General features: G+C 40.3%; 5 protein-coding genes and 1 long non-coding RNA gene across 10 annotated transcripts in view; 3 read left to right on the top strand and 3 right to left on the bottom strand.

Moving 5' to 3' along the window:
- The window catches only part of LOC121689493 (astrocytic phosphoprotein PEA-15), a 46,166-nt gene extending 40,308 nt beyond the window's left edge, over positions 1–5,858 (top strand). Inside the window, exon 4 of the mRNA XM_042069363.1 lies at positions 1–5,858. This exon is cut by the window's left edge and continues 1,974 nt beyond it. The gene's annotated coding sequence lies outside the window, so the exon portion shown is untranslated.
- Positions 5,859–8,447: 2,589 nt separating this feature from the next.
- On the bottom strand, positions 8,448–12,736 carry LOC121690237. The gene is made up of 7 exons (XM_042070669.1): positions 12,727–12,736; positions 12,497–12,613; positions 10,095–10,422; positions 9,932–9,947; positions 8,834–9,116; positions 8,662–8,753; positions 8,448–8,555 (listed from the first exon to the last, which is right to left on the bottom strand). The coding sequence occupies exons 1-7, from the start codon at positions 12,734–12,736 to the stop codon at positions 8,448–8,450; spliced, it is 954 nt and encodes a 317-aa protein (XP_041926603.1).
- Positions 12,737–13,306: 570 nt separating this feature from the next.
- LOC121690235 (reelin domain-containing protein 1-like) lies at positions 13,307–16,239 on the top strand (the record flags this gene model as incomplete). The annotated part of the gene is given in 6 exon segments (XM_042070668.1): positions 13,307–13,371; positions 13,710–13,950; positions 14,254–14,476; positions 14,804–14,967; positions 15,242–16,057; positions 16,118–16,239. Coding segments are annotated over 5 exon segments (1,566 nt in total), but the record flags the coding sequence as incomplete, so codon positions are not given.
- An 18,235-nt stretch (positions 16,240–34,474) lies between these two features.
- LOC121689535 lies at positions 34,475–36,431 on the bottom strand. Its single transcript, XR_006024814.1, has 3 exons — positions 36,349–36,431; positions 34,770–34,777; positions 34,475–34,484 (listed from the first exon to the last, which is right to left on the bottom strand). It is a non-coding gene; the product is annotated as an uncharacterized LOC121689535 (long non-coding RNA).
- An 8,559-nt stretch (positions 36,432–44,990) lies between these two features.
- On the bottom strand, positions 44,991–55,283 carry zgc:92594 (uncharacterized protein LOC436996 homolog). 4 transcript variants are annotated; one of them, XM_042069244.1, is made up of 9 exons: positions 55,127–55,280; positions 53,411–53,830; positions 52,985–53,084; positions 51,914–52,789; positions 51,106–51,201; positions 48,644–48,895; positions 47,445–47,467; positions 46,700–46,845; positions 44,991–45,758 (listed from the first exon to the last, which is right to left on the bottom strand). In XM_042069244.1, the coding sequence occupies exons 4-9, from the start codon at positions 52,787–52,789 to the stop codon at positions 45,490–45,492; spliced, it is 1,662 nt and encodes a 553-aa protein (XP_041925178.1). In that variant the 5' UTR covers positions 52,985–53,084; positions 53,411–53,830; positions 55,127–55,280; the 3' UTR covers positions 44,991–45,489. The 4 variants fall into 4 exon arrangements, with proteins under 4 accessions (XP_041925178.1, XP_041925174.1, XP_041925177.1 ...); XM_042069240.1 differs by lacking the exon at positions 52,985–53,084 and having other exon boundaries at positions 55,127–55,281; XM_042069243.1 differs by lacking the exons at positions 52,985–53,084; positions 53,411–53,830 and having other exon boundaries at positions 51,914–52,839; positions 55,127–55,283.
- A 67-nt stretch (positions 55,284–55,350) lies between these two features.
- Positions 55,351–60,901, top strand: LOC121689436 (zinc finger protein 397-like). Of its 2 annotated transcripts, none has more exons than XM_042069266.1 (2): positions 55,351–55,620; positions 58,701–60,901. In XM_042069266.1, the coding sequence occupies exons 1-2, from the start codon at positions 55,383–55,385 to the stop codon at positions 59,900–59,902; spliced, it is 1,440 nt and encodes a 479-aa protein (XP_041925200.1). In that variant the 5' UTR covers positions 55,351–55,382; the 3' UTR covers positions 59,903–60,901. The 2 variants fall into 2 exon arrangements, with proteins under 2 accessions (XP_041925200.1, XP_041925201.1); XM_042069267.1 differs by lacking the exon at positions 55,351–55,620 and adding an exon at positions 55,628–55,921.
- The last annotated feature ends 11,188 nt before the right edge of the window (positions 60,902–72,089 follow it).

The raw sequence follows: 72,089 nt of genomic DNA, 5'->3' as shown, positions 1-72,089 counted from the left end.
GAGAGAGCCTTGGAGTGTGTAAAGAGGAAACATTTTCTTGCCCTCCTCTGCGATAGTGCCATACTGATGAGAGCAGACTGTTAGGAAAAAACCACTAGAAGACACAATTAAATTCCTTACTCTTGGCACCTTAGTAGAAAAAACTAAACAATCTCACTCTTTAACAGTCAAAATAATATTTTGAGGCCCTCCAATATCTCCCCATCTATGGTGTAACTTTCTCTTTCTCTCTCTCGTCCTTTCTTCTTTTTTCCCTCTGTTGTACCTTGACCCTAACTCATGGTCCAGTGCCAATGACCAAGACGCTCTTTAGGTCAGACGTCCTGTGATTTGTTTGTTAGTTTAGCGCTTGCTGTGTTAGCATCACGTGGGCCTGCATCCTATGCATTTTGGTTGGTTAGCCTTAGTCATGCTTTCATAGATTCAGATTGAGTACTCTTTTATAATCATCAGTTAGAATATGTTAAGTGACAATTTTAAAAAGAAAAAAAATCAGTGCTCTTAAAAAAAAAAAAAAGAAAAAAAGAAAAAACCTTAAAAGAGCAGAGGGGAAATTGGACTTGATTTGGCCCTGTTTAAGTGAAGCAGTTCCCACAGTAACCTTTTCCTCAACACTTGGGTAAGGGCCAAAGCTGCCAAGTGAGCTGAAGACAGAAACACAAAGAACTGCTCATAACAAAAAAAGCTGCCTCTGGTTTTTAACAGCTCTCAGGTTTTTTTTGACAGATGGCAGTGTTGAAGCTAGTGTTGATGTGTGCTTAGTGAAGAGGAGAATAAGGGGATCTTTGGGTTCAACTGCTATGACCTATGGGGTCAGTACCAGTGGTTTCAATTGTATGAGGCTTTTTTATGTCAGGCAACATATGTGTTGTGTATTACAAGGTTCATGGTGTTTTTAGCGTTTTATTCCTCAGGGGATTGGCCCTAAAGTGGAAAGTTAGCTTACCATTTAAAGTTTTATGTGGTGAATCCTTTTCTGGATGTTCAGAGGGTTTTAGTCAGTTGGTTACTCCATTCGTCCCCCAAGTGTATTCAAATATTGCCTGTGAAGTAAATTTGAGACTAAGTGTCTGCTATATGCCAGTCTGTTAATACTCTGTTTGGAGGTGACTGTCATTTTCGTCATAAGTGATCATTAAAAGAGATACAGTAAGACAAACCTTAGTCACAAACTCAATATATTTATACACATTATTATAGATCACAAGCAAGAACAGCAATTGTATTCAAAGATAATTAATTTTATTTATTTATTGGAAAAAATACCATTAAGGTGAAGATTGTTTTGTGTTTCTGCAATGCTCCTATGGCTGTCGTTACCTGCATAGCATATATGCTGCCTGCTTTGTCAAGAATAACAGACCTTTACAAAATGTGTAGTCTACTATGCTATTCTCAAATCCAGTCAATTTCGTTCCTGGGTTGGACCTAGCTATCTGCAGCGAGGCTCGACTAGCATGTTTCTCTGTTGTTCACACTGCCCCCTGCTGGTGAATTGTCTTGCTGCAGTATTTGTGTATTGTGTGTAACTTTTTGGATAGGTGCCCAGAAGTCTCCAAACTAACAGGTTTCTTTCTGATAGGGCTGTCAGCAAGTTAGCACTGTGCTTTTTGTGATTTTTTATGAAGTTGCTTACAAAAGCCAGACTCAAAAAGGGCTCAGTCCACGTCAAGCTTTTGATCTTAAACAGTCGGGGACAGTGGTGTTAGATCCATGCCATCAGTCAGTTCTCACTTTATTCGTTGAGTGGAAACCTTTTAACAGGTGATTTAGACCTTTTGGCCATGTTAAAGGAGAATTCCAGTGTGGTCATGAACAGGTATGATAAGGGATCAGATTCCAAAAATAATTCAGTGGAAATGCATGGATTCCAGTTTCTTCCAGTAGCAGCAACTGGAATCCATGCATTTCCATGGAATTATTTTTGGACCTAAATGACTTTAGGTCAATATCACACCGGAATTCTCCTTTAAGTGAGAATATCACTGCGATGGTGGATTTCATCAAGAGCCCAAATTACAACTCACCTTGGTACAGTCCAGATTAAATTTGGCATGGAAAATCCTGACCAGTGTCATACCTATGTCAGATTTGGGTCTCTTGCTTCCCTGGCTGAAGTACAATTTACCATTGGGTCTTCATGGAAGGGTTTTTTGTTGATGTGGCCCCCAATCTGTTCCAGCTAGTCCTTCCACCATCTCACGTGATTTTGCATCGGCATCTCTAACTCACACCAGGGCTCACCATTTATGGTTGCCTGGTTGCCCTTGGCTACCAAATTGTTACAAGTGGCAACCAGATTTGGTTAGCTTTGGCAACCAAAACCTCATGCCTGGTTGCCAAGCTGGTAACCACTTTTAACCACTTTTTAAAGTTAACGTTGAGCCCTGACTCACACATGTCCCACCCAGAGTCTATGCAGTGAGGAGACAGGGAATCTACACTGTGTACAAAGGCCTGTAGAACAATCCATCAGGCAACATGCAAAAGTCAAAACAAAATGCCACAAAATGTTGAATTGTACATCTGGCAAATAAAATAAAAATACATTATAAAAATATACAAAAATAAACAATTTTGTGAAACGTCTAGTACACATTAACATGCGTCATCACAAATGATAAAATCTGGATGTCAGTGTATCAAGTACATATCGACATAGATAATGCTGCAAAAAATCATACAAACAACTTTAGATATCTCTTCTTTAGGTGAGACTAAAGAGGCTTAACTTGAAACATTTTTTCCATTAAACACTGAACCAAAACTCATACTATACAATAGTCATATGAAGACATTACCAGATAATTCATCCATACACAGAAGATAAAATACCCAAATAGCAGCTAGACTCTGGAATCTGGCGCTTTCGAGCCACTTCCAGGCCAGATCCGGGGCAGATTCATAAAACTTCTGACCTAGATCTATTCACAGATCAGCTTGTTATTTTTGGGGGGGTTTTAACTTATGTGTCTCCTTCAAATTGAGTTGTAAATATATATTGTGAATTTATATCAATGTGTTTTATTATTATTGATTAATTTATTTAATGCACATGTATTTTCATTGTTTTTATTCTATGTATTCAAATGTGTCTACTAACTGGATACAACTAGTGGGACAAAAATGTTTATTTACTAATGTGAAAAAAAAAGTTATTATTGCTATTATTTCAACAGATATGTTTTTGTTCTGTCAGTGGAGGTTCTTGTTTTGGGGTACCAGTTTCATTGATGACTTGGGGGGAAATGTATATGTCTTTATGAGTTAAGATCCATTATTATCGTATTTCTCTTTTTTCGTTCAGACCTAGTTTCATTTGAAGTAATTCGTAGTATACAGTAACCCTTGTGTTGCTTGAGAAATCCTCTCTCCCGGCTTGCTGGTTTTGTGTTATGTTCTTTGCATATGATTCTAGTGACTGTTTTTTTGATAGAATGCTTTTGTTAAGTCGTGACAATGTGATCTTATGAAGCCACTTGGTATAAAAGCAAGAAACCTTTAAAAAAAACGTACTTACTCTGCCATTTTACACCAGCTGTCATTTTATGTTTTACCATTTATCTGTGTTTTATTCAGCTCATTTACAAATAGCTAGTGACTGACCTTTTACAGTAGATACCAGGGGTACATACTAGCAGACTCATGCTCAATGTTATAAATGCCTGCATCTGACTTGACACATATTGCAGGAATAGAGGTCTGCTGCAGCTTGGCTTGAATGAGCTTCTGAGATCATGGTAGTTACAGTAGGTGCATGTGGCTTGCTGCTGCCTTGTCCATGGACTTTAGAGTGTGGTGAAAATTGGGCTTCGGGGGGTCAACATGTGACCTTTTCACCTTTGACCCTAGGGTGATTGTGAGGATAATAGTGGGAGAACATGGAAACACTCAGTTTAAAGTGTTGACCTTAGACAAAATATAATCAAAAATATAAAATGAGAGAATGAGGTCATCAGTATAAGGTAAACATAATACAAACTGGTTCAAAAATTGAATCAGACAGACCAATTATTACCACTTTACTGTATTTTGCCCCACTTCCGAATGCATACCAAAACTAGCAGATGCTGCAGGTTTGGATGAGGTATACCCTTTGTGTGTGTGTGTGTGTGTGTGTGTCTGTGTCTGTGTGTGTGTGGAGTGTTGCCGTGACAGCACAGAGGGAAATACCAGGTGGGTCTTGAATGTGTCCAGACAGGTCTCTGAGAAGCTGTGAATTTGGGTGACCGATTGACATTTTAACACGTGTGAGTCGATTTGTGGGTGTTGTGGGTATGTAAGAATGACATGGCTGGGTGAATAAAGAGAAAGAAAGATGGAGAGAGAGAGCAAAAGAGAGAGAGAAAGAGAGAGAGTTTTACAACCATTGTGCACAAGCTTTGATCTTAGTGGTATAAATACATGGACTAGACAAGTGACAGCGCATTACATTTTAATGGCGACTTATAGATAGAAAACTAAATGAAAAAAGAGTATTTATTCCGTAAGAAGTTTAATGTTTACATTATGCACTAAAAGGAAGCTGTCATTTCAAAGTGCCAACCCTATTTCTTTTTCGCCAATTTGCTGAGGAAGACAAGACTTGAAATCTAAATCGCCTAGATGCGCTATAGACTGACAAAAAGTGTGCATGCCATTACAGACTATGATGAACAATCAGTTTTTCCTTGAGCAAGGTAGGACAAGGGCCGAGACAGCTGTAGCGTTCTATTGGTGTGTAGTTCATTTGCGGTAGGCCCCATGGTGGCATAGTGATTGTGCTATATCTTTTTCTGAGGTGCTGGGTGTTGTAGTTTTTCTTTTCTTTTCCTTTTTCCTTGGGATGCTGTGGTTTGTTTACCGTGAAGTGGAGTTGAATGTGCAGTACAGTGAGGAAATCCCTGTTTGTTTTTTTGTTGTTTTTTTTTGCCACCGCAATTCTGAAAAGGAATGCACTTGATGTGCGTACAGGGTGGCAAAGGTGTCTGCGTGAATTCCAAATGTTAGAGTAGGCTATAGTAGGATTTGCTATCTAGCAGTTTTGAGCAGTTCTAACACAAAACCACAACTAGGGGCTATAGTGGGAGCAGATGCCTTTTCTATTCTTTCCCTGTTCATTCATGTTCGCTTCTTTTAATGATCCTTTGTGCTCTGTTTCGCTCGCCCGTGGAATCATTTCAGACTAGCATCATGCCTCAAAAGTGAACTCAGCAAACCTGACAGGACTATGCTGTTGTTGATTTTTTTTGTTTGATGTTTTAATCCATTTTTATTTTACTTCTATGTTTACTGCTATGATTGAAGTGGATTATCATTATTGTTACTTTGTTCAAATGGAAGAAGGAGGTAGTTTTGCTTGGTGTGTGCAGTCAGTAGGTGTTCTGGACTGAACCTCAATGAAGTTGCCATCTTGGCCATATTGTCTTTCCTTTTGTTCTAAATCTTTACATCCCACTTCTCACTGGTCAACGTCTTTTTCATTCAACTGCTTGTTGTTCTCTGTTAGCCAATCAAAAAGCCTCCTCCCTCCCACTTCAGGAGACTGCATGGAAGCATAGAAAACACTGTTTCAATGTCTGTGATCTTCCTGATCATACCGTACACTATTAACACTACCCAAAATGACATCCCGCTATGGGCTAAAGGCTGTTAGATTTTATTAGGCTTTTTTTCAATACAGAAGAAAATTTAAAGAATTTATTTTACAATGACAGCAACAGAAGAGAATCACGGTATTAAATATCTGTATATTAAATATACCTACAGATGTGGCTTATATCATGAATAAAAAAAGAGACTAAAATGAAATGATGCCATTTGTCATTGTGCTAAAATGAATATAAATATTATATATTAAAATATATTTGCTAACCTAATGAACTGAGTCATGTCTTCCTGTTTCTGTTATGTGTGTGTGTGTTTATGCATTCAAAACTTTGCATATTGTATTTTTTAAGATTAAAATTTCAGACCAAATGAATATGCGACGACACGTTAAGACTACTATGGACTGTGGCATTTTGGGAAATGCAATGTGTGTTGTTTGTAGCTCTGAACTGAGTAAAAAGTACAAGAGTCAACTTTTTAATGGACCACTCCATTTTCCTAATCACAGTGAGTGCAGCCTATGTTAGTGCCCTCTACAGTTTATAAATGGTCAGTAGTGGGAGAAGGAAAGGACCATAATCTCCTATAGTCTTTGCCTTCATGTCTTCCTCGCATTTCCTCGCGTTTCTCGCATTAAATAGGAGATAACAATGATCAACAATGATAAACCAGCTGGAACACTACTGCCCTCCAGTGACCATATGTAGTAAATACACATGTTAGATCTATATACAACCACTGACAAAGGTATTGGTACCCCTTTAGAAATGTTGTTTTTTAAGTCAAATACACAAATACATTTTTTTTTTCAAGAAAACAAACCAGGACCATTTCAGTAGCTCAACACAACTGAAACAACAATTGGTTTCCCCAAATTCAACACAAAATATCACCAAAATGCTGTGGGAAATGAATACTGTCAAACTGACATGGTCAAAAGTCTTGGTAACCTTCACAAAAAGTGTATTTTGCACTGATAAAAGCACACTTTTCATTGTTAAAATCCAGTGTTAAGGTTATGGGTAGTCAGACGTCAGCTGTGCTAGCATTCCTGAGAAATATCAGTCCATTTCTAATGGACAATAGACTCAAGTTTACTCACTTTACATTTGTATTGGTTTCTATGGGCAATATTATGTTTTCTCCAAGGATTTCCAAATATTTGATTGACACTACTTACCAGAATACTGAACCAAAACCATAGAATTAACTGCCAAACCTAGTGTCACTCATTTATACGGTTTTGGTTCAGTATTCTGGTATTCTGTTTTGTTCTTGCTTATAGAACAGCATGTTTGGATGAGGAAGAATGAAGCACACGAAAGTGCACCCTGTCTAAACGGATGCATGGCAATAACTAGGTGATACTCTAGGCCTATTCTGCTTCCTCTAGCACTGATAATCAGCTGAATATAAAGGGGTAGGTAGCATCATTTATTCAGTTTGACAGTATTCACTACCCACAGCATTTTGGTGATATTTTGTGTTGAAGTGTTTAAACTAATTGTTGTTTCAGTTGTGTTGTGCTATTGAAATGGTCCTGGTTTGTTTGTTTTCTCAAAATAAACTCCAAAAGTATATATATATATTAGTTCATTAGTTTATTAGGTATTGAGTGACCCTGCATTGCTTCCCAAAGGTCTGAATGGAAATGTCCAGTTACAGTTTTTTCTTCTTCAACTGCTTACACGCCAAATTGTAGATTTGTCACACAATTTTTTAAACCTGTCACTCAAACACAGGGGTGGCTGGAAAATTCAGCATATTTTTTAATTAAGACATACTCACTTACTAGCTATCTGACTCACTGGTGATCAGAGGGGGCCATGGAGCACATCATTTCATTTGACACAGCTTTGCTGTCTGGGTTAGAAAATCATTCATTTAGCAAACTTATGTTGCATTATTTGTTATAGTGATCACAGCAGTAGGTGTTGGTTCTAGCAAATTACATTAAGGTTGGCTGGTAGAAATATTGGGTGGGCAACATAGCAAACATAAAACTGTGGTCAAATTGGATCGAAATAGACATGAACAGATTGAGACGGGGATTCAGGCATAGTTCCGTTCCATCTTCTCATCAACAATAAAAAGACTCGCTAACTTGATGCAAGGGAGAGGCGAGGAGCCTTGATTCATTTGCGGGTCCACATGTAACATGGGTAGTGCGTGTCTAGGAGGAAGATCCTACATGTCAGGTCATCATGTCATTTCCAGGGCCGTGTCGAGTGAAAGTGAAGGGCTTCCATTGCACAGTGCAAGCTATCGGAGGGCACAGCGAATAAAATATTCAAACAGCAATATCATGTGCTTTTTTATGCTCACAATAATCAGCCAGGCCCCAAAAGTAACCAGCACACTGCGGGAATTCTCTCGACTCTTCCGATTATCACTCCGCCATTGCACACATATTCAAGCACGTTTACATATCAACATATCAAGTAATTTCAGACCTTCACTGTAAGCATTGAAAATTGTTGGCAGCTCTCAACTCTTTGTCTACACAATGAAACATGGTTGATTTTGACATGCTATGGAGAGACTTTAGTCCATCAACAAGTCCTTAATATAATAGTGAAATCCTGTTATGCAGATCGATAGATATGGGCGGCTTTGCCCTCTACAGGTAGAACCATGCAATATGTTCAGTCTCTGAGAAGGTATGTTAGGTATGCTCAAGGTCTTGAAATATGACTGTATGATTTGCTACACTGAAGCATTGGCATTTGGCCCTGAATTTTTTTTTTTTTTAAAGTATATTCAGTTGTGGTAGCAGTGCCCTCATTAAGCACTTAAATAGCATGACCATCAGCGCTGCAGAGTTTAATAATTCATCTCTATCACTCTCACCTTCCTCCTCATCTGTCTGCATTTTGTCCAACTCTGTGGAACATCTGTCCATCAGGTTGGGGCCTCCAGGACAGTTTGAAATCTGTTATGCCCTTTTCAGCCAAAGCAGCATGGAGCTGAAATGAAACATATGAGTATGTATTTTTATTATTATTATTATTATTATTATTATTATTATCATCATCAATTAGGTCATTATCAGAGTGGCATTTTTTTACTCACCTGTTGGAGAAGATGGGCTTTGGAAATGGTATCAATGTTTCCAGAAACTGAGTGGATTTTTATTTTCACCACTAGTCTTGTTAATTTAGGTGCTGAAATGTAAAAATACACAAACACACATAAACACAGATTTTTTTTTATATATATAATAAAGCATCTGTAAACATCTTACCCCCCATGCAAAAGAACGGCATCCTTTCCTCACAGTTCCTGTCCTGCCACTTCCTTTCTCCCACAAGCGGACTGGCCACACAGCTCTCACTCCCGCCCACATAATCGGGCACGCCGGTCACCCATTGCCTAAACGAGCTGCCACTCAGGTCAGACCACACCCAGGTGTCTCGAAACATTCCGGTCCAGGGTTCTGTTCCACCCGCGACCCGTTCTGCCACTCTTCTGTTCTCCTCTGGGTTCCGCGCACTGGCCAGGTCTGTGAAGTGGTCCCTGCAGTGCTTCTAAACGCCGCTCCAGACTTTAGCTTCAGTGACTAGGACATACTGGTCACAGAACCTGCCAGTAATAACGTTGGAGGGTCTGGAAGTTTTAAACATCTCATACATACGCAACTTACACAGTAACAAAGCCCTTAACTGAGTTAACTGAGTTGGTCACTTAAAGCAGACATAGAATGGAAAACTGTTTTTACCTTGGCTGTATTGAACAAGGTGCAAGGTGCATGGCCACAAAGCTGTGAACCAGACTCTTTCTAATGCCTTCAAAGTCTTGGACTTTATTAATTAAATAAAATTACCACTAAAAAATGTGCCAATTGGAACAAAAATAGAGGGTGACATAGAAGTGTCGCAAACCATCCTGTGATGCAAACCATCCTTGCAAGACAGCCAATTAGCGTACAGCGGACTTAATTATTCCTGTAGGTGCCAGATAAGCATGAAGGGCGCTAGATTTCTCCTTTCTCACTATTTTATTCCTCAGCCAAATTATTGGCTTGTAAATGGGGTTATGAGATAGCATCTTGGCATACTTTTTTTGACAGACCAAAGTTCCATACCTTCTATGTTAACATCAGAGAACAAGGCAAAGTACTTATTTTATTTATTCTATGTCATATTTAAAATATTGATAGTGAACTTCAAATCTTGATTTAAGTAAATTACTGTGTTAAGTAGTATACCATGAATTTCTGATTGCGAACCCATGTTGTGCCAAAGACATATCAGGGTATTAGTTTCAGTTACCTAAACCAATTATTCCTCACAACGCTAATGACATAAGTTACATGTTTAGCTAACTCTGTAGACCACCATACCCACCGACTCCACAGTCTACATCCACACACACACAGACAGACACATACAAACACACTTCACATTGCTTACCACTGTAGCAGATGAAAGGCTGCTGAAAGCCACATGGCGCGTCATTCCACTTCTCCCCGGTCGCATCAGCAGGTGCGTCGCATCACCACGCACCTCTCATTGGCGGACATGGCCCCTGGCTCGTAACTGTCCCAGTTGGTGTAGCTAGTCTCCGGCTCCACTGCTGTGTGTGCTCCGGTGCTGCCCAGAAAGGACCAGTGCCACTTAAAAGCGCTGACCCTTCGGAGCCCGATCCAGGCATTTTCATAGTCCCCAGCACCACCATCACCAGCACTGAGGCTATTCAGAGCGGCGGCGTCCTCTGTGTCAGTGATGGTGGCCAGGTCCGTGTACTTTTCTCTGCAGTGGCGCTGGGCCTCAGTCCAGGTTTTGGGCTCAAGCACGAGGTGGTATATGTGCAAGGAACTGACGGATTGGGGAGCTGAAACATAAAGAAAATACTTTTAATTATTGTTGGGTTCGTCATGTTCCTCTGTGTTGTGGTATACAATAATATACCCTTTCATAATATAAAATGCGGCGTTGAGCATGTTAGTCCTGTTATTTAGAGAAACAGACATCCCGGCATCAGATAACTATGGAGCCTCCTAATGATTTTTAATAGGTACTTTTGTATTCCCATTGCATTTGTTCTCATCGACAAAACATTCAAACATTTTTGTGAAAATGAGTCAACACCTGCTTCTGCAGTATTTAGCAGCAGCAAGGAAAGCAACCCTATGGGGGGGGGGGGGGTAATTCTAAACATTAAAATATATAAGACTTTGAAAAAAAAAAACTAAAACCATAAATATATATTGTATCAGTTACAGAAAGTTAATTTTATCAGCTACAGAAAGTAACAAAGAACAGCTGAGTTAAGACACCCCTGGAGCCTCAGCCCTTCTCCAGGGACGGACTGGGACTAAAAAAAAGGCCCTGGACTTCCAAATAGGCCCACTACCATACACAGTACACACACACACACACACACTCTTGTCCCTTGCTGTCTCACATACTTTGCCATTCAAAAATAAAATAGGTGGTCACAATTTACAAAAATGCAAATAATTTGCTGCTGTAGAATTTGGGCCCCAAAACATAAAATACTTTTGGGCATCCCAAATGCTAGGGGGGTTCAGGGCATGCTCCCCCATGATGAACATTTTGAAAAATAATCCCTTAAATGATGATTTCTGGTGAGTTTTGTGGAAACTAATGGCTAAATTGACTTAGAATATATTACATGGATTGAAAGCATAATAAAGTCTATACAAACCTACACAGGTTGTTACAGGCTATTCAACTCATTTTAAGTCTGGAGTTTGATCTCATCACATAGGCTACTACATCAAGGTAAACCTGTTAAATTCACTTTAACATGACATTTACTGAGAGTAGGCTAGGGAAATATCTTATAGCCTAAACAAAGCAACACTGTCAGGCTTATGTTTTACCTCTAGTCTGTAGGAAAGGCAGGGGTAGCTCACTGCAATAAAACATGTACATTATCTGGTTACGTGTTGGGCTATATTCTTTATGGGGACTTTTAATTTGAAAGGGGGCTATTGTGAGACATGTAAACCTAGTAGTGTAGCCTATGCTTGATAGCAGAATCCAGAAAGGCTACAGCTCTCCTAAAGCCCTACTTGGCTGATGAGGCAGTCGACCACTGATCTATAAAGAAGAAGTTCTTTATAGATCAGTGCAGTCGACGGCCATTGGATGGACGGCCGTTCTGGACTTTTCCAGAACACACAGATTGTCAGTCGGCCCCTGCCCTTCTCGCTGTATATTTTTGATAGTTATTATTACACGGCTCTTAGAATGCTCCATTCACTTGATGAGCCTTCACAACGTTTGGATGTCTGATAATTCTGTATAACCAGCCGCTGTCAAGGAAAATGGCCCACTGAGGTTGTGTGGGCATGTGGACACCCACACTAAAGCAATCGCCTCAAAGTCTTTAGCCATGACACATATGATAATTGTGTTATTTTTTCTTTTTTGCTTTGGTATCACCTTCCATTCTAATTTAGCCCTCCCGAAATTGTATCTTGCATAACACCCCTGCACTTGACAATACACACATACTTAATTATGAAATGAATCAAGATAATGTGAGTAGGCTATCATCATCCAACGTAACAGAGAAGGCCTGCACACTTGCTCTCCGTTTTTTAATTTTATTTGACTTCAATCCCCAACACATATGACGTTTCGAGCCCTTCGGCTCTTCATCAGACTTGTACAGACAAAAGACCATCACCATTTTAAATAGGTCATAGGTCACCTGACACGCATGTACCGGGGTTCACGATACATTGATACATACATCGTCCACCATCCCAATAGTGAATAAATATTTACAAATATACATTGTATATCAGCAAAATATAAAACATCCTGTATATCAATACTCTGTAGAAAAATATATCTGATCTGTAGATCTGTAGGCTATCATCATTGCATTAATAATGCTATCACTGGATTGGACATCGTAAAGACGGCCTTACCTGCAGTGGCACGTCTTCTCTGCTTTCTAAGACGCTCGACCCGGCATTTGTGATGAACAACATCACAAGACTTCAGAAGACTGAAAAGGTTATTTGGGTACCAATGGTCCGGTAAGCCTGTGGGAGTAGCAGGTGTGTGCGTGTGTGTGTGCGTGTGTGTGTGTGTGTGTGTGTGTCTTGTTCAGTAATGGCCCAAAAGGATTGACATAGACCAAAACACACACAGGCACCTGGGCACATACATATGTGTGCAACACAGAAGGCAATGAAAATACTTTACAGACAAATACACATGATATGTAAATACAAATGACACATTAGAAAGACAGAGGAGCAGACATTGTGTATAAAGCCCAAGAACTGCACTAAAATCAACAAATCTTCAAAAAAAGTCTAAAAAAGGTCTGTGAATGAAATAAAAAATATGGGTAACATGTGTGAATGTATGCATGTGTATGTGTGTGTGTATGTGCTTGTCTGTCTGTGTGTACTTGTGTTTGTGTGTGTGTGTGTGTGTGTGTGTGTGTGTGTGTGTGTGTGTGTGTGTGTGTGTGTGTGTGTGCGTAAAGGATTAGCTGAAGAGGATGTAACTTCCTTGTAGTTCCTGGAGCTGCAGCTGTTACACTTCAAAAGACAGACAAGAGGACAAAAAACATAGTGGAAAAAAGAGAAACAGAGGATGGCAGAGGACAAATACTGAGACAAGGAGGGGTACACTCGTTTGGTAATGGTGTGTGACAGAGAGAGAGAGAATCTGAGGGGTGGGGTGATGTGAAAAGAGGAGGGAGAAAAAGGGAGATAAGAGGAAAAGACAGGCATTAGCAAAAAGGACGTTGAGGAAAGAGAGCAGTTTAGTGTCCTCTAACATCGGACAGGTAAGATTTACAAATCAAAACATAACCTCTTGTCTTTCAAGATAATGTTTATTTTTCTGTAAGTCTTCTCAATGAAGTTATATAATTCTTTTAATATTTGGTAGTATTGGTATGTATGTGTGTTTGTGTGTGTGTTTGTAATGTGTTTAGAGACGCATATTTTGTAATCCCTGAATGAGTCAGAATGTGTGTACTTTTTGACAGAATCTATCTCTCTATCTCTCTATCTGTGTGTGTGTGTGTGTGTGTGTGAGTGTGCATATGTTTGTAGCATATATGTCACAGATGAATTGGTGTGTACATATCACATCATCAGTACATCTGTGTTTGTGTTGCAGATGATGACCCTGCGACCCCTTAGGAGGACATGGTGTGAGTGTGTGTTGTGGAGTGTGTGTCTGTGTGTGTGTGTGCTCTCTGGTGGTGCCGCAGGCTTCTCTCACGGAGCCACGTCTTCGTCCTGTCGGGATCTGAAGCCGGGGCACGTCGGCGCTCAGCACACACACCACACTCACACACACCCGGCCTTCACCCTGCAGCCCAGCCGGACAGAATATTTACCACAACAGACCCTCACAGGTAGCCATATGACACCAGGCTTCCCTGGCTGCTGACTACATGCAAATACTCCAACTCCAGTATACACAATTAGATACACACTCACAGTATATTTAGCACTGTACATACTGTAAGGCACATGCATACATACTGTACACACACACACACACACACAAATGCATGCATCTCTCTCTCATTCTCACATAAAAAAACACGTGCAAATATACTCATACAAACAAATCTACACAACACATATCCCCCATTTACACACACACACACACTAACGTCCCTTGTCCCTGTTGTCTCCATCCTTCGCGTCATCAGTGTCTCTGCGCAGCGCACGACCCTTCATGGGCTTCATGCTGCAGGCTCGGGCCCTGCGGGACGACACCGTCGTGGGCGAGTTTCTGCGGCCGCCGCCGGGCACCCAGCGCATGCGCTGCCTCCGGGAGGGGGACACGCTCACTCACGCCGACAAGCAGCTCAAGAGGAACATGTCCTTCACCTGGAGAGCCCCGGACCAGCCCTGCGGAGACGTGCGCTTCTAGTGAGTGTGTGGAGCCAGCGTTGAGTTTACAGTATGATGCTCTGTGTGTGTGAGTGTGCCAGCGTTGAGTGTACAGTATGATACTCTGTGTGTGTGTGAGTGTGACAGCGTTCAATGTATGATACATCACACATACTTTGTGTGTGTGAGTGTGTGTCTTTTTGTGCTATCAGCAATTATGTAAAATGTACGTGTGAAATCTTTGCATGTACGTGTGTGTATGTAGATTATAATATTGTATGCAAAACATGCGGAAAAAAAACAAACTATGTGACTCTATATGGTATAAACAAATGTCCTTTCTGCTCTTGTCTGCTTGCTTTACAGCATAACAGTGGTTCAGTCCTACTTTGTGTATTGGTCACAAATCCAGTCAGCTGTGGTGCAAGATGGGACTCGTAGCTTACTGAGGATGATGAATAGCACACCAGGCGTGAGCAGAAATAGCCAGAACAAACTCCGGACTACCAGCCTAAGCACATTTAGCTTAAGTAAGTCTGAACTGGTATGAGAGTGTGAGAGTGTGTGTGTGTGTGTGTGTGTGTGTGTGTGAGTGTGTATGTGTGTGAGATAGAGACAGAAAAAGGGAGAGTGAAAGAGAAGAGGGTGTGTGTGTGTGTTTGTGTTTGTACAGTATGAGAGAAAGTGAGAGATAAGAGAGTTTGTGAGTGAGGGGAGACCGTGTGAGAGACTTGTTTTTGTCATGCGTGTAACAGATGTTTTATAATAGTTCCACAGTATAATCTGTTATAATCTGTTCCACAGTGACGGACCTGCCAGCAACTGAGGCACACACCACACCAACTACACTGACCACATATAGCGCACTGGACGACACATATACAGACCTCTTCACACACACCATGTCCCAAGAGCTCAACACCACACACAATAAATCACTTCACGTATCAACCTCAAGCACACATCAGCTGATTGAAACACACAGCTTGCCAGCAAGCAGCAGCAACATGCGATCAACAGCAAATGTTAATTTACATGCAATCCAGCTTTTTAGTAAAGTGTACAAAACACTTACTCAAACTGAACCAACACCTATGCACAGAACACATGACTACTCTTCCTTTATAACAACACAAGATGTCCTTTCAGTGTCTCACACAAGCTCGCAAACCACTGAATACACTCTAACGGAGCGCACACACACCAAGCATCCTTACACCCCGCCGCCATTCCTTCAAAACACACATCGCAACGTCAGATATCCCACCGCTGCTAACACCCAGCCTCACGCCCCTCTCCTTCCATCTATCTCCCTCCTCATGGACCCCTCCCCTGCCCCTCGGGTCTCCTTCCCTGACCCCTTGACCCCTCCCCAACCCACACCTCTGCCCCCCTACCGTCACCCCAACCACTCCGCTCCGCCGCCCCCTCCCGCGATCTCCAGACCTCCGGCCGCGGAAGGGGGGCGTCCGCGCGACGCCACGCCCAGGCACAGGGCCCCGGAGCTGGGCATGCTGCTGGGCTGCTCGGCCGGCCTGGGCGTGGTGCTGACGCTGGGGCTGCGGTGCCTGCACAGGCGGTGCTGCCGCAAGCACAGCGAGCTGCGTCTGAGCGAGCGCAGCCGGCAGTGGGAGGGCGACCACAACGTCATCCACGTACAGGAGTACGACGGTGGCAGAGGAGGAGGGGGAGGAGGAGGAGGGGGAGGGGGGGAGCTAGTGCAGGTGCGCAGGATCCGTCAGAACAGCCTGCTACTGCTGCAGACCGAGTACAACCTCATAACACCACCAGGGAACTGAGAAACTCTATACATACACATACACACACAAACACGCACGCACACACACTCACACACAGACACACACATACATACACACACACACATACACAGACGCACACACACACACACAGACGCACACACACATACAGACGCACACACACACACACACACAAACACACACACACACAAACACACACACACACACAAACAATCTCTCACCTTAATTGGCCTCTTTCTCTCTGTCATCACTTCCTCCCATTTTTCTGTCTTCCTGTCTGCATCCTCTTTTTTCTCGCTGTCTCAATCACTTTTTCAGTATCTCTTACAGTAGCTGACTCCCTACCTCTCTTTCTCTCTCACAGTCACTCACTGCCTTTCTTTATCTCTCTGCATCTTTGTCTGTCCTTTAGCTATCTTACACCTTTGTCATTTTCAAACCGTCACAGAGACTAACATTATATTTCATAGACACAAACATTGAACATTATTGCATTTTCACTGTCGATTTTGAGGTTTAGCCATTAGGTTTTATTAAGAAGTTTAATATGAATTCTGTAATCGAACTACTGTATATGAATTACTGTGTATGGTATATTTATCATAGATTACAGTTGAGACCGTTGTTTTAGGGTCCACTATGCTGTCAAACTAATAAAATTGCAGCAAATACATAGTCTATGCCTTGATTTGTATGTATATTTACATTTTATTTATTTTTGTATAACCAAGATAGAAATAAGCACATACATTTGGGCAAGACCACATTTCCAAGAGGCAACAAAGATTGCACTAAACTTCTTCATTGAACTCCATTTACAGTGTGACTTTCACTTGCTGAGGATTCAAGACAAGAGACCATAATCTCCATGTGACAATAATACATAACCCAACATTGACCCAACTCCCACCAAATGGTCCTCATGTAGCAATATTATAAATGGGTTATTATAAGTGGTTGCTATGGGGGTTGTTAGGGTTATCATGTTGGTTGCTATGATGGTTGCTAGGTAGACATTATTGTGATGGTTGTTAAGTTGTTGCTAGGGTAATCTAGATGCCTGGTAGGTTGTTTCTAGAGTAGATATGTTGGTTGCTATGCTAAATAAAGCGGTTGCTATGGTGGTTGCCAGAGAGATCATGTTTGTTGCTAAGTTGACATTACGGTGGTGGTTGCTAAGTTGTAGCTAGGGTAATTGAGATGGTTGCTAAGGTGTTGCTATAGTAGATATGACGGTTGCATTGCTAAATAAAGTGGTTGGAAGGTGACATTGTGGTAGTGGTTGCTAAGTTGTTGCCAGGTTTATTTTGGTTGCTAGGGTAATCATAGTGGTTAATATGCTATATAAAGTGGTTGCTTTAAACTCTCGCATCTCATCGGTTATTGGTTGAAACACATTATTTTGCCAACCCTTGATGGCAGCAATTTTTTTTGTGTACAGATCTCGGAGCCTAGGCTGCCTACAGAGACACGTTTTTTTGACGGCTAGCTTATGGGGCAGACAGCTAGCGGATCGTTAGGAAAGATTAGATGAATGTGATCATTTATGTTTGGGCCTTTTTTGGGCCTGAAATCGCTGATACAACCTTTAATAGGTAGATAGTTTAATGGATGTTGATATGCCGATCATTTAATGGATGATGATATACAGATAGTTTTATGGATGTGTGTATAGGTAGATATTTTAATGGAAGTTGATAGACAGATAGTTTAATAGTTGAATGAATAGTTTGAAGTGGGTGGATGGGAGAAAGTGTGATGGAAGGTGCCTTGTAGTCTTCTTGAATGGAGAGAGACATAAAGAGAAAGGGGGTCTAGTTGAGCAGATGGCAGATGGAACAGGTGCAACTTAGTTTTCTTTATGAGCCAATTAAAGCCCAATACAAAAAGCCCAATACAAAGTCTCTGAGGGGGGAAAAGCTTGTTTTTTGTTAATATCTCAAAAAGGATAAAGTATAAAATGAAAAATACATAGCAGCCTTGTCCTTAAGAACAGTATTTTCAACCTTTTCTGTGCCATGGCTCATTTTTGACACTGAAGAAATCCCATGGCAAACCCAAATGTTGCAAAAATAAAATGTACCATAAACGTTATTATAATAATAATCAAAACTCCGACACATGCAAGACCCTTTCAGTAAAATAAACTCATGAAAAATTATGTCAGGAAATGTTTTGAATATAATACAAAATGACAATGGGTTAAGTTGCTTATAGTTGTCCTATTTAATGTTCATGACATAAATTAAAAGGTGGCCCTGTAGTTGTGTGTTGTCTTGTGTTTGAGCTATTTTGTCTCTGTAAATCAACAATGGGGTAGGCTTACTAGTTGTGCTACTTACCAGGAGTTTCATTCAAGACTGATTTCATTACATTGACAGCATATTATCAACAGCACAGTTATACGCTCAATGAGAGCAGTACGATTATGTCAAGCCCCAGGGACTTTTTGGTTGCAGCTACTACTTTTTGCCACTAGATGTCCGACTTTTGTTACCCAATTCTCTCTGAGGTGTTTTTCTTTTGCTTATTTTTTGACTTGATGGTCATTGCCTGTGCCTGTGATACTTTGCTCCAATCTACAAGAACTGCCTGCCTGTTTTTTGTGACTCTGTAAAGAGAACCCTGCATCTGACTCATCTGCATGTTGGTCCCTTCATTCACAGGTGGTGTTACAAGGGATTGATCTCCGCCTTTCATTCCAGAGACCCGGTTTCAAATCCCTGTGCAGGCCTGACTCGTGAAAGATTAAACAATTATTTGAAGGATGATTATCTTTTTGGACCAATGAAGTGAAATCGGATAGTTTTCCATGGCACACCTGACGATCCCTCATGGCACACTAACAGCTGTAACAGCTCTCATCAGGCCCCAACCCTCCCACATTGGCTCAGAGCCGAAATTCTTTGAATGCGCTAATGCAGTGGTTCTCAACCTTTTTTCAGTGATGTACCCCCTGTGAAATATTTTTTCAGCCAAGTACACCCTAACCAGCGCACAAGAATTACCGCTACACTTCAACCACGACTCCATCGTTTGAGTTTTGACAGTGATTGACAGGTTATGGTGGGTGGCATGTGACAGGTTGGGTCGAACCATCCTTGTATGGGGGTGACTCTGGGTTTTTAGGATAATGAAATTGAATAGCATACTGAAATATAAAATTAATTTTAAGAACTTATATTTTCCTGAAATATGTATTAAATAATTGTGTTTTTTTTGTTGCATTTTTGCATGGATTCTACTTTTTAAATATATGTATATTTTAAAATCTCACGTACCCCCTGGAGTGCCTTCACGTACCCCATGTGTCTTAAAACGAGACATTGAGAAGTTTGAAAAAGCACTGGTAGTTTATTTACAAGACAATTTATACAGACAGTACCTTCAGGAAGTTTACCATTCGCCGCCATCTTGAATTTATTAAAGTACGAATGAACAGGTATGATAAGGGATCAGATTCCAAAAATAATTCTGTGGAAATGCATGGAGGTCAATATCACACCGAAATTCTCCTTTAATACCATTTTGCCATTATGTCTAATGCAATTGGGAGTTTATTGGGAAATTATAACCATAACTATAATCATATAAACATAAATCTGTGCATTGGTTTAGAAAATATGTCCATTGTGGTCAAAGAAGCAAATATTCAAAACTTGGTTGTGCAACATCTGCGTGCTTTCTGGGTATACCTTTGTGTGACTATACCATGGTTCCATGTGATCACGTACATCTTACTTGCATAGACAGTGGCATGGGGTGAGCAAAGGCACAACAACGGACTCATATAGTTACAATTGCTTAGTCTATGGTGCAATTGTTTTGGTTTGAACATTGTTTACGTGATCACAAAAGATAGAAAATTATAAGGCCCTACAAGGCCTATCAGGCCCTTCAAGCGGCTAAGAAGGGCCTGAGCATGTGTGGCGTGTGTGTTGTGTGGCACAGAGGGAAAGAGCGTGTGTGTTGTGTGTAGTGTGTAGTGAGAATAGTGTGTTTTTTGACTGGTCATGTTAATTACAATGTATTTTTTGTGTGTCAGATTCTATGTGTGTGTGTGTGTGTGTGTGTGTGTTCCAGTGTAGATGTGTGAAGTCAGGACACCTAAACTGAATTAAGATCTAATATCAATATCCAAAACAAATGGAAAAAATACTTCTATTGCCAGTTGATGGTGCTATACCACACACATTAATTAGGCATCTGAATAATAATAAAAATAATATACAATATTTTTGAAAGTTTCCAACCAATTAACCAATGTGTTGTCAATGTCTGGCACACATCCTGTTTGGTCAGCTGGTGGCGCTAGACCCGGTAGGCAATTTGGGCAGGTGGAAATCATCAGATTTATATGAACTAATATTTGTTAATAAATTCTAAAAACTATTCAAACTTTTTTCAAAGGGCATTCTACAACCATCTGTTTCAGGAATGCAAAAGGCTAGTCTTACAAAACAAACAATGACAAAACAAAATAAAACAAACAACCTATGCCAGCAGAAACATACTATAATATATATATATACTATAAACGTACTATACATAGCAATTGAGTTGAATTGACAAAAGTGTTAAAGTGAAGTGTCAAATTAATTATTTGGGGTTACACTGGGGTAAAACTGATTGCAATGCTACTACAGTTTTAGACAATCATTTACTATTTCTTGCAGTAGTTACTTTGGGAAGCCCATAATACAGCAATTGTTGAACCTCAGATCTTTCTCTTCTTTGCAATTTCACTTTTACATCGCCTGCATGAAAGGATAAGGAGCTGCCGATGCAGTTTAACCTGTTTGCCGGGAAGTGTCACGGTCAGTCTGTGTCCTCTCCAGCTCTTTAAAACAGCAGTTTTGCATTTGGGGCTGAATCAAGCAACATTTCTGTGTTCATCTACAGTACTATACTGAGGGCACATTTCTATCTTTTGAGGCAGGGGCGTAGCCAGGATTATTTTATAGGGGGGGTCAGCTGGGTCCAGACTTTTTATTGTGGTGGCACTTGGGAATCAAAACGTCTATTTGAAAACTACTCAAAAAGTTTTGAAGATTAGGATAGCCTATTTTAATAATGGCAATAAATTGTGTAAAGCCAACACTGATACACAGGTCAGTTTGTTGTCCACTCCAACACATTTTCCATAAATAGGCCAATGCTATAAAAAGTACATTATGATAATGCACCTTACTTAATCAGTCTTATTCAAATTATGTTAACTCAAAGAACAATAATAAATACTACAAATATTGCATGCAGATATTTAATCTTATACTGATGGCCAAACTATATTTCTTTCTGATATCCACTCCAAGTACTTGGCTGTAAGTAACATGGCTCTGAATTAAGAAATTAACCCTTAGAACCCTAGACTGTTTTAAGGGCTTTTTCACTACCTTTAGTTATAAGCATTTATCCTGGTCATTGTAAGTGCCATTTACACATGCTATATTTTTTCACAGTCTAGGCTACCCAGATCTGCCACCAATTCATATTAATACTTGCATTGACTTGATTGATCTCTGTCAGCTGGACATGACTTTCATGTATGTGTAGGGCAGACTGTCCTGAATCTGGCAATATAAGAATCATGGTGGAGGGGGGCTTTGGGGCTGAGCAATTTACAGACACGTGGTGTGCGCCTTACAGAAATAAATGCCATTTTTTTAATTTAGTAATGAAAAAATACCTTTCTGCGCTCTGTGACACGAACTGATCTGACCTGACTGAACCTGAGTTTGTGTGTTCTGTGTGTACACTCATGATGATTCTAGAACAACTTTTTACTGCATTGTCATGAACAAAGTGGAGGCAAAAAGGTGTTTCTTTGTCAGATCAATTGGGATGCAATGTGAGTTTTGAATTGGATGCCATGCAGGAATTTGCTAGGATCTCAGAACCTGATTATGAACATGCTTTGCCATAGAGTCAAAGTCAAAGTCAAAGTCAGCTTTATTGTCAATTTCTTCACATGTTCCAGACATACAAAGAGATCGAAATTACGTTTCTCACTATCCCACGGTGAAGACAAGACATTTTACCAATTTAAGTCCACAGACAAACATAACATTCAAGTAAACAAAAAAAGTAAGTAAATAAGTAAATAAGAGGGCACATATAATAATGAAAAAATAAGAGCAGCAAAATTTGGTTGAAATTGTGCATGGACAGTCAATAAAATACTAGTGCAAAGTCAGGCCAATAAAAGGCTTGGGTAGTTCTGTTTGACCTAAGTAATAAAGAAAGTGGCATAGTGGTGCAAGTTATGTAAGAGCAGCAGAAGTGTTGTGTTTTCAGGACAACAACACCAAGTTGTAAAGTGTACAAGTGTGCAAGTGTGCAAGTGTGCAAGTGGAGTAGTGCAGGCGGCCATTGTGGGTCCAATGTCCAGGATGTTATGTAGCTGAGGGTGGAGGGGGGAGAGGAGGGAGAGAGTTCAGCATCCTTACAGCTTGGTGTATGAAGCTGTTGGTGAGTCTGGTAGTGCGGGAGCGCAGGCTTCTGTACCTCTTCCCAGAGGGCAGTAGATCAAACAGATTGTGAGCGGGGTGACTTGAATCACTCACAATTTTGGTCGCCTTGCGGGTGAGGTGGGTGGTGTAAATGTCCTTCAGGGAGGGGAGTGAAGCACCAATGATCCTTCCAGCTGTGTTCACTATGCGCTGCAGGGCTTTCCTGTTGTATTCAGTGCAGCTTCCGCCCCACACAGCGATACAGCTGGAGAGGATGCTCTCAATGGTGCCTCGGTAGAATGTGGTCATGATATGTGATATGATATGATGATATGTGGTCATAGAGAAACACATGACAGCGTTGGATTATGAACATGCTTTGCCACCACAACACACAAAAATGTGGGGTAAGTTGAGCTATATGAGTTATTATTTTTATGTCATTTCGTCTGTTTTATAACCTAGGTCCGGAGGATGTACATGGTATCAAATTATAGCTCTGTGTCTCCTCTTTCATCTGACATGCGTGGCACATCTATCCGATCACGGGTTCGTGAGTACGGCCTACTGTAATTCAAACGAGAGTAATGGGTGTGCAGCGTTGGTTTTTTGTACATGATGTTATTTTGCAGTCACGTTGTCTGTTTTTATAGCCCAGAAGCAACTCATCATCAACTCACCTGTTGTTACTGAGGTTAAGTAGTATCCTACTGTCAAGTGTTTTTATTTGTAAGCGTTTTAATTGTCCCGCTGCTGCTGTTGCACTAGGCCTACTCACGATTTGATCAGAACCGTAGGCTACACTTCCTCACTGGTCGTAGTCGCCAATGGTCGTAGTCGTAGATAGAGTGCAGTAATTGTTCAGTCAAAGGTTCAGTCCTTGCAAAGTGTTGGCAAAGTGCCGTCGAAAACGGCAGCAATTTTCTTTTTACTTTTCACTGAACGGAGCTGGGGGGGCCAGCAGGGTGGCCAAGCTTTGACCAGTGGTGGCCGTGGCCCCCCCTGGCCGCCACTTAGCTCCGCCCCTGTTTTGAGGGCTTGAGAATGTCGTTTGTGGCTGCTCTGAGAAGGAAAGCACAGACACAACAATAGGTGAGTACACAATATCAAAATATAAAAGACAGTTCATGCCCACACATCAAGGCAATGACAACAGTACAAGAGAAACTTAAGATTGTAGCCTACATGTAAGTGGATTAGCAACCGTATGCAGTCTAAACAGGATCTGTTTTTTGTCAGTTTCAGTTTTTGATAGACATTAAATTGAGTTATTGTGATAAAACATTGATTGTTCCTCTCCAAGAAGACTACTTAGTGGCACATTGAGTTGCAGCCAGAATGATACTGACAATGACTTCTCTCATTTTACCACCGTTTTGGACAAAAAAACTATTTTCCTTCTCTACAGAGTCAGCTCAGAACACATATATTTCTATATTTGGACAACAAAGTAATTTATAGCCAGGGTCACTGGCAGTTCAAGGTCCCTGGTCCATAAAATGCAAGTGCTAACATCCTTATCTGGGCCCGTATTTCATCTTATCACTAGGAGTACTCCTAAATCAATATTTGCCTCATAAAAATTGTGATAACTTACCCAGAACCTGCAACAGAATGCAACACCATGCCTGGACTAACAACAGACCATACGACACCCTGTGAAACTTAAATTTGACTTCCTACACTTTTACACTGAAATAGTTAACTGTATGCAAAACACAAAACACATGCACAAGATATTTTTAATTTGCATGTCAGCATGTCAGTCATTGTCAGTTAAACACATCGACATTTACAGTCATTGTCAGTTAAACTGACAAGTGTGACAACATGCCCCACGTAACCTCTGTAACTGATATTGTCTCATTTTCATATCTCTGTCATATTCTCATTGTAGCAGTTGAAGACATGAGTGAAGCGACTTGCAGTGCAGAAAATCTTATCAGTCTTCTGCAGGAATACAAACAGAGCCTCAAGGATGTCTCGCAGTTCAGCTGGACCTCCTCAGACAGCACAAGGTCACAAAACATGGACACTTATAACTTCTGCATTTCAGCAAAAAACTGATATTAGCCCGTCACATTATTATTAATAATGCGTCACTGTTAAATGCAAAACTGCCAACCTTCGGGGCATTCATGTCTCCAGGCATTTGGCGCCATTAAAGTTTAATGTCCGAAATTGTAGGAACATGGCGTGATGTGTGATGTATAACATGAAGCAGTAACACTCCATTGCACTAATATTAATACTTAAAATATTTTAGATATTAAAATCTGGTAACACTTTACGGTAAGGATACATGAATAATCATGAATTCATGCATGAATTAATTCATGATTTATGTATTACTTCATTTTTATATCTAATGAATCATCATGAATTGACATGAGTTCATAGTCTCTCATTCATGATCTCATGCATGAACAACACATCAACTAAAGCATTAGGTATGATGGGTACATCATTATGATTTATGATTTATTAAGCATGATCATCATGATAACATGAATGTAAGGTTAATTGCTCATGAGTTCATCATGTTTGTGGCCTCTCAACTAAAGTGTTAACAATTGCATGTGTTTAGAGAACTGCACAAGTTGTGCTCAAATCAGAATTTGAGTAGCGATGACCACATTTTTGGCAGAAAAAGAAATCATGATCATTCTTAATAAATCATAAATCATGTACCGATCATGTAATGATGTACCGACCATACTTAATGCTTTAGTTGATGTGTTGTTCATGTATGAGGTCACAAATGACAGAATATGAACTCATGTAAATTTCTGATGATTCAAGTCAAGTCAAGTCAAGTCAAGTCGGCTTTTATTGTCAATTTCTTTACATGCACTGGTCATACAAAGAATTGAAATTTCGTTTCTTACTTTCCCATGCAGACATAGACATGCTTTAAATACAGACATAGACATACTATGGACATAGCCATAGACAATAAACATTAAATTAAAGTGCAAGACTGAAATATAGAACATGTATGTATCAAAATAGAAATATAGGACATATATTAAAAAAAAAATAGAGGTAGTTGTGTTGTATATTTCTATAGTCTTAACAGTTACATGAAGTTTAAACTTGTGCTTGTGTGACCTGTATATTTACATTGATATGCAGTATGCAGTAATTCAAGTATATCAGGCTTGATGTGAAGCAGCAACACGTTTGGCTGCGCAGTCACAGTGCAGTTCCACATGGCGGTGTTGGGGGGGGGGGTTTGGTAGACAGGATCCTAGTTTCCTAGGTTCCTGGTTGGCTGGTGGGTGGGGGGGGCTGTCAGTGATGGGAGAGTGGGTAGAGTGTTCAGCATCCTGATTGCTTGGTGGATGAAGCTACTTGCCAGTCTGGTGGTGCGGGAGCGGAGGCTCCTGTACCGCTTTCCAGAGGGCAGGAGGCTGAACAGTTCGTGTGCAGGGTGGGTTGTATCCTTGACAATCATTAGTGCTTTGCGGGTGAGGGGTGTAAATGTCCTGCATTCATGAGATATTAAAGGACAAGTTCGGTATTTTACACTTAAAGCCCTGTTTTCAGATTAAATAGAACGTTTAAGATTGAAATTTGGACACATGCTGCTGTCCTGAGAATTTTCGGTTTCTGTGGTAGCGCCCCCCCTCCTCCAGAACGCTGCATAGGTGCACAGGAACAATCCTTCCTAAAATGCATTAAACTTTCGTTTACAAAGACGTGAAACTCACCGAGTGGTCAGGGGTGTTCACTGATATGCTCACACAAAAATCGCTGCAAAAGATTCTGGTGTGAATACACACACACAGGGGAAATTTCCTCTTGTTGTTGAGTAGCCTGATGGTACGCACAGTCGGGCGTACACCTGCAGGCGCGCTTGTTGACGATTATGATCAGATGTGCAGTTTGTAGAAAGTATGTATGTAAACGTCTATTTGTATCGGTATTAAAGGTATTATGTGCTAGCCTGGAAAATCCAGACCCTGATAATCTAGAAAGATTAAGGGTCTGGCAAAGAGCAATGTAATGGCCCAACTCGAGGGGCGGCAACAAGCATGCATTTAAAAATCTCACTGCACGCAATTGGATAACACTAAACCATGTTTACTCTGAATGATTTCGGACTTCAACGCAATCGGATAACACTACGACCAATGTGTACTGTCCTCCAACGTTGCAGCGCTGTCTTCATCAGTTTAGCCAAAGATCCTTGATTACTAGCTCCGCTTTCACCCTCTCTGGTTTAGCTGGTTCCCCGGAATGTTGGGGTAAAAGTAACGTGCATCATTGTTCTTTGCCAGGCTGTCTCGCAGAGACAATTCCATTGTGCTCTCGCGAGAACTCTGGATTTCCAGGGTAATTATGTGCATGGTTTAATGCAATTTCCTTTGAATTCAGCACTCTACATCCTCTGAATGTTTTGAGCCACTATTACAGGAAGAGGAAAATGGAGATTTGAAATACACGTTCTTAAAAATGTTTCTTATTAAATTATTAAAAAGAATGAATCATGAATACAAATGAATGCATTAGATAATATTTAATTAATTACTTCTGTTAGCAAGAATAAATGAAGTAATCCTGGAAATTAATAAAAAATGCTAAGAATACATGACAATATCTGTGTTGTTGCATAGCTACAAGCTGAATATTTTCAACTAAATATTTCCAAATATCCACCTTATCGGTGCAGTTGCATTACTTGTACTAATGTCATTATCGATAGGTTGAAGCTTCAGTCAGCTGGCCTTCATAAGTGCAAGCTAACAGGCCTGATGTTTAAAATGGAGACAGCGGGTGAGTTGGAGTATCACTCAGTACCATGGGGAGATAAGCTGGAAAAACTTAACTATGAACCGGCAGGACCACTTTATAACATCAACTGCTTACATGGGACTCTGGTACAGATACATTTTCCACACTGTGAGATTGTTTCAGGTGAGAAACACAGTACTGTTTATGTTTTACCTGGCTGGTAATCCATAGGTGTATTTTAAAACCGCTCAATTTCATTTTTGTGGTAATGATATAGTGATTTCTTTCTCACTCTGTTACACAGAAGGGAAGCTTGAGCATCTGCATGTTGCACACATCACTGACGATGGTCTGGAGATAATTACTCCCAAAGAGATAACGGAATCCCATGTTGTCATGGACATTACTGGTTTATCTCTGTTTGGACTCATTTGGACATTGGGAAGGAACATTGAAGCTCTGGTGCTGCTGTTTCTTCAAAAAAGTTCTATTCCAGAACTTCATGTCTTGCTGTTGTCAAAGAATACTGAACTAGAGAAAGTATGTCACACAATTATGGGGATTGTATGGTTATGTACAGTATATGACCTTGGTTCTTTGATGGAGAACACAAGATGTTAACCATTGGAGGTCTTTGTGTTGGCAGTAGCCATGGTTGTGCGCACAACATCGATGTGAGGTCTGCTATCCATGGCTGATTCGGCCAGTGGAGGGCTACCAGAATGATCGAGTGCTTGTTCATCTGTACTCTGTCCAGGAGAGCCGTGAGGAGTGCTGGAGGGGCAAATGCTTTCAGCAATGTGTGTACAAACACCTCTGTTCCCAGTGGTGGGTTGTCGTTCTGAATTGAAAACCACAGCTTGCAGTGGACTATCCCCTGTGATGCGACCTGGATGGCATTGAATTGTTTCCAAATGTTCATCCCAACTGGGTTTAGGTGCCACTCTATGGGCTGCGGCCGGCCTCTGAAGAGTGGGGACGCATCCCTGTTCTGGACATCAGGAAAAATATATTGCATGTAGTGAAAGCAGATGTTTGTGTGCCAACAAGAGCAGTTTCCTTGCTAGGTGGGTGAGATGCTGTGACCGAAGGCCACCATAGCGGTTGATATCACTGTTACGGTGTTGTCAGTCTGGAGAAGGACATGACGATCAGATAGTTTGTGATAAAAGTGTTACAATGTGAGGAACACAATGGGTGTGTTCGAAACGGGAAACTACTGCCTCCCTCCCTACATAGAGAGCTGTCTCACTAGACATGACTTTGGATTAAATGCATCTTTTAAAAATGAGCGTAGCACTCTAGAATCTTTGGTTAACACTACGGTATGGCGTTAGCAAAGGCCTGACGTTAAACTAAATTAGCTTACGTAAGATAGCAGGCTAACGGTATAAATTAGTTTTACGGCCGGCAGATATATCAGACCAGACGCTATTAATGGTTACAACAATGGCATAATCAGATAGTAAATTGTTTATTTCTAATCTGTAATCTACAAATCTAAGCAAAATAAGGTCACACAAATGACATTTTAAACAGATTCAGCAGCCATTACCGATGTCATCCGCCATGTTTGTTTACCTTTCACAGCTGTTTCAGACGTTGCCGCAAGGGATTATGGGTAGGAGGGAGCATGAAGTGTGCATCGATGCTGCCTTCAAAAATGACCGTTATTTGGGAATTCTAAGATATCTTAAAAGGCAGCAGAATTTGTTTTTTCGGTTTCGAACCGCACTTGCTGCCTTGCTCCCCAGTTAGATATCTTAAAAGGCAGCAACTTTACCCGTTTCGAACACACCCTGTGTATAGCTCCAGTACATTTGATGTGGAGGTGCTTATGTGTGCTCGTCCACACACTGCTGGCTGCTAGACGCCCCAGCCATGGAGAGAGGCATCTGAGGATATGACACGTCTGCGGCTCACCCTCCCCATGGGCATGCACGCCAGTCTGTCACGAGAAGAGTGGACATGGTAACAGCATATGCGACGCCATCTTTGTTGAATTTAATGTGTTTGCCAGCTTTCAAAAGGCTATTCGTTGAGCTTATTAAGTGTGATGGGTGGTTTGCCGCTGCAAAGCTCTGGGAGGGACTCTTGTCCAGTGTGTTGTGAGGGTTGTTGTTGCAAGCAGGTTGGAGGAAGCTTTCATTTTTTGCTGATTCGATAGCTCAAGGCACTGAAGAATAAAAAGAGAACACATATTTTGTAGACACTACCTTATGTCTTACAGTGTAAGGCATGCAAAAAAGTATTCCCCTTGATGGGTGATTGGAGATTGGTTCAGATCGATGACCTCATTGGGGATGAACTTCCCATTGGTTAATGTCACATGAACTCAACTGAAAGAGAACATAGTTTGTTAACTGTTAGCTTTGTTGTCATAACAGTAATATTTATGCACCAGTTTTATCTGTTTACAGTAACTTGCTCTTGTATTAATTGCTTCTTTAGGTGAAGAAAAAGAGAGAAGGAGACATCCTCATTGAGAGAAACCCTTACTGTATTATCAACACACAGAAATATTACAAACTTTGCACTGGCCAGCCTGAACTAGAAGTGACACCTATTGTGAGTCAACAGAATTGACACAAACATGTCTTGACAATTTTTTTTTAAATTTGTCAACTGATATACTGTAGGCTCTAACTGCCCTTGTTAACTCGATAAGTGCTTCGAGAGGTTTTGACTAATTTATAATAGTTAGATTTCAGGATGTGTTTCAAAACAGTAACATGAGTGTCTCATACTGCATTGCTAACTGAGTTTTCCAAATCAGCGTACATTTGTTGTTATGTCGTCTAAACAGAGCCCTCAGAGGTATGTTGTGGATGATGAAAACTACTTCAGTGTTTACAGTACTTTGCAGTAAAGGGCAAAAGGTGAAACTAATCCTCAAGGAAGGAACCAATCAAGTGTGGGAGAGTACCGTCATCATTGGAGGTTAGAAAATGAGTCCATAGAATGTAGAATAATATAAACTCTCATTATTTACATTATCATATATACACTAATACTCGAGAACATGTGCCACTTAATATTGTGAATTAAACTAAGCATGGTTGAATTGGAAGTAAGTTTTACAAATAAAATGAGGTTTCGGTGATGTTGAAATTGTAAAACTTCCCTCTTCCAGTGGATTTGCAGGAAACATCTAGAGAATCTGAACAGACAACATTTTTTAGAAAACACAAGGTCACACTACAAACTCGCATAGGGAACTTGCCGTCTCTTCTGATTTATCTACAGAAGGAGACGGTTTTGGATGATATTGAAAGGGATGAAATCAACAGCAAACCTACACCAATTGAGAAGAAACAAGTTCTTCTTACCAAGGTGGAAAATAAAGGCAAACAAGCCCAAAAAAGCTTTTGCACTTAAGTCATCAGACCCTCACCTGTTTCAGGATCTGCTGGAGACTTAGCCTAGAAATCTAGACGCACCCTAGCGGCGGCAGATTAATTTGCTCAGCCTGTACGTCTAGTATCAAACCATAGGGATTTCTATTGGCTGACGCCGTGGACTTCATCCAATCACAGCGCTCTATTTTGTTAGAGAGTCTTAAGGCGGGCTTAACAGGATAACGACAGTCCTGCGACTGTGAACAACAAGGAAGGTGGCTATGGCGAACGAAGAGCGGTTGTTTGAATCGGCGTTGGCGTCAACTTTGGAGGAGTTGGACTTGTGCTTTTCTTTGAAAGTTGAGCAACACAATGCACTTTCACGTCATTACTTTCGAAGAAGGATGTATTTGCCGTTTTGCCGACCGGATACGGATATGGTCGTAGCGCTGGCCTATTGCATGCCTAGGCAGTTTGAAAGACAATTCTCTGCCCGCCCCTTGGATTAAGCGAGGTAAATGGTTCGATTCCAGACTATACATTTCAATGATATAGGATGGCCCGCCAGGCTACTGGAGACTCAGAAGAATTAATGAATTAAATCTATGTCTTTTGAATGAGTATTTTGTATTTTAATGTATTGCATGAGATTTCACATGTACAAGTCATATTACCAAGACACATCCCACAATAGGCTAAGGCTTTTAGATTTTACTAAGCTTTTTTTTTTATCAAGACTGGACATGTAAAGAATTTATTTTTCAGCTACAAAAGAGAATCATGATATGTAATGTCTGTATGTTGAATATACTTGTGATCAAATGAATAAAAAAGAGACTAAACTGAAATTATGCCATTTGCCATTGCTAATCTAATGACTCATGTATTCTTGTTTTCCACTCATACTGTAGATTGTGAAATGTGTACAAATCTGTGTGTGTGTGTGTGTGTGTGTGTGTGTGTGTGTGTGTGTGTGTGTGTGTGTGCGCATGTGTGCAGGGGCGTCGGACTGGTGGTAAAAAAAACACTACTGAGGGGCCCTGATATAGAGGGAATATATTTTATTTTTTGAGGAACATGGGGGCCCATCGGGACTGCCATTCTGTATGGCAGTGTGGTCAATATGTGTTACAATTGGTGTCAGCTGCATCTTTTCTTTATGCTGACCACTTTAGCTCTCTCTCAACCACTGTTTAGCAGCACTCCAATAGGTCAGTCTTATCTTGGCCACTCCCTTGTCAAAAGTCTACTTGAAGCTGTATAGTTCCTCGTCTTGTCATTTTGAGAGCCTTACAGGCGGCAAATCTAATTTATTCTGGAACTTAATGTGAAGATATCCGTTGTTGGATTAGGATGTCTGAAGACCATGCTTCTAGTAAGTTTATCTTCTAGTTTTCATTAAGATTTTAAGTTTCAAGATCAGGCAGCTTTTGTTCAATTTTATTTTAAGTTTCAAGATGTAAAATGTTTTAATTTTTCACAGACGATTTTCTTTTATGACATGGCTCAATGTTCAAGGCAATGATGTTTATATTGGCTCACAAAATGTATGTATACATGGCATGCTGGCATATCTGTTTTAACAATAAACAAAGTGGCAGAAACTGAACAAAACTTATCTTCCTACCTGTCTTGTGGCACAATTGACAGGACCAGGCAGCTTTTGTTCAATTTTATTTTATTCCATTACTGCTATGGCTTCCACCCCCAAACTTACATGCATGGTCGTTGTCTCCTGTCAGCTACAAACATGTTTGTCACGTCACTGACAGTTCTTGCAACAAGTCCGATGATTTCAGAGAAATGCCATACACGTCAGACACACTCTGCCAGTCTTATTAACAGCCCGTTGGCAATAAGCCCATTGACAACAAAGCTACACATTAGAAGGCAAAACATGATATTTCACGCAAACTTTCTCTTTTTTATTGTGACCGTTAAAATGTAATGCTTGTTTTTATTCAGTAACCCAGCCCGAATCAGAAGAATTTGGTAGCTCAGGATCAAGCACTAAAGCTTGGTACCAGACACTGGCTTGATAAGTGGCCCGCAGCCTTTGTGGGTGGGATGTTCTCTAAAGCTCTAGATTTCTGTGTGAACAGGTATTTTCTGGCCTCATTCACCTCTGTGATGTCACTTGTCCTATCATACATTAGCACTACAAAGTGCTCCAGCAGTTGCTCAGGAGACTGTTAGCCTGGACATACACGGCCATCGAGACATGACATTGTTTGGTGGGTTTTGGCCACAGGGAAGAGTGCCACCTACTGGCCAGCCACCAACACCACTTCCAGCAGGAACATACTCTTCCAAGGAGGTCTATCCAAGTACTAACTAAGCCTGCTTAGCTTCAGTAATTCAGTAAAGTCAGGGTATCTGCTGATCTGGTTGCTGGCTAAAAACAAAAGGTGAAAGGCATATATTCTAACTGTCTCACTGAATTGCATTATGTACACTCAATTCTCACTGGTAACTGCTAGACAACAATTACAAAATATGATTAGTTCATAGATTTCACATGTAAAATACATTTTATACAACCTACCATACATTGTATACAACCTCACCCCCATCTTGCCTGAGATTTCTGAGAAATTCCTGAATTGTGTGAATGTTTACGTGTTTATGTTTATGTGTGTGTGTGCATGGGTGGACTGGCCATCTGGCATACCGGGCATTTTCCCGGTGGGCCGACGAACCTTTTGGGCTGATAGTATATAATTAAATAATTTTGGCCAGCGATCGGCCCAAAGGAAGGACAATCAGCGGCCCATTGGTTGCATTTCCATATTGACACTCGACTGATCCAATGACAGCTCACGTCAAGGCCCCACCCCTGAACATATTTTTCAGGATATGTTCAGAATACCTTTAGGAATGACATACTAAAAGTCCTCGTGAATCCCCCTTGTGCTCTCTGAGATATTCAAGATGGCGTCCAAAATGGCCACCATTTGGAGATTTTTCCGTATCTCAGGCTTAAAACCTGATACAAATGTAATTAAAAGGTCAAAATATATGTTTTTTAGGGTAAGTAAGTCAAGTTCATCATTAGTTTCTTGAATGGAGACATTTCATAATAATAAATCACATCATCATCAGAAATTGGTGTTGATTCTTCAGTTTCTCCCTCATCATCTAGTAAAGCTGGCATTGGTGCTGCATTATATGAAGTCAGCATTATATATAATATTATGTGCTATTACATTATAAAGGTTATAGAGGGAAAATTGCTGTCTGATTGTTGTCTAACTATGCGTTCAGACCAAGAGCTACCAAAGTTGCAAAATCACTGTAAAATCACTGTTAAAATGCAGCTGATAATAAATCTGTCGTTTTTGTCGCGCAAGTCGCTCACGACATGAGAGATTTGAACCTTCTAAAAAACCTTCTTATAAACATGATCAAATGTATACAGAAATGCCTGTAGCCTAAATAAGCTTTAAAACTTGCCATCATAGTTATTCCTCTTTTGCCAAACTCTCTGAATTAACAAGGGATTCTTATTTTAAGTTAGCTTTAGACAAAATATAGTTTGTATACTCAACATTTTTTATCCTTAAGCAGTGTATCTGTAGCAGGGTTAATGTTGTTTCCCTGAATTTCCCCACATGAGTTGCTTTTCTTTTTGGAGTTTTGAATTTTCTTCATTTTTCCACGGGAATCTAGTGGTAAGGGGGTGTGGTGTAGGTGTGACGTGGGGCTATGCTCCGCGAAAATTAACTTTTAACTAAGTGTCCCACTACCCCAGGCAGGCTTGTCGATTTCACGCAACAGGAGCACCTGAATGTGATAGCCTGTGTACGAAAATAAACAAATTCAGTAAGACCCTGTTCGAACGTTGCATTATTTCAACTTTTCTTTTAACAACACAACGCAGAGGATATTTATGGAGAGCAAAATACTCCCGTTACATATCTATCAGTAGGGCTACATGTATTGACTATTGACGATGGTTTGCTCACTGCGCTAACTAGCATAACTCCTCTTTCTACATAAAGCCAAATGGTAAAAAATGACAATGAACTAGGCTACCTGTTTATACACACAAAACAATAAACAATAATCTCCCAATTTACATAATATGAATCTACATCAGGGCCCGAATTATCTTTTTGTCTTTAAGGGGGTCTCTCTATCTCATAAAAAGTTGGCACACCCCGCGCATAGCCTAACAAGGCGATACAATTAAATAGCCTAGGCGCGAGTGGCGCTTTTGCGCAGTAGCCTATATGCGCACGATAGGCCTAGACACACGCACACAATAGACAGAGATTTTTCATAGAAATTGATTCCTTTTAATTAATTTCAACATATTATTGATTGTAATATTCCATATTTAATTTTAATTTCACAATACAAAGATAGACTAAAGGATTTACTCTGAGTGCCATTCTCAATTTCACAACGTAGGCTAACTCATTTCAAGCAGACCACCGTCTCAGATAGGCTATCCTCAGTGTCAAACACAATAATGCATGTAGTATAACTTATACACAGGGAAAATGCACTAACTGGCAGAAAATAATAAAGCCATTGCAGCCAAACTATGTTCTAGTATTATAGGCTAATGTGCACATAGTAGCAACACCTGGGCGTTCAGTCGTCTCGTGTGTTGAACCGTGGGAATAAATAGACGAACAATTTTGGAATTTGCACTGAGATGTTGTCGGGTAGCCATTGAATAGGCTATTCTGCCATCAGAGATTGCTAACAGGTGTTTCAAAATATCTGGGAACTTTCCGGAGCTCTGAATGACAGAGGATAGCTACAGATCAGTTCACAGAATCATTGAAGTAAGCTGCATTATGGGCCATAATTTATGGCTTTGTTAATCAACATAGAAGAGGTAAGGCGCAAGTTCAACAGCAAACAGGACTTTTCCGCACGTATCAACCCATGTAGGCTAGCCCAATGAACGCCTATGTAAATACACAAAACATTCTCATCAAAGCAGGGTAACTTCTTCAGACTTGCGAGTGCTGTCAAATCGACCGTGTGCGGTTTGCTTATATAGTCTAGCAGGGGCGATTCTAGACCTAGAGCTTTGCTGGGGCACAGGCCCCCAACTCCCAATACATTAAAAAAATAAAATAAAAATATTGTGCGCGCAATATGAAATAAATGGCTAGCCTGATTTGGACCATCACATATCTCCCCTAGGTCACAGACATCCTCCTCCATACTCTGAATAGTTTTACGTCTAGCCCCCAGTATGTCCTCATCCGTTTCTTGCCTGTCTCTCTCCTCCTGCCTGGTACTGGACTGCCCAGCCTGTGCTCTTTCTCCCCTCTCTTCTCCTTCTTTTCGACCTTCTTCTCCTCCTCCTCCAGCACTCTCTCCCTCAATTGTTGTAGCAGCCACTATCCAGCAACATCCAAACACATAGGCATAAGTAGGCCTATACTCACTGCATGAATTTAATAGGCTTTCCTACTAACACAAGGGGAGCTTATTTTTAGTCAAAATTGAGATATACTTCCCTCCTATAGACATCCTGGCAATACTGCAGTTCTTTGTATCTTAAATAGCCTACTAAAGCCTTCATACTGACTTTTGGTGATAATTTGCAAATGTAGCCTATAATAATCTACTCAGATGGCTACTCTGATTCTGTGTATATTATTATAGGCTACATTTGCAAATGCAGCAAACTTATTTAAGTTTGCCATTAAACCATTGATCAAATCACAGCACTGGCTATTACCAGCATAAATCTTAATGTTACCGTTAATGTGGGCAAAATGATCATACCTCCCTCATCCTCCTCACTGTTCCTCTCTCTCTGCTTCTGTTCAGGAAGAATTTTCTGATGTCCATCTCTGAATAGTTTATCAGAAGGCTATGTTTAGTTTTACAGTAGGACAGCTTCACAAACAGTATAGGCTACTTTTAAAGGACTCTCTCTACAGTATACATATAAATCCTTATTAATTGTCCGCATGTGTGCATGCAACCTACGCATGGTGTTAGTGTGTGTGTGAGGGAGAGAGCACAAGCTGGTAAACTGTTGCTAAATTTAGGCTACAATGACGCTAAGCATTGAAAAACAGATGCTAGTTATGTGGGTAACACTCTCTAACAGCGATCAACTTGTCATTTTTTCTGTCAAACAAGTTGTGAATTTGTTGTAACATTAAACAGGGGACGACTTACTCTATGCTCAAAGTGATGTAACGAGCTCCAGTGGATTCCACAGTGTATGTGTGTGCAGTACAACGAAACACTCGGAAGAATCATGTGAACGATTTTCATTGGTTGTTGCGTTCAATCTTAGCCAGCTACATAGGCAGGGATGGATTACTGAACGGGCCTACAGGGCCCAGGCCCAGGGGCCCAAGGGGTCAGGGGGCCCTGAAGCCCAAGCCTTTGCATGGAATCATTGCCTCAATATCAACAAGTCAGGATGTAGGCTATGAATCTGATTGACTTTAGTATTGTCCATTCCCAAAATGCACCAGAATACAGGAAATCACATCAAACAATTTAAACATTTTCTGGGGGAGGACCCCCAAACCCCCCACCCACATATACGGCAATTAGTGGGGGGCCCTTAATACATCTGGGCCCAGGGGCCCGAAAGTTCATAATCCGCCCATGTACATAGGTGCTATTTCCTGATTGGCTATTATGGCCCCTTTCTTTATTCCTTGTTTTTTTTTATTGGCTGGTAAGTGACAGGCTCGAGCCATGATTAAAGCAGGCACGGAGATGCGCTCATGAATGCCGTTTCCAGCTAGAGCCGCGCTAGAATTTTACTGGGGCACTGGAGACTTACTAAGGCACGTGCCCCAGTGAATAAGGTCTAGTGATGCCCCTGGTCTAGTGGTGTGGTGGTGAAGTGTCATCATGCTGCGTTCAAGAGCGTAGGGTAGGTCTACGTCCCGTAGTAGCCTATATTTTAATTTAACGTCTGTAATGGTAAGAGATCGCACAGGGATAGATAATGAGCGGTTGTTTAAGATTAAATTACAATGCCAGACACCTTCAGATATCAGAGACCCCCTCAGATTTTTGACTTTGTTGCTTTCATGGGAGCCAGTCCTCACTCTATGGGAGCTCGGCTCCCTCTGGCTCCCACGTAATTCGAGCACTGATCTACATACTAAGTCAGTGGCTGAAAATAATTGAAAAGAGGCTCTATCTTCAGGGGTTCGAAGTTTTGAAGCGACTTTATCTGAGCCTCCTTGAGACTGCACAGATGTAAGTGAGCCTTATTCAATATTGACAAATGTGATTGGTGCCAAATAAAAACTAACATATAATAAAGACATTGTGTGATTAGACAAAATAATGAATAGCATTAGACAGGCCCCTTTTTTTCTAAAAAATGACTTCAAAGTTATAAATGGGTTTAAACGGTGGGCTTAATGGGTACACTATGTGAATTTCGTGTCACATTAATGACCTTGTAATCTTGGTTAACTTTAATTTTAGCAGTGTATCAATGGTAAATTTGGATTCCTTGTATGAGAAAACTTATATTTAAACATTTTTATTGCATTTGTATTATGTTTTAAGCCTGAGATATGGAAAAATCTCCAAATAGCGGCAATTTTGGACGCCATCTTGAATATCTCAGAAAGCACAAGGGGGATTCACGGGGACTTTTAGTAGGCTATGTTATTCCTAAAGGTATTCTGAACCTATTCTGAAAAATTAAGCTTGTTACTAATTTGTTCGGGCCTTCCGGGTTTGACTCAATTTTGAGCTAATGCTCTTGGACTAGAGCGCATCAAAAGTTAATCGAAGTTGCATGAAATTGCGGCGGGTGCCGGTAGTGACAATAGTGCAAAAGTAACACCAATGTAGAAGCTTAAAAAATGCAATATTGCAAGTAGGCTAGCATATGTCAGCAACATGTTGAAGTTCTTGGAGTTTAAACGAGGATGTAAAGCAAGCATCCAGAGCAGAGGGACAGTAAGCAGGTGGTGGAGCCTAGTTGAGCTACATGATAAGAACTCAGTGGTGGAGCAGGTAGGCTAAGTGCCATGCTGACGATGATGATTATGATGATTATTAATTGCGATAATGTATAACGATATGGTAATGACAACATAGTAAGGCCGTGCTGTGATTATAATAACAAATAGCGTAACTTAAATGTTCTAAATTAACGATATGCAAACCCGGACAGCAAAAGAGTGTCAAATCGATATTAATTGTTGGTCAGATTGATCAGTTTCCGTCAGACGCCCAAAATTCAACATCTATGGCATGAGTGGTGGTTGGTCTCTCTAAGTAGAGCGTCGAAAGGGTTCTATCTTGGAAGGGTTATCATGGTAAAGATGGGCTAAAAGACTGTAGACTGACGGAAATGTAGGCTACAAAACATCAAGTCATATTCATGCACAAGCCAACTAAGCTATATATACAGTGACCGATACGATAGGCTACTGGAAGTCATTAAAGATAATTAAGCTATACTGTTCCAAAATGTACCAGCAATGTAGGTAGGTAGTATAGCCTACAGGAATAAAATATTTCCAGCAACAGCCCTGTTTATTTCAGTTGTCCTACAGTCTACGACAATCAAGAAATTTAGCTCCTCACACATAGGCTTCAGTAACTGTTTGGTGCTGCTGTCAGTTGAGCATTTTATAGTTTAAATGTAGCCTATTGAAATTTGAAATGATACTTTGAATTCAAGCAGAAACTCTTTAATAATTGCTTGTATAGCCTACTTGAATATGGAGATCATGTGTTCCATGGCTACCTCTGATCAGTCAGAGTGATAGCCAATGAGGCCTACATCACTTTCAGTGCAGTAGAGAATATTTATATTTAAGGGTAATGCAAAGATTTTGTATTTAATCAGGTGTACCCAACCGATTTGAGGGCCGCTTGGGCCAAATATGCCAGGGCCGATTTTTGGTCCCAGTCCGCCCCTGTAGTGTGTGTGTGTGCATATGCTTGTGTGTGCCCCTGTGTGTCTGCATGTGCATGCATGCGTACATATGTCTACTGTGTGTGTATGTGTGCGTACGTATGTCTACTGTGAAAGTATGTGTGTGGGTGTGTATCTGTTTATGCACATGTGGGCATATGGAATGGGTTAACATGGCTCCTGGAGGCAAACATACACAAAAAATTGGTCATTCTAGGCCCTACGGTTCTCAAGATATGCACAGAAAACTCTGTTGGTGTACAGTCACTAAATGTACACATCAATTAATTTATTGTATGGCCCCCCCATTAACGAAAGTCCACGAAACTTGGCGTGCATTCACAGGGTGTCATAATGATCCTACACTTCCAATTTTGTGCAGTTTTGACCAAAGATTCTAGAGCTCTGTTCTAGAATCTTTGGTTTTGACCATGTCAGGTCACAGATACCTGCGATTATACCATGGTCTAGGTTGAAAAGGGTGTCGTTTAAAAAGTGATATACTACACCTATGAAGTAGATGTGGTAAAAAAAGTTTAATCGCCGTTCCATATCAATGCTTATGAATGGTAACTATAACAACGATAGTAGGACGACGGTTGAGCCTGGAGGCAGGCTTCGTAACAATGGAATCAACTGTAAATAGCTGAAAAAACTAGCGAAAACTCATTTAGTATTAATAACTGATTTAATATTTATTTATTTCGTAAGTGACCATGGTATAAACGGGATAATGCCCTTCGATGCCTCCATTATCAGTAATAAATGGACTTCACGGAAGCAACCGTCCGACGCAAAGCGGACGCCTCCGCGTCGTCCATTTATTTCTGATAATGGACACCTCGTCGGGCATTATCCCTTACTTACAACACCTCATTTTTTACTTTTTCATTTTTAACTAGGTGGCACTATACATGAAATGAGAATGAGGTTATGGAATGGGTTGACATGGCCCCTTAAGGCCCATGGCCCAATGGCCCAAAAAAGGTGGTCCTCCTAAACCCTACGGTTCTTGAGATATTCACAGAAAACTGTGTCCGCCCTACCCTTCTTTCGGGGGGTCCAGTCCAGCGGGGGCGACAGATCAAAACGAAAAACAATGGTTCCATGCTATTCTTGCGGGGCTACATGCCCACCAAGTTTCGTGCACCCCAGTCTTTCAGTGTCCCGGGAATCCTTGACGAAAAATTGCTAATGCGAAAAAAAATCCAAAAAATAAATCTGACTCGACCTCTGGAGAGACTTGGGGGTTAACGATTGAGTTATGGTATATGGTAAAAGTCTAGGGAATGTTTGCTTATAATGTCAAGGAAGGAAGGAAGGAAGGAGGTCGGTCAGTCGGTCGGTCTGTCTGCCGGTCTGTCTGTCTGTCTGTCTGTCGGCATAACAGCAGTATGAGCCTAAGGTATGAGCTACACCAGGCAGTGGCCAAATCTTACAGAAAATGGCCACACCCCCTTACAACAATCATAATCAGAGGACAGAATAAGACCAGTTGTTGTATTCCCTTCTTATTGCTTCCACTGACATCCATCATTATCTAATAAAGATCTCTATCTCTTTTAGGGGGCAAAAAGGAGTACAATGCTGAAACGCTGACTGTTCTCCTGCGGAAATATACAGATGGACTCAAAGACCTTGACCATTTCACCAGTAACCTGGAGGATGGGAGGTGATGTTTGATCATCTAGAGCTATCTCCAGTAGTCTAAACATGACTCATATTGATAGAAACTACATTCCAAAAAAATAACTGGACAATTATTTGATATAATTATAATGTGTCACAACCTTAACCACATGAATAATGACTTTGTGACTGTGCCTGTTCAGTAATGAGACTGTGAAGGACATACGAGCGGTGATTGCAGAAGAGAAGACATGAAAGACACCTTCACTGATCAAACTGAAAACCATGATACCTGGAGAAACCTGGGCCACACATTGGAATCTGGATTGAAACTGATAAAGAAGTTGCTGAAGAAAATCAGGCCAGATCCAGTTCAGGAACTGGGTAACTTTACTATTTTGTTTAATTTCTGAAATGTTTTATTTGTTTATTATGCCTATCTGAGGGTCATGGCCAGTAATAACTCCATAATGTTGTAAATACCTTTTAATAAGATGAGCCATGCATTTACAAGAACATGTTTAGTTGGAATTGCTTTAGGTAGATATATTTTGGGAAAATGATAACAAATCAGCGAAACGTTTTCTTATTTTGAGGACTTTGCATTAATGTTGCATTACATCTCTGAAGGTTTGATTGAAATATCTAACAACATCTGCTATGTGCTGTGTTGTTACCGTGAACCACTGGAAAAACGTAAGTTAAATGACATCTCATTGAAAACAAGTTGAAATTGATGTATTTTTTTGTGATTAAAGTTTAACAACAAAATCTCTCCCCAATAGACAAAGATGAGGTAGATGCAAGAATAGAGGCAATCGGGAAACGTGAGTATTATTCTGGTTTTCTACATTATGAATTCACCTTATCAGCACAATAGCTGTGTTCACCTATTTCACTATTCAGTTCATTTGCTGAGGTTTCAGATATTATATGCAATAGTACTGTATGTGTGGAGAGCTTTCACTCACCACCATAGGGGGACAGCCGTGGCCTACTGGTTAGCACTTTGGACTTGTTACCAGAAGGTTGCCGGTTTGAACCCCGACCAGTAGGCACGGCTGAAGTGCCCTTGAGCCTGACCCCTCACTGCTCCCCGAGCGCTGCTGTTGTTGCATGCAGCTCACTGCGCCGGGATTAGTGTGTGCTTCACCTCACTGTGTATTCATGTTTAAACGTGCTATATAAATAAATCTGATTGATTGATTGATTGAGTGTGTTTCACTAATTCACGGAGTGGGATAAGACCAAATTCCCATCACGGGATCAAAAGAGTATATATACTTATATTTATTAGTTTTGACGGAGGTGATGTTTAGAGGGTTTTTGCATCTAAACATCATACAGTGCAACCGGAAAATGTAAAGATGTATACATAATCATGTATGTTTATGTATGCACCAGTATGTACAGTAAGTAAAGGGCTTTGCATTTGCTTTGTTTTGAGCAACGTCTTACCAGATCAAAGTTTTTTTGTCCTTCCCATAGTCCACTGTACTGAGTTTTTTCGGCATCACAAGGAAGCTCTGGAGCATCGACTGCCTATCCTGGGGCCCATTCTCAGCAAACTGGAGAAAACAAGAGTTCTGCATGATGAAGAGAGGCAAAACATTGATAGTAGACGCACAGAATATGAAAAGAATCGCACTTTACTCAGGATGCTGTGGAAAAAAGGGATTACTGCTCAACAGACATTCTATGACATCCTCAAGGAGGTGGATCCTCACCTTGTTGAAAGTCTGAAAAACCCTGTAAAACATGATCTAGAGAACAAAAGATCATGAAATGGAAGAGATCTTTAAACGAAACATTTCATATTCACAATATTTTAAACTGTGGTCATCTGACAACATTGTTCAAGCTATAAAATGATGATTACTCACTGTTAATGTGAGAATAAAGATGCTTTTTAAGATGGGATTCCTAGTCTTACTCTATACTTTACTTATTTTACTAACTCTAACACTAGTTCTAAAAGTTGTTTCAAGTTGTTTACTGCATGCATGCCCATTTAGGACACATCAAGGTCACGTCGTCTGTATTTTTTCTTCAGGTTTCGTTTCATTTACCACGTGAAAAAAGAGCTGACAAGACAAATATCCCTGCAAACTCAGCATCACATTACATGCTGTATATTTGCAGTTACAATCTCATTTCTCAAAATGAGAGCACAGTAATGCTAGTTGGAAATGGAGGGGGAGACTAATTACCAACCATTTTGTTTGAAAATTCTGAAACAATGATGTTTTTTAATACTTCAAAATAACATTTGATAAATGAATCTTACATTTTTCAGTAGCCATAGGTGTGTAGATTTGAACAAAATCTAGTTTGATCCACTGACACCAAGACAAACGTGTCTCTGCTGCAGATTCTCGGAAAGGAAGGGGGTTAAGGCTCAAGAAATATTCCGCCTACTTGGTTCAGAATCGTGAGTGACTATTGCATGGACTATTGCTAACAGGTTAGACATTACCAGTCTTGAGTTACTCTGCTGGACAGGTTAATCAACTGGAGATAAGCAGGTTGTGCTTTTGAAATGACTTTTGAAGTGTCTGTACTAGAATAGTGTTAATTTCGTCAGACAAGACGAGAGGAAATATGTTCGTCAACGACCTTTTTTTTCATGACTAAGACGAGACGATGACGAGACGGCACTAATGTACTGTAACACTGACTAAGACTATCTTAAGATGCATCATTGTTGACGAAAAAAGACGAGACTAAAATGTTTTGCATGAAATAAAAACTAAGATAAAATCTCTCTTCATTTTCGTCAACAAAATGAGAAGACAGAATATCTAGCTGTTACGTTTTCAAAATATTCCGAATGAGTTCATGCGCAACAGCTTTCCTGTAGGCTAGTCTATGTGCTGTTGCTGCAACCCTGTGGCTGCAACATGAAACTACATGGAACAAGAACACTGGGTATTTTTGCCCGAGTTAGCAAGCTAACTACCTAAGCTTTATGCCACAATGCTAGATAGCCTACATAGTAATCAGAAATTATTTGTTATAAAAAAAGAAGACTAAAATGTTTTGACTAAAACTGACTAAGACTAAGATACCTTTAGTTTTCTTTTGACTAAAACTAGACTAAAATGACGAGACTTTTAGTCGACTAAAACTTGACTAACAAATTATATTTGAATGACTAAATATGACAAAGACTAAAAAGGACATTTCGTCACAAGACTAAGACTACGACTAAATTAAAAATAGGTGACAAAATTAACACTATACTAGAAGACGCCTAACTAACTTAACCAGGACTGATAGAAACACAGTAAGCCTTCTCAAAGCACAATGATTATCATTGAGTGTAACACTGCTTCTCTGCAGTTTTTTTTACTTACTTGCACATCTGTTGAAAAATATGTAAATGTATTTGAATGGGTGATAAAAAAATAAAAATAAAATAAAGGCAAATCAAATCACACAAATCAACACAATTGACTACAAAATATTCCATGGGATACATAACAGAATAATAGATAATGGAACTTATTTTTTTAACTATGAATACTAATGTGTGACCATGCTAGATTGTGTAGTTGCTGCTGGTCATTGCAGTATTTCCCCCCCAGTTTTTTTACCAGGAAGGTACAGAAAAATCCTTGTGTTCAAGATTTTTCTTTTTTTAGCATAGAGTGATGAATGAGACTACTGTAGGTCACCACCTGCAAATACACACTACATCACTGTATCCATGAACACAAATTCAAACTAATAAACAATATATGCTTTATTACTGTGTTTTAACAAAAGTGCCATCATATTACAATAGATAATAGAACAATAGAGCAGCAATCACAAAAAATATAATTTTAAAAGATTAATATAAAAAATTATCCCCAGATTTTCAAAAATGCGGTATTGCAATATTTATCAAAAAAAAAAAAAAGAATATTCAATGTTTACCACTTTTAGCCTTAAGACAAATATATGAAATGAGCAAAATGCATATTATGCATATGAATAACATGGCCAATAGTCTGCAACTTCATTAGTCTCATTTAACATACATTTACTGATACATTTCTTATGGGTCAATACCTAACAATCATTAACCAATGAACATTTTAAACAGATTTCAAAGTAAACTTAGGAACCCTGTTAAATGCTAATTTTCCCCTTCAATACACAGAATATGGCCATCAATTGTGTATCATAGTAATCACATGTTCTGTATGTAAACAGACATGAAGATAGGTTTACACATATGGCCAGGTTAATCAGATGAAGAATCGTCGCCTGCCTCTTCCTCATCGACGTTATCCTCCTCCTCCTCTTCTTCTTCCTCTTCCTCTGGGCTGTAGGAGCCATCAATTGATCCACTGTGGTTTCCATCATCTTCCTCCTCCTCCTCTTCCTCTGTACTGGACTCATCATCTTCCTCATCGCTGATGTTCTGCTCTTCATGATCATCCTCACTGTCTTCGTCTTCATTGTCATTCTCACTGTGGTAGTCTTCCCCCTGTTCCTCTTCATGCATTGTACCTGGGGAAAATCACAAATTCAAGACAAGGCAGGGCAATTTTATATACTATACTACAGTATACTGCATAGCACATTTCATACACCAAGGCAATTCAATGTCCTTTACAGACACAAAACAGAGAATAGGACACAAAATAAAAACAAAAAGCTTAAGGGGCAAAAGGGGGGAAAAAAAAGAATTACAAATACAGAACAGTCATAAAACCCTAAAAGGACAGATTAGGAGAGCAACTGAAAATAATTTTGGTTTAAATCTTGATTTAAAACATTGAACATTCTTCAGGTCATGTGGAGGTTGGTTCCAGAGCTGCAGTGCATAGCAGCTAAAGCTTTACAGTGTTGGGTTCTTACAATGGGTTGTATCAGCAAATATTTCTCCAGTGATCTGAGAGGTCTGAAAAGTATGTATTGTTGGAACATGTCTGATAGGTACTTTGATCCTAACCCATTTAGTGATTTATGAACAAGTAGCAATAACTTAAAAACAAATCTGTAAGTCACTGGGAGCCAGTGAAGGGACTGGTCAGTTCTTTTATTTTTTGTAAGAAATCTCAGCATGAATGTCCCTGCCTAATATTTCCAATCATAACATATACTGTATGTTTTTATTTATTTATTTATTTATTTATTTCACAGCTTATTCTTTAGCATAACAATCAATCACATGCGGTTGCAACATTGTTCCAGTCTCTTTATAAAAGATAATACAAAAATACCTATTTGTACTCCCATAAATCTCAACAATTACAAGAAAAGCCAATAATTCAAAAGGCCTCAGACATTTCTCCTCAGAAAATTTTGTAAGGAAACAATCCTCCAACAAACAACCTCCAACAAACAGCATAGTGGGGGAAGGGCTTACGTTTATAAACTTGTGCCAATTTGTTTACCTCCTAATACAGTACGACAACACAACAACCAATAGGCAAATATATACTCACAGACGGTGTCGATGAAGTTACTGCCGTGTTGCCGCAGGGACACCAGAAAGTCCTCCATCTTGTTCTCCATGCTCATGGCGAGTGCTTCTGTGTCCACACCGCAGAAGTCCGGGGTGTACAGCGGCCTCCTCAAGAGACGCCGCATCCTGCAGTGGATACGACAATATAAATATTATAATAATATTATAAACATTTAAATAAAATATGAAAATATTACATGTAAAACAGAACAGGCAGAACTGTTCTGTGGTTAAGCCAAGAACGCATGGAAGCGATGAAGCTGGGTGAGGTAATTCAGAGCAGAGGTAGAAATATCCGTCTCCAGAAGTAAAGGTCCTACTATGTGTCCACCTAAAGCCATCTTTACACCAAAACACTTTGACAACATTAGGGAAAGATTCTTGAAAGATTGTAGTCTTAAGTAAAGCTTGAATGGGCTGCATTAGTCAAAAGACAATCTTTCAAGAATCTTTCCCAAATCTTGTCAATGATGTATAGGTTAGCATTACTAGTGAGCCAACAATGGACATTTGAATAAGTCTACACAACTGAAACCTCTGCCAATCAGAGTCTTTCAGAATTTTGAACTAAAGCTAAAGCCAAAGTCATTAACTGGGCTACCAAAATTAATAGGATGCGACCTGTGCTAAAGCATCTATGCTCTACATACAACATACATGTAGGATAAAATAACATTACTGGACAGCACAACATGGACAGGAGAGTGGCCAGGTGAGATGCTTACCTTTTCCCAGTTGTGTGATACTCCTAGAGGTAAAAAAACAAACAAACAACTATAGTGAATATAATCATCTTATTATTCATCAAAAGATCAGCATGTCTCACCTGTGGACACTGGGGGTGTGCAATAATGACAAGAAAATACCCAGATATTTGTCTAGGATTTCATTGATAACGATAGTAAGACAATATTTTACATCCTCACAGACTAGTATCTCATTTGTCATATTAGCATATTTAAGATTATTTGTTGACTTTAATCTGAAGCATTGTAAAATAAATAGGAAAACAACATTTCACCACCAGTGCAAATATTAACAGTCTTCCCCCTAGAAACGTTTCCACCAGTGGTGCTGTTAGATGCAGAAAGTTGGTAACCCAGCTAAGCGTGGGGCATCTGGGGGCATGCCCCCTCCGAAGACAATTGTGAAAAAATTACCTCTTAAATATTGACTTTCTGTTTAAGAGAAAGAGAAGGTCTGAGAGGATTTGATGCACTTTAATTTTCAAGATGATGTTGGCCGCTGTGCCTTCAAAATGTACAACTGAAACTCATTACATTGCATGTTATGTTACTGATCATGTGAAGGTTTTGCGGCGGCACTCACAGGGTAACCTCGGGGTTTAACCAAGGGAGAGACATAAACTCCTGAGTTTCAGAGGTAGTATGTGTTGCTCTGCACACACAATGTGACCACACTGCAAAAGAACTATGTGGAATTCTGTAGGTTTTGAGTTGTCAAGTTGCAGCCACATAGCACTTTTACATTCACTTGTGCAGTGCGCAAGGTCATAGAGAGTGTCCCCTCATGGTAAAATGTGGTATTACACAGCATTTCAAGAGAGCCGGCCTGGTGTAGTTGGTGTGCATGATAACTTCAGGGGATATATGAACATTACGTCAAAAAAGTTATTTCCTCAGATTCTGTTGCCATTTCTAGGTATTTTTTTAAAAAAAAGAATTTTTTACCTAAAACATTCACCATAGTTATTCTAAGTATTATATTCTTTGTATTTAAGTTTTCCTTTTTTTATTGGGAGATGGTGCTTATGACACATGTGAGATGTCAGGCACATTTGGTGGATGGCATTTTTATAACAATTAAATACATTAAGCCTTTTCCTTGCAACAGGCTCAAATGAGAGAACACTTAACATAGTGTTCTTACTTACTCATACGTACACACTCACACACTCACACACCTTGAGGAAGGTGAAAGAGTCACTCTCGTCCATCAGGCCCTGGAGGTTACGCTGGACGCCCAGTAGGTACTCCTGGTCGCGAGCGATGCGTCCACGGGTCTGCTGCACTTCAGACTGGGTGGCACTACCGGTAGCAGCGCTGCCGCAGTGGGACGAGGTGCACTCACGTAGAGCTGACAAGAACCCCGCCACCTGCCCGCTCAACACGTCCCCTAACATCGCCACGCGTTGGTCCGTATCGTCCAAGAACGCCTGCATGGAGACACGACATTCCAGGAAAATTTGCATTAACAAAAACAAAAATGTAGTTGCACAGATCTCTGACCATGTATTGTAACTGGAATCATATTCATGTAATTAGGCCCCTCTACCTCAAACTGAAACTGTATTTTAAAATCAAATGGAAACATCTTGTCATGATGTGAGCAACTAGGCCGTTAATCACTGAGAAACATCTTGCAGTAAAATGCAATTTAGACACCAGTCTATTGACCTGCTCGTAAAAGCTGTCATACAGCATAAAGCTCCTGGGTTGCCGCCCATGTTGATACCAGTACTGACCTTAGACCAGTGGTTCTCAACCTTTTTTCAGTGATGTACCTCCTTTGAAATATTTTTTCAGCCAAGTACCCCCTAACCAGCACAAAGCATTTGTAGTTGAGAAAAAAAGAGACTTAAACCAGAGCACTGTGCCATCAGTGTATAATTTATTAAACTTTGGAACTAATAAACACGTACAACTTATACTTTCCTGAAATATTTATTAAATAATTGTTTAAGTATTTTTGCATGGATTCTACTTTTTAAATATATGTATATTTTAACCCTTAGTAGGCTACCCTAAGCTGTTTTTAGGGCATTTTCACTACCTTTATTCATAAGGATTTATTCTGGTCATTGTACAGTAAGTGCCACACATATATTATATATTGTTTTTTTTTCCCCCGACAGAGTCTAGGCTATCCAGATCTGCCATCATTTCATGTACAGTATTAGTACTAGCATTTTTAAAGAATTAAAATATAAAAAGTGTATTATACAAATTCTTATATTTTGACATGTACAGTATCTCACCACAGCAAGCTCATAGCTCTACATGCATTTCATGTGTGTGTAGGGCAGACTGTCCCGAATCTGGCAATATCATTGCCATGGTGGAGGGATTCTCTGGGGCTGAGCAATTTACAGACATATGTGGTGTGCGCCTTACAGAAATAAAAATATATTTTTTTTATTTAGTGATTAAAAATGACCTTTCTGCGCTCCATATCTGTAACACGAACTGATCTGACTTGACCCGAGTTTACGTGTTAGCCTGTGTGTGTCTACCACTCATGGTTCTCTACAACTTTTTACTGGATTTGGGTGCCATGAAGGAATTTGCTAGGATCTCAAAACCGGATTATGAACATTCTTTGCCATAAAGAAACACACAATAGCGTTAGATTATAAACATGCTTTGCCACAAAAACAGACAAAAGCGTGAGGTAAGTCGAGCTATATGAAGTTATTATTTTGCTGTCACTTCGTCTGTTTTATAACCCAGAAGGATGTATCAATACTTGGTATCAAATGATAGCTCTGTGTCTCCTCTTTCATCTGACATGCGTGGCATATCTATCCGATCACAGGTCCGCGAGTAATTCAAACGAGAGTAATGGGTGTGCAGTTGGTTTTTGTACATGACGTTATTATTTTGCAGTCACTTCGTCTGTTTTCATAAGCCAGAAGGATCGACATACTTGGTACCAATGGATAGCCCTGTGTCTCCTTTCATCTGATATGCTTGCATTCTATCTATGCGTTCACGGGTTCGCGAGTAGCCTAATTCAAACGACAGTAATGGGTGTGCAGGTGAACGCAGAGAAGTATAGACTGTAAATATGATGCAATTTGATTTAATTTCATAATTTGTTTTAATCTTCATACTTTAACGTACAGACAAGTGCGTGGTCTCGTTGGAAAGCCCCACTTCTGCTCTGTCACGCAATAAAGGCTTCATCTCGCGGCTATGAACAGCGGAGCAATGTAACAGAGAAGAAAGGGTGTGTTTTTGACGCACTTTGCGTCAATCGGCTTCTAAGGGTTAGTCTAAAATCTCACGTACCCACTGGAGTGCCTTCACGTACCCCCATTTGAGAACCACTGCCTTAGACCTTTGCTATTTTGCATTTATTATTATTAGAAGACCAAGGCCATTCTCTTCAGATTGCATAGATATATATATATTGACAGTCAGCCTAAGAGTCAGTATATATATCTATGTTCAGATTGCAGCAAAGAGCTACAGAAGCATGACACAGACACTAAAGCACTGGTTTTGACTGCAGGTTGACCTTTCTCTTATGAATAACATGTTATTACTTGAAAATAAATAAACAGGAAAGAGAAGCAAAAGCAGTAGTATGTTACACCAACAGTAAGTGTGTGTGTGTGTACACACGTCATTTAGTACACTTCACCTTGTTTTTCCGTTCTTGATCATTGTGGTCCTGCAGTGTTTTTTCAACTTTACTAATCTTCCTGCTCACTCTTTGGAGTTGCTTTTGTAACGAGAACTATGGGAGAGGGAGAGGGAGAGGGAGAGAGAGAGAGAGAGGGAGAGAGAGAGAGAGAGGGAGAGGTTAATAATGACAGTTCCCAGTGTTTTGAAATGATCACATGACTATTGTTGACAATGAGGAATGCTCCACCACAGTTCTAGACTCCAGAGTATAGAAGTTTAAATACAATGGAGTCTTTCACTTCAGTCTTATATACATATTGTCATCTAAAACACATGGGACAGAAAATGCCCCAGTTCCAGGAGACCACTCAGTAAGTCTATATGTAAACATGCATAATCATTTCTAGTACTTATATTTTGTCGCTTTCCATTTGCTATTACACAGACCAGATAGAGAATGAGTAATCCACAGCAACTGTGTGACATAATTAGTTATACTAATACTTCACAGCCCTTGTTACTGTGTGGGTTACCTATAAGTGTGAGTAATTTTCAACTACATATCAATATTTGTAGTTATATTGTACATCACTCAATATTAGCCTAAAGGCGGAGTCAGGAATTTTGATATGAAAAGCTGGAAGATACCAAAACTAGTTTTGTTTAAAAACATACCTCAAAAAGAATAAAATCTCTGCATATCAGAGCATTAAGCTACTCATTTATATAGAATAACTGATGGCTAACCCTCCCTGAAGTAGCTCACACAGCAAGACCTTGTAGTTAACCTTGTCCCACCATTGTCCTAGCCTTTCAGGCCTTACCTTCATGTCCTTCATGGCGTCCTTGAGGGTCTTGATGGTGTGGCCGCTGTGCTCGCCGATGATGATGCAGGAGCTGCACAAGCACACGTGCTCCTCCATGCAGTAGTAGCGGAAGGCCTCCTCGTGCTGCGGGCATCGGCGGATGCGCAAGTCGCCGTGCGGCTCCACCAGCGTGTGCCCGCGGAAGGCCGGCAGCTCCAGGTGCGGTCGCAGGTGCTCCACGCACATGGAGACCTCGCACTTCAGGCACATCTTGACCGCTAGCCCAGCTGTGGCGCAAGAGGAGGAGGAGGAGGGAGAGAGGGAGGAGGAAGAGGAGGAGGAGGAAGAGGAGGAAAGTGGGGAGGAGGTGGAAGATACAAAGACGCTGCTCGGGCCATCTGACGGGCACACGTCCCGGGAGCCACCGGCGCAGGCATCTGAGGGCTGCGGGCAGAAGTCGCAGTACATTGGGGTGCTGGCGCGCCCTGGCCGTGCGCTCCTGCTGACAGCGTCAGAAACGGCCCCGCCGTCGCCGCCACCGCTCGTGCTTGCACACGCGCCCTGCTGGGCGGCCGCCCCGTGCTGGTCCCTCCTCTGCCGGTAGCCGTCGGCGATGTTGGCCAGCTTGAAGTTGCGCTGGATGCCGGCTGAGCCGCGTTGCTGCTGGCGGCACTCGGGGCAGCGGATACGGGCTCGCAGAAACGAGGTGGAGGATGAAGAGAGGGAGCCTCTTAGGCTACTTCCGCCACCACCCCCACGAAGGCGCTGCAGGCACGGCAAGCAGAAGTTGTGGCCGCAGGGCAGCTGGTGGGGGTCACGGAACAGGTCCAAGCAGACAGGGCATGTCAGCTCATCTTCCAGCATACTGGAAGAGTCTTCCTGCCACAGCGCCATCTAGGGGTGGGGGAAGGCAGATGAGGGTGCAGGTGTTTGTGAAACCAATGCTGGATGAAAAGTAAAAAGAGTTTGTAACTTTAAGTGTGTGTGTGTGTGTGTGTGTGTGTGTGTGTGTGTGTGTGTAATAAAATAGTGATTCCATGTCAAATCAGATAAGGTTGTTGCTGCACCGTCTCAGATCTTTGTCCAAACCTTGTCTTTATCAAGAATGGGTCCCAAAACCAAGGCCTGTAAAATATTTCTGTTCAAATCCTATGTCTTCATATTATTTTCAGCCTGAAAATCCCATTATCTGGGAAGCAATGTTTGGGCATTAATATAATTAAAATAATTATTCATAGGCAGCCTAAACTTCGGGTGGAAGACAGATATGGTGTCAGCATGCCTGAACCTTAAAGTTTGTACGCCTTTCTCATTGATTTTTTTCATTACATACTGATTAATGTATTCTACACAAAATGACTATAAACTGAGCTATTCCTACATACCCCACATACCATTTTAGCCATATTGCAAATTGGCTGCGTATTTGCAGACAAAATAATGATTGGAGTCATGTGGATACAAAAAAGTATCAAGTACAAGACCCTCGATACCACCAGTTGTTTTGCAACTTACTTGAAGTCGGCAAACAAGTTTCCTGTTCGTTGACATCACTGTCAACAAGCACCTGAAGAGGAGTGCTTCAGTTGTACCAAAACATTTGCTCACAATAATCCTTCCTTCCTTATTTTGTGCAGCCACTGCACGTAGGCTGGCGTTTTTAGGAAAAAGGTGGTAGCTAAAATCACTTCTTTATAACGACTTGAAGCTGAGCAGAGTGGCAGAGCAGTGCTCCTTAGAGCCGCCCACAGACATTAAGACTCTCGTACATTGTATTTCTTAGGTTTTTTATTACAATTAAAAAAGCACTCATCTTCAGGGGTGTTTGTTGACAGCCATTTGCCTGGAATTACCCATATAATCTTTCAGCAAATTTGGGATTTGCTCTGCAGGTCAGTCTGGCCAAGAGGCCATTGGAGCCCATTCCCAATGTACCTAAAACACGGGCATGCAAATACAATCGCTAATCCGGCATGGACAATACCATGTACAAACTTTTAACGGTCCAAATTATACCGAGAACATGTCTGACTTCCACCCTACAAAGTTTTGTCAAGCTAGGAATAATACATTTCAAGATATTAATGCCCAAACATGGCCTCCAAGATAGGCATTTCTGAGAGTGTAAACAATATTCAAAATGTATGAAAACATTGGAATTTAACAAAAATATTTCACAGGCCTTAGTTTTGGAACCTAAATATTATGTAGATGGTGCAGCAACCATTTTCCTGAATGTTGTCTGATTTGACACAGAATGGCCCAAATGGCACGCTTCATCAATACTGCATCAGTCTTGAGAGATTGCAGAGATTGATACACAAGTGCCATTTAATTTTAACACATTGCTGAGAGGCAGAATGAGTGCATTGCTCAGCATAATAAGAAAAATCCAGAAATGCCCTTGTTGTTCTCATATGTGCACAAAGAGAGAGACAGGGAAGACCCTGACACCTGACCCTACACCTAACAAAAACTGACTTTCTCTCACTGATATGTAGGCCCAACTCACTACACTATAACACACGTAGCCCACTGCACTCAGTTACAAATGCAATAGCAGGTAGTTTTTCAGAGAAAACAGTTCGAAGAGCCATTTCTAGAATGTTGCCATAGACAGTAACTTTGCCTTTAGTTTTGGCCTCTTCCGCTGTAAGCTACGCCCAACACTGTTGAGACAATGTAAAAACGAAACTATGACAATACTATTTACACTATTAACTCTGACAATGTTGAGCAAAGTTTTGAATATTTTCCAGCGCTATAGATACCGTCTAGTCCTAATTACAAATAAATATAGACAACGGTAGATGCGTTAATAAGTTAATAATTATGATCTGAAATGAAGAATAACAGGTCCGCCGCTTCAGTACACCAGCTATGCATAAGTTAGCAACAGGTAGCTAACTAAGAAGAGACATGTTTACCTATTTTGACAAACGTTATAGCCATGAAAACCTCCGCTGCACACAAGCGGTTAGAAGAGGCTCTATTATCGAAACAGCTGACAAAGCGAGGCAAACTGACATCATATGACTCAGTCAGCTGAGATGATGTCCCTATTCGCTCAATATCGTTTCTAAGTAGGCTAACATATGACAACTTCAGTGCTGCTACTTAGCCTGTAACGGTACAATTAGGTGGAGACTATACAATTATGCAACTCGCGTAGCAATTCTATTATTAGGTGGGCTAACGTTATCTTGCTAGTGCAGTCTACACATCACTCACCGTAATTTCTTCTCAGAGGACAAACGTGTTGGCTTCACTTTGGGCTCACGCATCAGATGTTATCCGGTGCTTGTCACATTTAAGTTATGATTCTAAGAGTCGCACACACCTGTGTGAATGAACCACCATCACTTTAAGTAGCTAATATGTCATCACGCAAAGCACGTAATGCGCAATGCGTCAACATAGCCCGCCACGCGCAAACTTGTAAAGCAGCACGGCGAGCGCTGGTAGTGCACGTTGACGGATCTTGATCATGGCTTCTGAAGTTTACACAGTGGATATGGTGCTTCAAACTCATGTCAGGGGTATATTAGATGCCGTTGTTAACGTGTTAGTTGAGGAAATTACTGATATTTTTCGTACATGCTTTGCATTGGAGCAAAATGGTGTATCTCATGCGGGTAGTTACATTGGCTTTACAGACCCCGCAGAGCTCCAGCACAGACTAAGGAAAAGTCTTAAAAGTATCCGACAGTCGGGTCCATCGCCAGGTAATGAAAACGTTTGCGAGCATAATGCTATTCGGCTACGCTGCCTCCATCTCGAGTCAGTCAGGAAAATAGTGGCAGCGGTCTTAGAGGAAATAGGCATAGCCTATGCCTAGCCTACTTAGCAAAAGGCTGGACAGGGGCCAAATCATAGACAGTAAAAGAAAGGGCCGAATGTGTTTAGGTTGTAGCACTAAGCCTATCATCAGTTAACTTCCGCTCTGTGTGCCTGACTGAAATGAAAAACAAAATAGGATAGGTCGACATAAATGGTCTTATGGCTCAACTTCTCTGAATGCTAAGGGTAAGTTGATGCATAAAAACACGCAGCCTGGAGACCGATTGTTAATTAAAATAGTTTGAAAATGAATCCCCCGAACATCGTTTAGCTTAATAGGCACATTAAATCCTGTAGTATATTCTATTGGTTTAATCTGTATTCAAATAAATAAAATCATTACTAGGATTAGGACTAAAAAGATATGTTAGTCTTAAATTGAATCAAAAGTGTGAACCAGCATATCTGGCGTTGGAGGGTCAACTAAACAAAAACTGAGAGACACCAGAGCAAACCAGAGCAGAGCCTGTCTACGGAGAGCCTGACATTGTAGCTTACCGAATTTTGGTTGCAGTTCCACCAGAGTTCCACTGGGGGCGATCGCCATGAGTGCAAAATGAATAGGAGTCTATAGAGCTAGATGGCTAAATTTGTCTCTTTCACCTGATTGTCGTTGAGAAATCTCAGATGTGATTGTAGTTTTTACAAGTTCAACATGGGTTATAGGTCGAAAGTTGAATGAACGAGTACTTATGTCCTTTTGGTTTCTTACAGGTTGGGTCGTTGTTGTCCATAACACAACGCTAGCATTGTGCTAATGACACTTTTAACAGGCTTTTTAGAACATTTAAGTGACGTTTAAAAATATACTCAACAGTGCGTATTTTCTTTGACTCCCCTTTCGAATGCAACATGTTGTGTTGAGTGGTACAGCTCCATAGACCTCCATTCATTCTGCAGTCGTGGACGAGTACCCTCACATGGAACCATAGAAGGAACTGCAACCAGTTCAGAAACCGGAAGTTTTCCGAGAGTGGAAGTTCTCCCCTTATTAGACATTCAATCGCTGCACCCTTTACATGACGGCACCCCAAACATTTTTATTTTATTTTTTTATTTACATTATTATTACAATATACACGCTGTCTCTGAAGACCAACAAATGCATAACACATGTAGCATACTACAGCTCATGCACGCACACACACACACACACGCACACATACATACACACACACACACACACACACACACACAGGAGTGTGACTTAGTGAGAGACTTGGGACTTGGGCCTGGGACTTGGGCCTGCACACAACCGCTCTATTGTCGCAGGAATGGATGACTGACACACACGTAGCTCCTGGTCCACAGCTCTCATATTTAAAGTAGTAGTAGGCTGCTACAACATGGTCAGGCCATTCATTACTTTTATAATCGCGGGGCAATGTAACAATGCATTCTGAAGCCCTGTTTCTTTTCTCCCACGCCGTTGTGCACAGAGGGAGGGGAGCGCTTTTATCCCTCAAGATACTTTCTCCTCCGATAATAAACTTATAATCTAAAAAAAATACTTTTTTACTCATGTGCGTTATGCTACTTGTAACAAGTTACTACCCCACCTCTATAAGATTAATCAGAACGTGAGGTAATCGTCATCATACTGTCGTTTCTTAGTCTTGCTAGGTCTCTACCTCCTTCACTGAATGACACGATGAAGAGGATGATGTTAAGGCCTAATGTATCAGACTCTGGAGCTTTTCTTTTCAAAAACCTGTCCACCGTGACGCAAGGCTATGACAACTAATCAAGCGCTGTAAATATGTGTAGATTTCATACAGGCTACGTTCCAAACCATGATTGCAGCTTCAGTGTTAGATAAAATAATCTGAACTATTTTCTCTGATGTGGCCTCCATTTACTTAACTGCGTAATGATGAAGCTAGAAGAAAGATTCCAAAATTATGCATTAATTTATTTCAATTTCATTTTATTAGCCTTTGTCAGCCACGTACTTCTGTGGCACTCTTGAGGATGCCGGACGGCACCCCGGTTGAGAAACACTGTTCTAAAAACGTCAAATACCCATTATGGACCCTTTCAAGAGAGTTCCATTATCAGCATCATAGTTGGCCCCACAAGCCTTCCTTTTTAACATTCCATATGTTATCTTAATGCAGAGGAAGTAGATTGGGGCCCGAATAGAATGTTCAAGCATTGTTTTTGTTTTTATTGTTGAAAGGGTCTATAGTTAGGCTACCAAATTGATAGCCAAGGAGCCAGAAGTGAATACACATGGATGTCTATGGATGTCTTTCATAATACAACTAAACACAACAAAATACATTTATAACCCTTGAGCCAGCTCCTTACTATATGATCTCGATGGCGATGCACCGTTTGTTTGCACCTTCAACAGCATTGCATACCTGGTTACTGCCCTCAAACGTCCACAAATGCCCGTATGTTTGTGTGAAAGAATGAGCACCTAGTATGACTGTCAGACTGTTTGGTAAAACATCCACATTGCATAATGTATCATATCAACATTTCATAATCACATCTACCCAAACAAAATGAATGAAAGGTCAGTGTTTTCATGAAGAGACTGTGGACATAACAGCCACATAGTAATAATATTTCGTATATTAAAAGATGAATAAACATCTCATTGGAAGAGATGTCCTGAAAGTAGTAATGTTAATATAAAACAGTTCACATGCATGACTATCCAATTGTCATGATTAGACTCAGAGAGCTGCATGTATGTTACAAAACAAATTTAAAGCAAAGTTTGTCAATTGCTGAACAGACTTAATTTCCTTCCATAACAGACACGTTTACTAAATGTTTTGTTTGCCTTAATGGCAACTGACCTGGGATGTCCCTCTAAAACAGCCATAACCTGTACATTGGAGGACTTGCAAAATTATCCTACCTGAAAATGGCCTCACACATTCAGATCATTGCCCTCTCTCTCTCTCTCTCTCACACATTCACTCCCTCCCTCCCTCCCATTCATTTATAGGGTGTGATGAACCGCTTTCCACCGCCATAAGGACACCAACCCCCCCTAGTGTCAGCAGACAAGCCAGCAGTCAGGTCCTTCCTCAGTGCAGTTCGGCTCATGATGTGTATGTGGCAGACTCCAAGGTAATGACTGACCTGCCTGTTGTCATTGAAACGTTTGCTGATGCCCATACCTTGTTTTCTTCGCTGACCTCTGGTCAGAATGAAAGGGAGGTGCAACATGGGCTGCTTGAATTGGGATCACAGGCGCCTCTGACAGTGCATGCTCAAACAGAGTGTAAAGTAGAGCTAGAAGAGGAAAAGCCATTGACCGCTCAGACGCCATCAGTGGAACACATTTTACACTCGGGCAGCGAAGGAGAGTCAAGGTTAACTGACGGTAGCACACCACCCACAGAGGGGAGTGTGAGCTCTCTAAGTGCCTTTCCTCTCAAGATGGAGGTGGAAGCCACACCCAGCATCGCACAGTTGGATAAAAGTGAGGGAGCAAGTGAGGCTGAGATTGTGGATGTCACTCCACCTCAGCCCAGCACCCCAGATGGTCATCTCGCCTGCCCTACAGAGTCAGGAAAATCACCTGACCATGAAGCGCCTGCGGTTGTCATAATGGGGGCAAGTGATGTCAGGAAGGGACTGGAGGAGGTGAAGAGGTGGCCGAATAAAGATGAGGAGGAGGATGAAAAGAAGGTGAAGGAGGAGGAAGATGGGTCCTATGATATGAAGGCCTGCTTGTCAGGGTCGAAGCCCAACATAACACTAAGATCATCTGGCTCAATAGTGAAGGTGGGCGCTGAACAAGTAGAGAGAGCAGGAAAAAAAGGAGGAATTGTACCTCTTCCACCTAGCTGTCCATCTACACAATGCATCAGCCTACCGCTGCCCTCTTGTTCCGTGCAACTGGACCGCTTACCCCCGCGCTTGACCCTCAAGAAGAAAACCCTTCTCGTCTGCCCAGACTGCACCAAGGTCTTCCGCTGCGTCAAGTCTCTGCACAAACACCGGCGCTTCCACTCCGGCGAGACACCGTTCCACTGCCCGCAGTGCCCCAGGAAGTTCATCCTGCGCAAGAGCCTGCGGCGCCACCTCCGGCGGCACACGGGCGAGAAGCCGTACAGGTGCCCACATTGTGGCAAGGCCTTTCGACTCCACAAGGGGCTGGAGAAGCACATGCACGGCAACGCCAGGCCCGGGCCGTGTTAGTTTGGATACAGAGAACCATTGCAAGAGTCGCTTTGAAGGAGGAATTGCACTCAATATGCCAATGTGAGTCTGTCTCTGATTTATTTTTGTGTCTCTGTGTGTTGCATTATATGTGTATGAGAGAGTTATACATATTTCTTCAAAGGTTTCTTTTTTTCCATACACACTCTGTTTAACAAAGAGGAAGTTGTGTTTTCATCCCAATTGTATGGATGAGGTGCAAATATTGCACTCAATCATGGCTGTTGAATGCCACTGGACCTTTAATGTTAAATCCTAAGTAGAAGGATATTTAGCCATTTCCTAGCTAATGTTCTTTTTAATGTGAGACCCTGACAACTTATGTTCTAAATGTATTTATGTTTACCGGGGAAATGTACAACACTGTAATCCAGAACCTTATTTTCTGCCTATGTTCACCATTTCATCAGACTTTTTTCCCAAACAAAAACTCTTCGGACAGTTCATGTGATTTGTAGTAGTTGGTTGTTAGTAATACTGTATATGACACAGATTGTTTTTGCCATTGTTTAAATACATTTACTCTTACTTAATAATTTATGTTTATTCATGCCTTGCATTGAAGAACTTGATATGGTAAGATGTGTACTGTAGTTGACCATGTCCATAAGAAGCAGTCTGTAAAATAAGTGCAGTACTACATTGTAAACTCAATAAGCCTATTCAGTCAAGGAAAGGGACATAACTGGATATAACTTCTTCTTTTATTTTGTAACTAAAGAATTAAGAAACTAAGGAATTATTATTTATTTTATTTTCCATCAGAATCATTATGTTCATAGAATGCAGTATTTGGTACACAATAACGGGCTGTTCAAAGTATTGGTTGTATTGTTAAAACATAACACATTGCAATATCATTACATTTCAGACAATTCAAAATGTTTCATGTAAAAGCTATATAAAATAATGAGGGATATGATTACACTCACTGCAATATATGTACAGGTCTCACAATGAATAAAGGTAAACATAAGGGAATCCAAGGCACTCTTCTTAAAAATTATTTTAAAAACCTTTATTTTACTGGCTATGTCACAACAGAAAATGTAAAAAGATATAGGGAAAAGCAACCCGTGTGTAGCGGGGCAAACAGCTTTCTTCAGGGTGTGCTTCCCAGACAAACAATAGACCTCTGAAGTTCGCCTACAAAAAAGCTGCCATCTTTGACATCCGGTATCTGGCGATTTTTCCTATGGGAAAATAACGTGGGGATTTTGAATAATCGCACCTGTTAAAGTCTCGTGGGGATGAAAAAGTCTGAAATGCAGACGTTTTCCTGAACACACTTTTGTCCTCTGCCTTCGAGTGAATACTGTGACTCCGGTAAGTGAAGGCGGCACACTTAGATTTTTGCTAGCCCAGACCTAACTTGCAATGCAATTTGCCATAGGTAGTTAGCTTCAATTAACAACCGGATCTCCTTATATGGGCAAATATGGCTGTTTTGGATCTTTTTTGTAGGCGAACTTCAGAGGTCTATTTCCCCTCTTGTGTAGGCTAATTGGTAACACCTGAGTGACATGGTGAGCTACCACATGAAACATACCAAAACACTCCACTAGGTGGCTGGTTGTAAATGTTCACATGAAAAAGAACAAATCACCCCCCCCCCCCCCCAAAAAAAAAAAACAGTCCACTAGGTGGATACATCGTGAATATCCACATACAGAGAGAGTCCACTAGGTGGCTATATTGCAAGTTAAGCCCAAACAACAGAAAATGATCACAAGAAAGGTCTGAAATCTAGTTCTTCATTCAACTTAGGGTACACTGTGGCCTGTAAATCGTATATATAAAATGTTTCTCAATGTAAAAGTAATTTTAATCGGTCATCACCCTGAATGTTCATATTTGATGTTAAAGGCCACAGGACCTTTAATGTTAAATCCTAAGTAGAAGGATATGGCACCATTTCTCAGGACCTGCTCCTTGTTGTGAGGCTCTACCTCAATCACTGTATCTTCAAGAAAAGCCAAAACTGTAGGTCTCACAATTCGGCCTTGGATTCGCATCAGACATTCCTCTATGTCCCTGTGATCAGGACCTGCTCTCCCTTCTGTTTCGTTTGGATCATTGCATGCTCCTTTCTCTAACTTCGAAGGCTGAAGTAGTAGTTCACTCAGTGTTTGCCAACCTTTTGTAGACTTCATGTAGAGGGGCACCAGATAGCGAGAGCGGAAGAATTTCTCATACATGGTGTTGTATGCCTGTCTCATCTTCATGACCACATTGCTGAGGTCCTGGCCCTTATTTGCCTGGAGCAAGTGAAGATGGTACAGCTCTGGACTGTGGTCGGTCTTCTGTCTCAACAAAAAACCTTGTAAATCAGTCAGAGTTGTAAACTCCGTCTCCAGCATCTCTATCTCTTTGTCCTCAAACTTCATCTTCAAAACTCTAGGTGGTGTCCCCACATATTTCTCACAACATTTGTCAGCATATTCTCTAATAAAAGTTGGGTCATCCCTCTTGGGATCAGGTTTGGTGTAGGTGAGATATTTTTCAAAAAACTCAAACCTCGTATTGACCTCTGCCTCAAAGTTCCTCATGATATTTCGGATTTTGCGTGACAGTTGAATGCCCAAACCTTCATGAATATTTTTGTGAGTCGAGACATCACACCAATCATTGTTGACATTTTGATCACTCACAAAACCTTGCAGAGCAACCTGTAGATATCCCAACTTTCCTAGAAAGTTAAAAGTCGGAGAAATGTTCACTGTACCATCCTTCACCTCTTCATTACCTTCCTCTTTCTCAGCAGCCATTTCTTCCTCCTGAAAAGCCTTGATAGCCAAAAATGCTAATCTCAATGCCTTAGATGGGCAATATTTTCTTCTCATGTAGTGAAGCAAGTGATGTTTGTGAACTTGTCCTAGGGTATCCATAATGAAAGAATTATTGGGGTGTCTTCTGATTGCCTCTCTTGCCCAAATCTCAGCATTGATGTAATCTTTCTCAATTATCGGCAAACTTTTATCGACCATGAGGTAGTAGAAACGTGCGAGAGCTTGTGGAAAGGTTGGCCGGTCTCCAAAGATCGTAGAAGCCTCCTTCATCAGTCTTGTGCACATTATCTTCCCCTCTCCTTTACTGATGTGCTGAATCAGTGTTGAAAATGTGTCTTTATCCCCATTTCTGTCTTCTCGCATGGTGAGCATTGTCTTTGTTGTCTGCATCAGACTTGGTGATGCTATCTTTGCACAAAAATTCTGCAGAAACAGATAGGTGACCTCACCCATACTTAGTCCATGATCCCTAAATAACTGAACACATTTATTGGCGATCATTGGATGAGCTACACACACATAGTCTGTGTTTGTCTCAAAATTTGTGTATGCAATTAAGAGATCCGAGAATTGACCCATCTGCTCTTCAAATGATGGTTGCCTGTGAATGCTCGGACTTTTTTGTAGAAACTTCTCGCACTGATCAAGAAGAAAGTCAGAGCCAGGTGCATACTTATTGACCAAGGCGAGGATTGCAAAGAGTTGATCTTTGCGAGGTCTTCTTTTTATTTTAGGGGGCACTATGACATTGCACACATTTGCTGTATATTCTGCTGAGTCGATATCGCCATAGATAATATTAAAACCATGGAACTTCTCGTGTTCATTTTCATATTGCTTCATGACACTCCTGTGATGTTGATCAAATTCCTCCTTTTCCCACATCTCTCTCTCCATGTTAAGTTTTGCATTCAAGAACACTGTATTGTTCAGATCACGTTCTGTAAATTCAGCTTTTCGGACACAGTTCAAAATGATGATGGGCAGGCTGTTGTCGATTTCGTTCAACTCATCAAAAAGTGCCTTCTTTAGAGTTTTTGATAAATTGTCTTTCAGCATGTCTGCATTATCAAGTAACAGCAGTGCAGGCTTTCTTCTGTTTTTTGTATTATTTTGCTTGGTGACCAGGTTTATAACATCTTTGGCGATGACGTTTGGATCAAGGACTACGTTAGTTGCTAGTTTTGTGCACCAGAAATCTTTCTGCAGATCCCATAGAACCTGCATTGCCAATGTAGATCCTCCACTTCCTGGCTGATGCAGCAGGTTAACCATAGTGACAGTCCTTCTTGTCTGATATGTCTTGATGAGACTCTTAATCTTTTCATAACCATCTCTTTTTACAAATGGCATTCCATTCTTCTCTGCTAAGTAGAAGTTCAGCCACTGAGGTGGGGCACCCTTGTAGAAGTTGGCCTGAATGTGATGTATTTTCTCCCGATCAAAGACTCTACCCTTAAACTTATCTGGATGAACGACATCTAGACTGGACAATTCTTCTGTGATGGCGTTTGCCATGTGGTCTACTGTAAATTTATTTGGTTTTAATTTAAATTAGACTGATGTTCTTTGGAGTAGGCTTTAACAGTGTTCAGCTTGTTGATTTGCAGGATATCTGAATGTGAAGCTGAAAATGGGAAAAAAAAGAGCACTGAGTTAACTGTCTATAAATTTATCACAAGCCATTTGCAATTTTAGGTACATAAAAATGAATTCAATAAATGGGAATGTGAGCTACGTTGGAAATAATACAATAATACTGAAAAGTGGAACAATACTCCTAAAGCAATTTAAAGAAATTAGCAGCAGCAGCAGTTGAATATGATGCTCATGGATGAACTGTAAAGGTCTGGCATATTTTAGTAAACAAAAGAGTACGCCCTTTCCCTACATAATCGTGCAGATTAGGATTACAAAAATGATTGGCGGACTCTAGACATCTTTACTTGAAAATCAACACAGAACTGTATGTAACAATGTTGCTTGTGGAAATGTATATTTTTATGCAAATTATCATTCAGGCATTCATTATTTCTTTAAAAAATAAACTGCAGTTGTCTGTTCACAAACTATGACCTGTAGTCCTAAAAATGTAGGCTAAAAATGTTAACTAATATATACCACAAAACTTCCACATTTACATTTAATTATTTAAGTCAATATTATTATGTTTTATTGCAACTTTACTTAAATGGTATGTATAAGTATGTAAATGAGCCATTGTCTACTGAAATGCACAATATACAAAACATACATTTTAAGTACAGAAACACTGGATAAAGTCGGGTTAAAAATTCTTCTTTTTGTTTTTCATTTTGGACATATTAGAGTGAAATGTTATTATAGTATAGCAGGTGTTTTGAATTGGAATATTTTGAATACATCAAAATACTACCAACAGCCAGCAATGTTTTCATTAAAAATATGTATTTCTTTATGAGATTTTCCTTTTTCTCAGAATATATTTGCTTCCCTTCAAGGGTGGATTTTTTCTAATTGTTTTCATTGTGAGAGCACAATAAATCACCAAAAGATTATTTTTTTTATACCTGTTTGTTGTCAACTTTACCAAAGGTGCCTATCATTCTGGAGGGTACTCTATATGCCAGACTGGGACATGGACTTTCAGCAAATTTATGAAGACATTCTCAAAAACACAGCATTTTAAGAATTGCAGGTATATATAACATATAACATGTCAAATAATTATTGACATAATGCAAATAATCAGTTGTGGAAGTGTTGTGGGGATATCTAGATTTTTACCCTATAAACATACAGGATGATAACACACAAAAAGCTGCTGTCAATGCAATGCTATTACTTATTTTCTAATTTTCTAGGATGGTATACTGTACCTTGCCAAAAATCACTGAGACATATTCCCCTCAAGTGGTACCAGCCAACCCCTCTGGCTCAAGGACTACTGTGTTGACTTATCGCTACCTTAGAATAATAAGGTTCTATCTGCGTTTTGAGTAGTTCTGAGATATTGAGCTTCAAAGTTTTAGAATTCCATAGAGTTACATGGTAAATGGAACAAGTTCTTTTTGATATAAAGTCCAAATATGTACACAACTTTAAGAAACACCTCATCTGAACTTAAAAAAAAACTTTCAAAGAATAAAAAATATGTAAATAACTCAATTTTGACAAAAATGTCAGATAGAACCTTATTATTCTAAGGTAGCGTTATGTCATTTTTAACACTAAATGATAATCATGACATTTGGTCTGAGTCCATCATCACATTCAAAATTCAAATTAGGACAACAATTGAATATGGAAATACTAGAGTAATGAGGCACAGGTATAGTCATTCATATGATAGATGTGCTGTCAATAGTTTACAATTTAGATTTACAATCTTGCAGACACTTCTGTATGAGGGTAGCTTTATCTTTTGACTAGGAACAATTTTAGATAAACTACATTTGTTACTAGATAAACACTCCAATAATGATTCATCAGTAAATTACAAAACATTACAGTCATTCAGCCTGCAAAACTGAATAATAAACCTTCTGCACAGTCCATGCCATGCATTGCTAAAGACTCTGCTAGGAGTCACTGCTAAGATTACAGATATGTCACTTGACTGATAATATAGCTATGATCAGGAAAAATGTCTACAAATGTGTACAGACAATTTTTCATCAAAACTCCATTTAAATGAAAGAATGTGTTTAAACAGATTAACCTCAAGTGCAAAGAGATCAAGAACAAGATCACCTTACCTGTGTTATTATTCTTTGCACTGACTAAATGGTGCACTCACTCACCTTTTATATGAATGTATTATGGAACACGTCATAGCCAAATCTTGTTAATCTGGTCTGGGCGGTTTGAACTCTGAGCCCTCATTGTATCTGCGAACATTGGCATAATACATTTGCATAATAATCAAACCTCATAGTTTGGAGGGGGTCAAAATATGGACATCACAGGCTGATGTCAGCTGATGTACTCTGATACTACCCCTTTTGAATACCTAGATAGACATCTGCTCAAATGTTGATAATAGCCTATACCATCTTCCCTGGTACAGGGTGGCGTTGAGTAGGTTCTTCAGCACTGCAGATTTCCTGTAAATACAATCACTTCTCTCATACATGCTTTTTTGGAATGTCAGCAAAAAAGTTTGAGTGTCAAGTCGAAATGGTTACAATGGCTGCAAGACCTCAATCAAACTTGCACATGTAGTGTGATTGGTGATAACAAAGTTATTCATTCTGTGATGTTTACAAGTGGGTTGGAATTTCAAACCCCAAGGATCATATTTTTAGACACCCCTACCTAGTATAATCCTCAGAAGGTGTGGCTATTTGTTGGTGATTGTGCCCAATGCTGAAAGAATGTTAAGTTTACATTTCCATCCAGTTATGGAAATGTGTGGTTGGGTATCATCAGCATAGCAGATTTCCCGTAAATGGAAACTGTTTTGCTCTTTCTTTTATGTAGTTCACTTACAGTTTCTTGTAAACACTCAAACACACATTTTGGAATGTCAGCATAACAAAAGTTTGAACCCAAATGTGATTTTTTTATGAGCATTTGTCATCCTGTTCAACCACATCAATGTACCTTATCATTATATTTACAGCTGTGATTATCTGTCTCTGATTGTGCCAAGTTCAGAAAGAATGTTAAGTTTCCATTTCGATCCAAATGAGGACATGTGTGGCTGTATGTCATCAGAATAGCAGATTACCTGTATTACTACCCTCTGTGCCCTTTCAGGCCTGGCATGGACTAGTTGCACAAAAGGCTCTCGGTGAGCTCGTTTGTTTCCTGTGGAGCTAGGTGTGTTTGAAACTGCCACTATTCTGAATGTAATTAGATGTACCGCAGAGCGGTACAAAATATGACGCCGCCCAATCCAGCACATTTTTTTCCACAAAAATAAGTCACGCTTGTCAAATTGTGTTCATTTCCTACTTTGTTCCTTTTTTGTGTATTTGTAATAGTGCAGAGTGTGTGGTTGTTTGTGTATGTGTGTGTGTCTAAGTTATTTTTTTTTGTGTGTTTGTTTATGTAGGTGTGTTTGAATGTGTGAGTGCATGTGTGTGAGGGTGTGTGTGTGTGTGTGTTTATGTGTTTGTGTGCGTGTCGTGTGCATGCATGTATGTGTGTCTGCATGTGTGCTAGTGTGTGTGTGTGTTTACGTGTCTTTGTGTGTGTGTGTGTGTGTGTCTTTATGTATGGTCGGAGATCGAACCAGCAACCCTTCGGTTCAAAGCCGGAAGCCCTAACCAGGCCACGACTGCCCTTCTTTTAGGGGCAGCCGTGGCCTACTGGTTAGCGCTTAGGGCTTGTAACCAGAGGGTTGCCGGTTCGAACCCGGACAAGTAGGCATGGCTGAAGTGCCCTTGAGCAAGGCACCTACCCCCTCACTGCTCCCCGAGCGCCGCTGTTGTTGCAGGCAGCTCACTGCGCCAGGATTAGTGTGTGCTTCACCTCACTGTGTGCTGAGTGTGTTTCACGGATTGGGATAATTGCAGAGACCAAATTTCCCTCACGGGATGAAAAGAGTATATATACTTATATATACTTATACTCATACTTCTCTAATCTACTATAATGTTGCTAATAGTCTACCATCTTCCCAGCTACTGGGTGATGCTGAGTATAGTTTATGCCTGTATGGATCATAGGAGGGTGTTTTTGTGCAATACATACAGGACATTGTTTTTAGAGGAATGAATTGTGAACTGATATGGTTTATAAGATAGCAGACAGAACTCTTGATATTCCATTATTGTTTGGGGCTACTGTGCCCTGTACATAAGGGGAACTTGAATTTCCTTTTTAACTTTGGAAATGTGTGATTTTATGTGTGATTTTTTTTCAATGTGTGACATGACAACAACAGTATAGCCGTGATGTATTTAAGAATATGTTGACTGGGGCTGTGGCATTCTGGGAACAAACTTCCACTAATTGTTTATGTGTTTTAGACTTGATTTGTAAGTTGTACCAACTTAAGTGTGCCCGACAATTTCGAGTCTTGTGTTAGTTGTGCCAGTAAGTCCTCCTTACTTACAATACTTAGTCCTTAAATTAGTTTGTTAGCATTTAATGATATAACTTGAATATTTGAGTTTGAAATACTGTGAAATACTGTAGGTTGGCTTTCTTTTTTAAGTAAAATCAGATGTTTTTTTAACACTGCAGGTGATGACAAAGTTATCAATGTGTGATTGTTTGCAAGAAGGTTGGCCTTTCAAAGCCAAAGCATCATACAGTATTTTTTAGAAAGCCTTACCTAACAGAATCCCCTAAAGGTTATCTGTTGGTGATCAGCATCACAGATTTCTCTTAGATTAACTTTTGCTTTTGTTTAGGCAGTTCACTTACATTTTTGTCGTAATCACACACATTTTGGAATGTCAGCAAACAAGTTTGAACCCAGAGTTAGGGTGCTTCCAATGTGTTGCCTACATAACCTTAATGAATCTTTCACACATGGAATTTAGTCTTTTGCATGACTTATGCAGGTGGGTTGACATTTTCAAAGCCCTAGCGCCATCTTTGTAGTAACTCATGATTATTGCTGACTCACAGACTTGGAATTTCACCATTTTAGGGGCAAGGCCACTTAGCCTTCAGTTGGGCATATTTGGTGGGGGGCGCAAAGGCCACATGTCAGGGCACCAAGGCCAAAGTTAACTATACAGTAGGCTATAAAACATGACTACTAAACATGACAAAAACATGAAACATAACATATTATATAACAAATATATATATATATAACATATAACTGTAAATCATCTGATCATAATATTTACATATATCTAGGTTATATTTAACATTTATTTTATATTTGGCCTGTTATGAAATCATGTATTGAACAATTTAAGCACAACTCAGCTTTAAGATCTCTTAACTAAGTCTATAAACCTTTTCCTTGAAAAATACATTGCAATCTCAACCATAGATATTTTTAACAGTAAGAATCCTTTCCTATTCTTTAGGATTTGAAATTGGAGGCAAAATTATGTATGCATGTACAGTAGCTGTCTGGTGTAAAGTGATCCAAAAAGAATCTACCTCAATGTGATAGAACTTCTTATTTCTAGTCCCTGTACTGTATGTGTCCTGTCATTATGTGTAGATTTGTAAGCTGATACTTGCTTACTTTTATTTCTGTAAAAATCCCTCTTTTTTGAGTGTACCTGATGATAAAGTATGGTGAGGCAAACAAATCAGTTTGAACAGGGAGAACTTGCAAGCTTTGGGTGCCCTTGAATCATCGGCTGCTGGTGTTTAAATATGTGGTTGGAGATGTCATACAATACATGATTGAGCATTCCTTTGTTTATACGCATTTGGCATCCTGTTCAACCACATCAAAGTACCCCCCTAGCATTGTATTTTACAGGTGTGGTTATCTGTCTCCGATTGTGCCAAGTTCAGAAAGAATTTTAAGTTTACGTTTCCATCCAATTGAGGAGGTGTGTCTGTATGTCATCAGCACTGCAGATTTATCCGTCACACCAGAATCACACCAGTTTTTGCCTGCTTAATGATTGCTGGTGGGTTGGCATTTCAAAGTCCTAGAGTGGCATCTTTCTATTTTAACAGCCCATGTGATTATCACTCATAGCTTATGCAGCTCATGATATTCATCAGAAATCTGTATGATAAAGAATATTTTAAATCTGGATGTTTTTGAATATAACATGTACAAATGTGTTATTTTACACACATGAAATTACAGTATAGTCATAATATGCATTACCCCTCCCTTTCTCTCTCAGTCTCAAACGTCCCTGTTATTATTATGTCCAAGCATCATTTGTATTGTAACATACTGTGTGTTTATTGCTGATGTCTTATTCAACTCTGAATTTTCATCAGAAATCCAAAAAAGTATTCAATCTTATTTTGTCAATGTTGATATGAGCAGTAAAAATGCATTACTTTACACACAAAAATGACTTTAAAAAATAAAAGATAATTATTCCCTTTCAAGAGAACCTGATAATAAGCACAGAAACACCCCTTCATTTATTCTTTATTATAACAAGCATCCAGCCAATAAAAACAGACATGGTGATCACATGCCATTTAAGTGGTTTATAAATGCATTTATGATACTCTAGAGTCTACATACAGTTGAATAGAAGTAACATTCATTCATACAGTTCATACTATTTTTTTTTTAGTCACAACAACAAGTATTGTAGCGAAGACCAATGTGAAATTTGTTATATGAGAAGTCATGTGACTCATGCACAGTACTGCCTGTATGTTTATTACATGCCCTCGATCCAGTGGTGCATGGTGTTACAGGTTGTTGTCGGTCCACTCCCTCAGCGCACGGTAGCAGTCGCCCTGCTGCTTGGCGTTGGCTCCACTCTCGTCTCTCAGCCAGCCCTCGAACTGGTTGCGGTTCTCGTGCACCGCCAGGTACTTCCCAAACACGTCGGTAGCATAGGCCTTTATCACGGCAGCCGAAGTAGGAAGTGAACAGCCCTGTTCCTGTGTGAGCACAGGTGTTTCTAATTAAGTGTCAGATTCGGCCACAGTTACTTCAACCAGAGGCCTCGTTAATGTTTTTAGGAACACCTGTGGTTTGCCTGCCAACAGGAAATTGAACAGCCCTGCTTCAGCTGCCCGTGGGCTGCCGTGATAAAGGCCTATTGCGGTAGCCACTGGACTGCAGCTGGCTGCCATGGGCAGGCCCTATACCTGGCAGGGCCGTCACTGGCTTGCCCTTCATGGGCTCCGAGCAGAAGGACTGGTGCTTCTTGGACGTTGAAGACATGAGTGCAGATTGTCTAGTATAATGGGCGGGAGAGGTGGTTATCTGGTGCTTCCAAGCGAGGTCTCTGTTGAGCAAAAAACATGGTAGAAGTTCTGCTGTGCACTGTAGAAAAGGAAAGTCAGGGCTGTACAATTTCTCATACCATATAACGTTACAATTACATAAAAAGTCTAGCTTTGAATGAAACATGGCCATATTGTGTTCAAGTTGTCATTCCAATCGAGCAATCCATTTTTGTAATTGATTCATGTTAAGCGGATATACTGGGGGGGTTTTGTCACAGTTCCTAAACCACAAAACATGAAATTAAACAAACTCATGTTTTTCCATCAAAGAAAATGTTGAATTGACATTTTGGCACAGAAATGAATTTATCCAACAGAAAGATCAATGTGAAGCACCTAAGTACTGAACCAGTAAGGCAAATGAACACATATCGTTGAAATTACATGAATATTTAATGTAAGCCTAATCAATTTCATTGGAATTACTTAATCAAATTGGGTTATCACAACATGAATCCATTTTGTAAACCGAAAGAGAAATTTTCAAGTTAAAATTTCTATAATATACTCTTTTTTTTTGTTAATCTCTGGTGAGAGAA

The sequence above is a fragment of the Alosa sapidissima genome, chromosome 18 (genome assembly GCF_018492685.1).
Source record: "Alosa sapidissima isolate fAloSap1 chromosome 18, fAloSap1.pri, whole genome shotgun sequence".
In the NCBI taxonomy this organism is placed as follows: Eukaryota; Metazoa; Chordata; class Actinopteri; order Clupeiformes; family Clupeidae; genus Alosa; species Alosa sapidissima.
The sequence above is the reverse complement of the archived record's forward strand: the minus strand, read 5'-3'. Positions and strand labels throughout refer to the sequence as shown.

Coding starts and splice junctions, on each gene's coding strand:
- LOC121690237 (XM_042070669.1), bottom strand. Junction 10,423..12,496: donor GAGAAGACGTGCCACTGCAG/GTAAGGCCGTCT, acceptor TTTATGTTTCAG/CTCCCCAATCCGTCAGTTCC. Junction 8,556..8,661: donor AAGCCCATCTTCTCCAACAG/GTGAGTAAAAAA, acceptor GTTTCATTTCAG/CTCCATGCTGCTTTGGCTGA.
- zgc:92594 (XM_042069240.1), bottom strand. CDS start 53,446: ATGTCAACGAACAGGAAACTTGTTTGCCGACTTCAA. Junction 48,896..51,105: donor ATCAAGAACGGAAAAACAAG/GTGAAGTGTACT, acceptor GTCTCCATGCAG/GCGTTCTTGGACGATACGGA. Junction 45,759..46,699: donor TAACTTCATCGACACCGTCT/GTGAGTATATAT, acceptor GATTTTCCCCAG/GTACAATGCATGAAGAGGAA.
- LOC121689436 (XM_042069266.1), top strand. CDS start 55,383: ATGGCTTCTGAAGTTTACACAGTGGATATGGTGCTTCAAACTCATGTC. Junction 55,621..58,700: donor ACAGTCGGGTCCATCGCCAG/GTAATGAAAACG, acceptor ATTCATTTATAG/GGTGTGATGAACCGCTTTCC.